Consider the following 60948-nt stretch of genomic DNA (forward strand, 5'->3'; position numbering starts at 1 on the left):
TTGGGGGAATAACACAAAATCACACTTGTGTATTTCTAATACTATTTCTTGTTAAAGATTGTAGTCTGGGCCACCAGTAGACTACATATTTTAGGTATGAGACACTACCAACTAAGTGGATATTGTTTTTTTTAATGAATTTGATTCTATTTATATATATTAAATTAATATAATTTCACAATCTAGGGCTGCAAATAACTATTATTTCCATGATCAAATAATCTCATAACTACTTTATGAGATATAATAAAAAATTAAATCTCAGAAATTAGTTTTTTTTTTTTTAAGAAATCGCAAGCTTCTGGAGTGCAGGTTAACATGTTAAAACTGGTTGTTGTGTCATATTAACAGTTCCAAATCCAAAGATATTCTGCCGACTATCACATAAGACAAAGAAAAGCAGCACATCCTCATCCTTAAGAGCCTGGAACTACAGAATGTTTGGCATTTTGGTTACATGATTAATCAATTATCAAGATATTTGCAGATTCATTTTCTATTGATCGACTTATGGTTTCAGCTCTATTAGTCACATTCTTATGAAATGTAATGGCTGCTATGTCTACATTCCATTTTGTTATCCACCTAAACTAACCCCAATTAGACTATGTGTAACTATCATGATGGTCATTAAAGAGAAACGGCCTCAAATTTTATAAAACAGTAATTTACCAAGAAATTCAGCGGTTAATAAGATCATTAGAGAGGCAATAGAACAGTATCTTGATCTTGAGGGAGCAGGCTAGTTCATTGTCAGATCACAGAGCCTCTATTAAAAACATATCTTTTTCATGTTCACTGAACAGATGACAGGGCGGCCAATGAGAGAGCAGGAGGCTCCGTGTCTTAATGCCAAGAAAGTGGGAGTGCTAACGGGCCCTGATTAGCTCCGTTTATCTCTAATTAATTACCTTTACCTAATTAGATGCTCTGTTTCAGCTAGACATGGAGTCAAGTAGACTAGATTATTAGTGTGCTCATCGGGCCTTTATAAAGGACTGAAATTAATGTTACGTGCAAAAGAATCCGCTGCTTTAATTGCACAGGTGTTGCCTTATGGCAACACTTCATCATCCACCGGCTCCCCAAGATTATTAGCAGGGATTCATACAAAGGGACTATTCTGTGAACTGCACCGTCGCAACAGCTCATTAGTTAGGCTTGTTATTGTATTATTTATTACATTTGGCCTTCCCCCATTGCCCATATTGATTCATAGACCCTATTTTTTTTTTTTTACCTTCTCCTTGGCTGTCTGTTATTTCATAGCCAGTTAGTGAGCCTAATTTCAAAGCCTGTTTTTGCAGAACACCAGAAGCCATAAAGACAGAAAAAAGTGGAAGTGTGTTTTCACACTTGCATCTCTTTTATGAAGAAAAGCCCCAATACATTTTCAAATAGCTTTCCTTGATAAACAAGAAAAACACAACACAAAGACTGCAAAATTAATTTGATGATAACTAACTTAACATTGATAAAATTACACATTTAAATCCCCAATGTGGGTTTTGTGAAGAATATTTTGAGAATACACACAGATTGTGAAGAGTTAGGATAACAGATAGAAAACAAGCTCTTTGTATTTGCTTCATTATGACCCCAAATATCTTTCTGTAAAATATACAGTATATTTTAAACATAACTTACCATTTGCTACTGCAAACTGTGTTTCCATATTATTTTAAAGGTCACATTCTGCATCCAACCATTTGTTGGCTTCAACAATCTGAGCTAGAAAATATAATATAAATACTGGAAAACTAGGGTATGTGAAACTGTCAAACTTAAAGAAGTCGACCTAGTTTGACACTTTGGGATCTAAACATATTGGCTTTCCAGCAGAGCTAACATTCTCATGTCTGTCCTTTTAATATTAAGACTTCAGCCAGCAGCTGGTTAGCTTAGCTTAGTGCTTAAGACAAGAAATGGGGAAATAACTAGCTTGGCTCTGTCCAAAGATGACAAAATCCACCTACTGGCATCTCTTAGGCTCACTAATTGACACATACGTCTCTGGACAGAGCCAGGTTGCCTGTTTCCAGTCCTTATGCTAAGCTAAGCTAACCGGCTGCTGGCTCTAGGTAAATATTTACCGCACAGACATGAGAGTGGTATCAATCTTCTCATCTCATTCTCAAGAAAGCTGTATTTGCCAAAATGTTAAACTATTGCTTGAACTGGCTGATCCCTATGCCCCAGTTCGGTGAAATGAAGGTTAGTATTTAGAATAATAAAATCATAATAATAAAATGTGCATAACAATGGCATGTATTGAAACTCTAAGACAAAGCTTGTTCAAAGCTTTCATGTCCACAGAATTTGAAAAAATCTCCATCTCCATTGTTTTGGGTTATAGTGGGTCCTAGCCAGTACATGTAAAAGTCAAGGATGCGTCATGAAACTGTAAGCAACTAGAGAATGATATAAGAGAGACTGTAACCATTTGTAAAATATATGTCACAGTGCACTGTCAGTTTAAACATTTTTAAAATAACAAGACAGTAGTTTTGACTATAACGTTGCACGCCGAATAGCGAAAGGTAAAATAAGGTGTGTGACACGTAGGGCCGTGACAGCCACAAAGGAAAATGCATTTAATTGGCAGTGGCAGCAGCTGAAGATAAACCTTTCTTCAATCTGATTGCGAGGGGCTTCTCTACTCATCGCTCTCCAGCTCCACCAGCTGTTTTTTCTTACTCTCCTCCAATCTCACATCGTGTTGTTCCGGGGGAAAAGCAAGGCTGACAGCTTGAGGAAGTCTGATGTCCTGGCACTTATAGCCCTGGCAAAGGAGTGGATAATGCAGTGAAGTGAGGGATGTGGAAAGAGAGAGAGAGAGAGAGAGAGAGCCTGGGGGAAGCAGTCTACTGGACATGCATATGGTCCTCTCCTGGTTAGCTTCTCCACCGCTTCCTCCTCACCACTTATGGCCCCTCGCAACCCCGTCTTATGGCACCTTTGCCAATAAGAATGGGCAAGGCAGCTGTAACCAAGCATGCTCAAGGCCGCTGACCTGGAAACGTGGCTCAACCTAGCAAGCCCACTCACTAGCCCCTACTGGATTTGTATGGCCGGGAGAATGTGAAACCCCCCCCCTTCCCATTTCATATCACACTGCCCATAACACTCAGCTTACTGGCAGTGTTATTATTGTCCTAAAAGGCATGTGCAGAAGCTCAGTCTAAATATGTATAAGAGCATGACAAGGCAGATTAAAATGTCAATATCCCCCCCAACACATTTTGTCATGTTATCAAGTATTAGCGTTAAGTGAAGTGAGCGCTTCAAAAGCTTAGCAAGTCAAGAGTCTGTGTTTGAGGGTTTTCTTTAAGGTACTCAACTATAATGGTCTTTAGTTGGCTGTGATGGATATATTAAGATAAATTTCCGACTGCCACCCCCCTCCATCTTTACTTTATCTCATCACACGTCTGTAAGATATCACACGGTGTGACAATTTCTTAACAAGGCACACTTCAAATTTATTCAACAATAGCCTATCACTTCAGAAATTTCTCTCAGAGAGAAAGAAAAAAAAAACGGGCACGCCATGTTTGTTCAATGGCTCGGAATGAGTGAAATTAACAAAGATGATGTGACACTATCTGTCATCAGCCATTACAAATCAATGGGCTCTCCACCCGCTCGGGCATATTCCCAGTGGTTTTACTTCCTTAAAAGTACAGCAGGTATTTTAATGCGTGATGAAAGGCTCGCTTCATAGCCGAGCATGAAATATGAGGGACATGTGACGACTGCGATGCGACCCCCTGTCTCAGAAGCCGCTATCGGAGACGAGACGAGAAATCAAGCGTCACTTTTGAGATGTGACGACGGGCTTTAAACTGAAGAATCTTAACTTGTGTCACGTTTAGAAACAATTAGAGCCCATTGATGTTTGATGGTGGAGTGGGGGGCTGCTCATTTTAGACGTTTAGCATTTCAAGTACGCTGACATATTCGACTTAAGACAAAAGTCTATGTTCTACTGATAGTGTAATGACAGACATTGCTTTAGCTTGTCTTACACCTGCGTCATAATCAACTTACTTCATCATAAAACAAGTAATGGTGACCTAAATTTGCTCCATATTGCCCATTGATGTTACTTCTTTCATTCTATTATGATACATATACATATGACAACATGGCAGTGATTTGAAGTAGGATGTTTGCTGCACTGCTGTTGGCTTGATCATTTATTTCTGAACTTCTTTAATACCAGGGAAAAGTTGGATAAAGGCCCTCTGCCAGACAAAGGTCACTCAGCCAAGAGCACAGAGAACATTCTCCCACTTCCCATCCCATTTCTTTAGAAGTGTGGGTGGAGCGTAGGGGTGTCTCTCACACTCTCTCTCCCTGACACACTCCCGCCGCACTGCTGTCCTCAGCATCTCCGTGGGGCGGTGACTAATTGCCCCCGTAAATCACTGTGCGGGCCGCGCGATCCTCCGTTTATTTTTCCTGACAGTAATTTAGTGCTTGCTCTTTTACACACTTGTCATCGCGTGTTTTTCCTCACATTAGAGGCTGGTGGAAAAAGGACGGTAATTAACGGTGCGACGCGCGCTCGCCATGGCTCTTTCATCATAGTGTGATAATTGTGCTCCTTGTCTGTCACAGTAACCTCTCAGTTTCCCCTGGAACTTCCTTGGTGCTATTTGTCAACCCTGAGAAATAGGAAGGATTCTGGGGGCCTGGCTGCGATTCAGCTCGCCTCGCTGCCGGTTTTCCTATTTGTATCAAGACTGGGTCATTTATATTTCACACAAAACTTGTCAAAAATATTAGTCTTATCCTGCACAGGAAGATAAAAGATATATGGTAAACACACCTGAGTGCTTGATAGCTGAGGAGCGCCACATCCTCCTCCGCTTTTTATTTCCTTAGTCTTTTTTATTCCTGAAAGGAGGGGAGGTCGCAGAGGAGTTGGCAGGGACAGCCTAATAAACAGTCCTTCCATTCATAGTGCTGAGATGCAAAAGCCAGGGCAGTGGGGATGCGCAGAACAGCTGAGACCATAGAAAACCCATTCAATGAACTAATCTATTTACAGGAAAGCCCAGTTCACACATCTCTTTAGAATTTACAGTGGAATAATGCAGTGTATATGCTGTAGAACATGTCATATTCTATTTTTATCAGCCGTGGGCAGGTGATTCACTGTCTACCTTGTTATCCTCTGCTGTTCCATGCTGGGGATGCACAGTATCCATCACCCATAACCTGCACCCCAGAGGTTAAGTCATCAATAACTTTGCTGCTGAAAATATTGCAGAGGACTTGGAGGTTTGCGTAAGGTCCTTTGACTGGCTGTCCACGTCCCGCTCCGCGTCCCCCTGCACCCCCTTCTCCCAACTTCTCCCGGATTTTTTAATATCTTTATTCTCCTGTCACAGACAGGGGCTAATGGGATGTGTGGTCAAGATTTCAGGATCCATCACTGGCTTGCTGAAGAATTAGCATGGGCCCCATGCATCACCTGCCAGAGCTGTCAGGCCTGCTGTCTACCGCGCTTCATTATAGCGCTGGCACTGTGCTGCCTGTCTCCCCTCTGTGCTCGCTTCTCCCCAGCCTGAAACCACGGCCGGGGGGGGAAAAAAAGGCCCTACCACGCCCCTCAATGTCAGCCCTGGTCACCAGCCACTAAATTAGGATACACTGTCGCGCTTTTAGAAATTAGGAAGAGGAGCGGACAGAGCCTCTGTCTGCCGAGGATGCTCTCAGAGACAAGCGATTCTCCCTCCCTCCTCTTATCCTTTCACTCCTCCTCCTCTCTGTGACATAGCTTTAAGTGCTTTTTCTTTCTTTTTTTATCAGGAGTAAAAAGTCTTTAAAAACTATTAGGGTAATTAAGCAGCATTTGGCCCCTGTCGTGCTGAAGGAACTATTTGATTACTCATGTCCCTCTGGTTGGGAGTAGGGGGTACTGCTCTCATTTTTTGGTGGCTAACCCCCTTGTGCCTCATTCAGAGCCTGGACCCAGAAAACCCCCTCGAGAGCCATTCTTTATGTCTCCTCTGCAGCGCAGATTAGACCAGCAGTGCTAAGAAGGTCACAGTGAAAATGAAGAGAGCAAAGCAGGACTACAGCTGGGGACCCTGCCCCGGTCCTTTCCCTCTCCCTCTTATTAGCAAATCAAAGCTGCCTCCAGAAAGATTCACACTCCTCACCTGATTTTGTCCTTTTCCGCTAATCACATAGCCACTTTGCCTTGACTGACAGTTTTCTTTATAATTGGCCCATGATCTGGCAAGGATCTAATAACCAGAAAATCCCCTCTGAGGGTCCGCCAGGCTTGGGCGACCTGTCTACTACTACTACACAGACACACACACACACACACAGCATCCACCATCCCCCTAACACCATCTGCAAAGGGCCGTTGCCATGCCACACTGTTTGTGCACAACAGCGGCGAGCTAATCTTAACGTTCAATAATGGTGTGAATATTCAATGAGCAGCCCAGGCAGAGGATCCACAGTAGCACACTCTAATTACTGTTCATTTGCCAGAGTATCAAAGCCTAATTACTGTTCATTTTAATGCTCCAGAGAGAAGGGAGGAGAGTCAAGGCAGGGTTAGAGGAAGATGCCCTCGAGAGATCAGTCAGTCAGTCTTTATCCGTCTCCTCCGCTGTCTCCCTGCTTATAGCCAGTTCATTGTCTTTGCGCGTGTGCTCGTGTCTGTGTACATCCTGCATGTATTCCTACGTCTGTGTTTTATTGTGCAAGCAAACATTCTGAATTTCTTCAAACAAACACGTTAATCAATCACAGAGACAGCTTAGAGGAGAGAAAAAAAAGGAAGACATGAGAGCACGAGACGAAGGCAAGAGACAGGGTCCATAATCCCGAGCTTATTGTTTCTTTTCTCTTCTTTATCTGTTTAATGTGTTTTGGGTAAATATCAGACGAGGGAAGGGAGGGGACTGCCGTCATATTGTCTTTGCCTTCACCAGAAGAAAGCTCCTTTTTTTTCTTCTTCCCTCTCACCTAATCCTGACAGAAGCCACCACAATCACTATCTGCCACCCATTTGACAGTTTCTGTCACCAATTAGCAGCTAAATCAGCATCTCCCCAAACAAGAAAACGAAGCAATTTATATGTCTTATAAATCATTATTTAGCGCTTGTCTAAGTGGCTTTTCTTCCCTTTTCATTCACACTCTCACTCCTTCACATTAGAAAGCAGACAACTGCAATGCAGTTGGCGGCTCACTGGTCCTCTCAGATCTTCAGGCTCCCCGCATCGGCGCAGGAGGCCCCTATGGGCGGGGAATAAACCCTGTCTTCCCCTATCAGGAAGTTTGTCTTGTGAATTTTCTACCCCTTGCTCCACAAAATTTACAAGGCTTCGACAACCCCTTTAATGAGGCGCACCAAGCTGTTCGCCGGCTTTCCCCATGATAGGATGTTAAATGAAAAGCTGCGTGCAACATGCGCGGTTTGTTATCATTCAATCTGCTTGAGACCGCAAACTGGTCATTATCCAGCCATTATTTTCCTTGATTTACAATCGCGGGTGGAGGAGGCGATTGCCGCGGCTTGTTCTCCCCTCGGTGGGACGGATGGGAACCAGCTTGAAAATTTGCATTTACATGATCCGGCTGAGCAGCTTATTAGATCTGGATATTTATTTTCCACTTAAAGCGATGTTTGATTACACTTTAATAAAGAACAGGAAAACCACTGAGCTGGTTGGGACTAACTGATCCCGCCCAGTGGTTTCTTTGGGATTTTGTGTAATGAAATGAGAGGGACAAAAGATAAGGAAGCACCAACCAGGGGATGTAAAGGGAAGACCCTGTAAAAATCATATCCATTCCCTCAATACAGCTAAAGTGTTATTGTCAGAGAAAAGGCAATCATAAAGGATAACAAGGAGATTCAAAACCAACATTCAGATCAGACAAAGACACTACTTCAGACAGGTTGAACCTGCTGTTAGGAAGAAAATACCAAACATCCAGCCTATAAAATATGTCATGATCCACAATGATGGCAACAAACAACACTGCAGAGGTATCTCTGTGCAGTACCAAAGTGTCAATTCAACACAAAGTGCAAGTCTACACAAGGACCAAATGAGGGTAAGAGAAAGGGATTTCACCTAAACAGTGTAATTCTGTTAAGATCCCCATACAGTAAGTGCTCAGTAATATAATCAAATACAAGACACTGCACCGACTAAATGAAAAACAGCATAACGTGCTCTAAGGTGTCAACTAAAGATTATTTGCATTATCTGTTAATCTGCCTTTTATTCTCTCACAAAGATTTATTGTTGGTTTGAAAAAGTGAATAAATAGTAAAAAAGCTGTTTCCAATATGGTATAGCTCACTGTGATGTCATGTTTGTTTTGCAGCAGCACTTCAAAACCTAAAGACATTCAGTTATCATGTAAAACAAAGAAAAGCAGAAAATCATCACAATTCAGAAGCTGGAGCCTGAGAATATTTACAATTTTCAAAATAGCCAACTATATTTCAGTATAATGAGAGGAAATTCCCAATCTCAATCTTTGTTTCTTTCTGTAGTGTTTTAGGACTGTTTACAGGATTTTTTGTTGTTGTTTACAGCAATGTGATGTAAAGTATACTAAGATATCCTATATTTTAAGATCCACTGCACACATATTGAGCTGCAGCAATTTATCAATTAATTGATTAGCTGACTATCAAATGAATCGGCAAGTTAAAAAAAAATTATTTCTTTGATTTCAGCTTCTCCAATGTGAATATTTTCTGTTTTCTTCAGTCTTCTATGACAGTAAACTGAATATCTTTGGGTTGTGGATAAAACAAGACATTTGAGGATGTCAGCTTTGGCTGTGTGAAAGAGTGATCAACATTTTTCACCATTTTCTGACACTTCACAACCAAAAAATGAATCAGTGAATCAGGGAAATTATTGACAGATTATTCAGTAATTAAAATAATTGGTAGTTGTAGCCCTAGACATAATTTAAAAATACTTTTACCAATAAAAATATGTTTCACATTTCCTTTTCACAAAAACTTAATCGAAGAAACTCCTTCCTATTGAAATAGCCGCAAATACGAATATGCAAATATTGTTCATTTCAGAAGAATGTAAGTTGTATTTTGGACCCTGATGGGCACCCAAACTAGCTGTGACGTCACAAAATCCTGCTGGTACATCCATGTGTTGAATGTGAAGCAGCCATGAACACATACAGTACATTATTCTGCACAGTCAAACATCAGAGTGAAGTAACAATTAGAAAACACATTGCTGAGAGGGACTTCTCTGGATAGGCCAAAAGCAGGCATTCCCATGTGGTTATTATATCTAGCTTTTCAAATGAATTTCAAGCAAATTTTCTATATAAAATATATACTAATATGGACATATTATATTATATATGCAGTGATAGAAGATTGTATCCTCCCATCCATCCCTAATAATGTAAATAATAAATATTTCTGTCAACCAACAAAAATCTTTTTAAAATGTACGGTCTGGATTTTAGCCAAAAAAGCTATAAAATGACTCAACAACTCAAAGGTTGTGTGCATGTCTTTAGGGTGAGCGGTAAAAACTTCAGGTTCTGGTTATTGAATAACTATTGACACTGACTGTACAAAAAGAAATCCAGTCCCACCTGACAGGACATATGGGAATATAAAACAAATGAGTATGTCAGCCAAAACAAAAATGGAAAATACTCAGACACTACAAGTCGTAATTGCTTATGGACATTTGCTTTAAGCCAAGTGATGTTACACTTGACTTAATCAATATTTGCCTTGAGAAGTCATTAATAACCAAGTCACAGTTGATGAATAAGTCACAAACAGTAGAGTGCATCTCTGGTGTAAAGCAAAAGGTCATGATCCGTGACGGGGGCGGTGTAGGCGAGGTGTGTTTCTTGGACACTGCCTCATTTCTGGACTTCAAAATGATGCATGTGATCCAAACAATAGGCTTATTTACGCCATAGACACAAGAGGCAGTGCACCTCACACACAGCCGGCATGAAAACTATAAGATAACGACCAAAGGTTGACATCCAACACTTTCTGAAAACAATACATTCGATTTAAAACTTCCCTACACACACACCTTTCCCACACATAAACACATTCATAATCTCCCTCTTCCAGTTCCTGTAACTACTGCTTGTTGTCCACCAAGGAGCACAGGCACACAGAGAGAAAATGCAGAGGTGAGCCTTTGGCCTGGAGTGCCCCTCATTTAAGACGATCGACAAAATCAATAAAGTGAAGTATGTTTCCTCGCTCTTTTGGCTCCGTTCCCGCTCCTGAAGCATTCCCTCAAGAAACCTACTCCAGCTGAGTTCTGTTACTGCAGCTCTTCCCCCACGTGTATACATTCTCAACCACTCTGTCTTCCCCTCAGCAAATAGAAAACTCCACCAACACAAACTATATGGTGTTCTCTTAATGGTTAACGCCAGAGAACGATCTCAAAAGCCTGTTTTAGACTGAAACACTGTGCTATTACACACCAGCTTGTACAATGGAAGTTGTTGTTTATTATACCTTTACAAGTCAGACAATAGCTAAGGGCAACGCCTCAGTTACAGGCGCAGAGAAAGTGTAATTGAGAAAATAAGACATGTCGGCTTTATGTTTTTTAATAGGCTATTACATATTGTGACTAACCAGTAAAATCATGTAAATGATGATACAATATCAAAAAACCAAAGCAACTTTACTTTCTATTGTTTTCACTTGATGTCACAGCATATTTTCTGTACTAGCCATTATGAATTCCTCTCTTTGAAAGTCTATTATTTCAATAGAGTTTAAAGCCATGCTAGTTGCTCTGTGAGGCTGTACTTCAGCACAGCGGCTCTGAGCTAAATGCTAACATTATTACAATGCTAACATGCTGTTGTTTACCAGGTTCACCATCTTAGTGTAGCAGGTGAGCATGCTAATATCAGCTAATTAGCACTACATAAGTACACCTGAGGCTGACGGGAATGTCAGTAGTTTTCCGGGTACTTATTTTAGCCATCTAAACATTCAAAAAAAAAACCTGACTCTGGGGCAAGCCAACTGGAAGTGCTAAAATGCTAACTCAGTTCTGGGCTTTCTGACTCATTCCTGCAGCGCTCTAGTGGACGCTATGGTTTTCACATGATGATGGCGCTGGATTAAAAGTCAGAGGATTACCAAAGTTATTACAATTCATTCTGCTCACGGTGAAGGAAAAGTCAGGAGATTGCCACAGTCAGATGTATTCTCTGGGAACAATGCATGTTTATACAAAATCTGGTTCCAGTCCATCCAGTAGATTTTGATCTTTTTTACTGGAATGAAAACTTCTGGTGGTGCCAGACAAAGAGCCAGCAGATGACCAAAAGCCTTATCCTGTAGGGACTTTGAATATCGGTACTGAATGTGGTGATACTCCCTCCAATGGTTGATGAGATATAAAAAGTAAATTTTATCCCAACTCGGTAGGTGGGATTAGTAAGTGAAGTGAAGTAATATGGAGCCAACTTCTGCGAGTTTGCATATCATTTCCCCTCTCTCCAACCACTTCCTGTGTACTTCTCTCTGCTATGAACTAAAACACCATAAAATAAAAAGCAAAAACATCATAAAGATAATCTTTTAAAACAGATGATGCTCCACTACAAAGCTCTCCTCACGCACCCTAAAGCAAGCTTTGTGCTGAGCCATCAGCAGTTTCAATAAATATCACATAAGAGAAAAAGGTGCTGCTTTTCCTCTTTTTTTATTCCCAGTATGCCCAATTAGCTAGCACCTTGCTGGGTGTGCACTGTCACCATTGGTTACTGTACAAATGGGAGGGGGACTGAATAAATCTTGGGATTTGAAGTCTTTGATTGACACAGAGACATCCCCAGGCTGTGTGCCCATCAACATGAAAGAAAATCAACAGTCGAATATACTACTACAGATATACTACTGAAACTGCTTTTTTGTGAAATACATGCATTTGTGTCTGATTCCAACACTGTCATTACCTATAATGCAGAGGTCATTAATCAGGAACTGGCTTTGTTTTTCTATAAACTTCTTACATTCATACTGTCCAGAACAATCTGCCAAAACAAGTGTAGGCTTTGATTTTCTACTTTTACATTCAGAAATAGTTTGACACTTTTGAAATTGGTTTTCTTGCCCAGCGTTAGATGAGAATCTTGCTGTGTTCCAATAACAGTTGAGAGAACCAAAATTTGAAGATATTAAAATATAAAAGCCACATGATTAGTAGTAACATCTGAAAGCTGTAAGCAGAACTCTAGTTAACTTGCTAATTATTTACATCAATTGTTAATGTGTGCTTTATCTTTTAACCATCTACAAAATTGGTTGGAAGGAAAGCTGACCCAGGCTTGCCAAACTGTCATTGGAGCACATAGCAAAAAGGGGCGGGGCTTAGGAAGGGTCAATTAATGTTTGTCAATCTGGTTTGTTTTATTTGTACAAAAACCAAAGTGTAAAAAAGACACGTTGTGGTTTCATTATGTGCAGGACAGAGCTAGATGTTTCCCAGGGTTTCCAGCGACAGCCAGGAGACGTTAGGCTGCAGCTTCATGTTTGCCATACAGCCATCAGAGTGGTTTCAACCTCCTCATCTTACTCTTGACTAGAAGGCAAATAAACATAGTTCCCAATATGTCAAACTATTCCATTAATCACCTGATCATATTTATTGAAGCAAAATGGCACAGTCTGTCAGAAACAGGAACTATATTAGGTATTTAAAACAGAATACTAAAACTGATTTGTATGGAAATTTTGGTTTCATTTACAAAATGTATTCTCATGGTTTTGGCCACAGAAACCTTTGAATATATCTGCTCTGTGTATAAAAAACAACTTAAAAATGCCTTTCTTCTGTGTTCTAATAAGTGCTCGTTGAGGTGTGAGAGATGAGGGGGGGAAACAAAGCTCAAGTCTGCAAGGTCAAATCTTTGGGTTCATAGACCCCGAGGAGGTAAATTGATTGTTGAGTGTTAGGGGAGGGGCAGGAGGTAAGCATTTAACTGCTGACAGACAAACTCTGGCCCTGCAGGGGAGAGCAGGCAGCACATTGCTTGACATCATTTCCACAGGCCTGTGTTCCACAATCCTCTTCTGTTCAATGGGGCAAGACCCTGTGCTTTTGTTACAATTAACCTATTAGGAGATGCCTTTCATTCGCAGGTGATTCCATACTCCCTTGCGCGCCTCAATAAAACTATTTTGATCTGAGGGACTACGGCCTACAGACATTTGCCGGATAAATTCTGTTGAAAAGCGGAAGATGTTTCATCAAAGGCGATAGGTCAGCAGCAGCGTGGTTCTATCAAGACTTGACCACATTTTCTTGAAATAAACAATATTAACCACACTTTGTATCCCTTGTTGTTAGGAACAAATGTGTTGTTTCTGCGGTGTGTATGTAGTATATGGCCTGCAATAAAAACAAATGACTCTTACCCTCTGTGAAAAACATAAAAGTATTTAAAAATTGACCCCAAGGGTCTGCTTTGTCCGTGGCTGGAGGCATTATTATACCCTGGTTGTCACAAAGTACCCCCTCAGGTCATTACTCCCGGGCAGCCCCGGACCCTTTGGCAGACAGAAGCTGAGCTCCATTATCTGGGACGCAGAGAAGGGCTGAGCAGAGCAAAGAGGAGAGGGGAACGAGGGGGACGCACTGGCCGTGGATCTGAGGAAATGGAGGAGCGGGAGATGGCACCGTTCTGATGTGACGTTTTCTGGGGCCTCGCCCAGGCCTGGAAGCCACCCATTTGGGACAGGTTCTAGTGGTAGCTGGCATGTGCTGGCAGAGAAATACTTAACCCAATCAGGAACATAATTGCATATTTTTTCATCTGCTTTTCATTTGATGCATATATTCTCTTTAGTTAAACTGTTTCTTTCTTGCCAGTTCCAGCCCATTGGAGTGCAGATGAGAGTGTGATGAGTGATGTGCTTTTTTGTGTAATAAATCAAAGCAAAAACCTATTGTAAAATACATCAGTATTACCATTCTAGGGCCAAACAAAGAAATATGTGTCAAGCTACACAGCCATCACAATACTCACTGCATAATGTATACTAAAACAATACATTAAGTCTTCATTAAATCAACAGGGTATGCAACTATAGCATATAGAGTGCTGTCCATGGGTATTTGGACGGTTGCACATTGTGTGCAGCACACTGTATCTGAAACTATAGAGTTCAAGTGTTGACTCGAGTTTGTTTGAAGAAGTTCATATCCACAGTGGGTTTGAAATATTATCAAAATTGCAAAATAGCCAAGTGCAATATCCAAGTTGAAGAAGCAGCAATTATTTAATAAAAAGGTCAAATGTGTGACAAACAGTAGCTACTATAATGAAGTACTGTAGTGCTGAAGAGATGCCCTGGCCTACAAATCTCGTTCTCCAGGTGCAAGAAAACATGTTTGTTTGGTACTGACCCCAACAAATGTCACATCAACATGACTGATAGTTTTTCATTGAAAATTGTGATGTTGATGATATCGAAATTGTAACATCAGTCAAAATCATCACAATATGGCCATGTATAGGCCTAGTGAGTCAGCTGCCCTCAACCAAAATGATCATGTGTTGCTGCTGAAGAGCCTACGGTGCGTAAGTGTCTGTGTTAACTAACAATAATTCATTTTTTCTGAAATTAGGGAAGTATGAACAGACAAGACTCACAAAGAGTACAGCCATGCTAGCACCTCTGTAAGGCTGTACTTGTGTATGGTACTGTACGGAGCTAAATACACCACACTCGACTTCACCACCACAGATTGTATGTAGCTGCTAGCTGTAGCTGCGGTAATGGACCGCTTATGCATCACACTGAATAGAATGTGTTCTAGATCTGGGCACAAAAATAATCAAATGCAGGTATCATTTGACTATGGACGTTCCAATACTACTTGATACTGGGTTATTTTAGTTGATATCGTAAAAAGTATTGAGTACTGATATACCCAGCCCTAGTAGCAGGTAATATTTGCAATGTTTATCATCTTAGTTTTGCATGTTAACATGCTAACATTTGCACTAAACACAAAACACAGCTTTGGCAGGTATTTAGTCATAAACCAAAGTTTTGGCCAAATAAAAATTTGAACCTGGTGATGATGCCAGAAGAAAATATAGAGGATCTTAGGATTCATCCTCTGGGGACCTTGAATGACTGGATTAACAATCCATCCAGGGGTGCCCGGTTAGCTCAGCGGGTAGAGCTGGCGACCCGTGTACCGAGGCTGAGTCCTTGCTGCAGCGGCCCAGGTTTTGAATCCGACCTGCGGCCCTTTGCTGCGCGTCATCCCCTCTCTCTCTGCCCCCCCTTTCCTGTCTGTCTTCAGCTGTCACTATAATAAAGGCAATAAAAGCCCCCCCCCCAAAAAAAAAACAATCCATCCAGAAATTGACTAGATGTTTCAGTCAGCCAAAGTCAGACAAAACCACTGAAAAGGTGTCATTCTAAATACTGACAGACTGGATCTATTTCTAGTCGTTCTACCTCACAACAAAACAGCTGAATACTTCCTCTAATAAGTCCACTGGTTCAGGACACCGTTACAGGTCTGTACCTCTATGCAGCATGCAGTTTGCCATTTGCCTGTGGCTTATCAGTTTATTGATAGAACCAACAGATAGGATCTTTTATAGAATCATCATTACTTTTACTTTGAATGTAACTTAAAGTAATGGCATCATTTTGTAATGTATACTTGCTTGGTACAACAGATTTCATATCATAGTTAGCAATAGTGATACGTAACTTTAAGCTTAATTGTGCTCCAGGGGCTCTACGGGCTACAAGCTGAGCAGAGCCAAACTGAAAAGTGATTGGGTGATGGTATTTCAGAGAGAAAGTAATTATTTTCTGTTTTATGCACTTATATGTTTAACATAAAGCCAGTTTGGGAAATTATTCTGTTTAGCATCTATGAAATATGAAGATTTGTATCAGTAAGATTTGTATCACTATGATTTAAAGTCAATAACGTGGATCCAGTCTTGTACGGTATAAGCTGTTATGGAATTTATGCAAATTTCTCTGCATGAACTCTGAGAACCCTCATCTGAGGAAATGTAGAACACTGTTGGTTTTTGTGTAATTACTCATTCATTACATCTTTGGTTTGAAGACATCATGTAGTGTGTTCTCACTGAATCTCTTCCCCTCTTCCACGGCATCACATGTGCACGTCAGAACGTCAATCAAACATGACAGCTATTTACACTCACTGGGTGAGATGAAAGGTTCTGGGTCTATCACTCAGGCCCCGTTCACCTAAGAGAATGGGAAAGAAGACAGACAAAGCAGGAAAAAGGCCTGTAAATTTTTATATTCTGGGCTGTCACGGATGCTTTCCTATGGCAGGCACACCGACATGCACACTATGTGGATGTGTGTGAGCGTGTGCAGTTACAGCAGAAACACACACACACACACACACACACACACACACACACACACACACACACACACACTGTTTCTAATACTGCGGTGCGGGCCTTTGATGTTCAAGGTGCTGTATCTGTTGTGCATGTCTGTCCTCTCAAATCATTTCCAGCACTGGGAGTAAAACATGGAAACAAAGGCAAACAACATATTCAAAAGTGTCAAACGACACATCTGGTGTTTCATGTTAGCTGGATTATGGTGACATGGAAGCAGCTTCAGTCAGTTAAGATGCAGGACAGGCTAATTGACAGTGGCTGCTGCAGGAGGCGAAAGGTGAGGGAGGCAGGGAGTATCCATCTCTGCCATGATGAACTGTCCTCCAGCAAAACTAACTCTAATGAGACTGTGGATGAATAGTTAAAGGCTTCAAATTTACTATTGCAACAAAGGATAAAGACTCTAACCTGGCGTACAGAGCAGGGGTGTCCACAGAAAATGAATCAACAACAATTCTGATAGCTGATTAATCATATATGTCATGCAATCACACATGAAGGAAAAAGGTTTAACATTCTCTTCAGCTTCTCAAACGTGAGAATTTGCTGTTTTTCGCATGTTTTATATCACTGTAATTGAATACCTTTAGGACGAAAATGCAAATTAACGAAGGTGTCAAATTGGGCTCTGGGAACATATGGGGTCCATTTAAATGGTATTTTTTGACATTTTGTAGAACAAATGAATCCAAAGATTAAATCGACACATTAAACAAAAATAAAAATAAACGTTAGTAGCAGCCCTTTTTTTAATTTGAACTTTTGAATATTTCATTAATACTGCTCCTCTGAACATCACGATTACAGACCGATTTATATCTGTATGATGGATTTCTTTTGGCCAATTACACACAGCAGAACAAGCTGTAAATACAACACTGACATTGTCACCTTTTAAAGGTGTTTCAGTTGAAACAGTTGCTTTAGTTGCAGTTGATTTAGTCATCCAGCAGACACATAGCAACATGAGCATTCATTTGGAGTCATGTTTCAGGCCAACTGGTGAAGTCTAATATTGAACCTCCTTTTAGCTCTGTTTTGGTCTCTACCAACAGTCTGTTCACCCGCTAATAGGGATGTGATGAAACACTCACAATTAGATACAATTCAAGATACTGGCCTGATGATATGATTTTCTCACAATTTTTTTTAACAAAATTAAATCTAAGACTAAATTATTACTGAAAAGGACACATTCATTTCTATGTTTTTGTATTTTCTTTAGCATGTTAAATAATGCATTCTGATTTAGGGTATAATCTGTGCAAAACAATGCATATTTTCCTTTCTTTGTAAAAGTGAAACTGATGCATTGATACAGCTATTGACGCGAGTTACATACGACATCAAACAAAGTCAAAAGTAGAAAGCGCCCTCTGCTGTTTAAAAAAAGTATCATGTTTCTTTTACATTTGCATCGCAATCTAACTGTCTTGCAAAATATCTTTACGTTCCTACCCGCTAAATGCTCCACTATGTTCATTCACAGGTTAAACCCTAACCGTGATAGCATGGTATACAATGGGTATATCAGAGATTTTTCCCTAAAAACAGCTGCCTGCTGTGGCTGGAAACAAGGCTGATGAATACAGTGAGAGTGAACCAAAACAGTAGATTTCAGAACTATAAAACCAAAAACAATGAGCTGAATGAGGCTAAAACACTCCTTAAGAGTTTATGAGAACTACAAAGTCAGGTGATTATTATTTCAAGCAGGTTTCAAGTCTATTTTTCACACCTTGCAGAAATTAATGTAGAGATGGCTTCCAAAAAGGTACAAAAACACAAATAATCCAGAATACCATCACTAACCTGCCAGCACACACTCCTATATTGATTTCCTGATTTAGTTTGAGTCATTCCAAAATCCTAAACCTGTCACCGTGGCTGAAGGCTCGGCTTGCTCATTGTATCCCCCACAATAAAAGTTAAACTGGATGTGTGGAAACGAGGTGCCTATCTGTGACGCAGTGAATATATATATAAAATGTAAGGTAAAGTGATTCCAGTATGTTTTAGTGCCATTTTAAAAGTATAAAGCATATTTTCATTATTATAGTGATAATATTGTGTATCGCAATTATTAAATATTAAGATTATTGTGACGTGAAATTTTGTTCCATGCCTATTATGGACTTTGTTATAGAAGGCTTCTCTGTCAGAATAAATCTTGGTTTTTGTTCATTTGTTTCATTTTGTTATTTACAGTAACAGGATTTCCTACCATTTGACAAGTTTGTATTTTCATAATTCTTCCTTTGTCAAAGTTTATGAGGGAAACAGGGACTGACAAGTTCAAGTTCTCTCTGCATCTGAAGCACAGGTGAGGATATTGCTTCTCTTTACCCCACTGTGCTGTTGGTTTAAATACAATTACAAATAAATGCATGTGATTGTAAAAACAACCAATGCCTCCATCAGTGCATGTCATTCACAGAAGATAGAGCTGATCAGTGATTCCCTGCGAAAGGACAGCTGTGACTTTCAGCTCCAGTAATAACTGCTCACTTCTGTGTGAAACAACACAAAGGCATCCGTCTCAACGCGTGTGCCAACACTGGCTTCAGAAATGATAATGAAATGACTCTGAAAGGTGTGGAGGAAAACAACTCAGCCTGCTTTATAAATCACTTCAGAAAAATTATAATAGATGCCAAAATAAATTTGACAATTATTGGCTGAGGGGAAACTTTTCAAATAAACAGGTTTATGGTAAGTCATATCACTTGGCAGTTGATCATCATGATCACTCCTGGATTGTCCCAGAAGGTGGCATATTTATTAGTATGCAACAGATGGGAAGCATGCGTTTTCCTTGCTAAGGCTTGTGAAATTGGTCTTTTGGTAGCAGTATAAATATGATGAACTGTAGCCTATAACAGGCACTGGATCCCACACAAGGACAAAATGTCCAAATGAGCAGCAAAAGCCGCGTTGTAGCTGCTTTACAACGGTGCCATCAGTGATTGATCTACACCCCGCTGAGCCACTACAGGAAACAAAGTATAGAGCCTATAATTTAGTTGGAAAAACAATGCATGAGACCGTCAGCATGTGCATCCATTTCCACACAAGCATTCCCTGGTGCAGATAGATCATTAAACTACCAGGCGCTTTGCAATATGGTGCAGTCAATGTCAGTGAAAAGATGGGACAATAAAGTGAGGTAGGGGGGTTGCAACAGCAGGGAGAGAGAGCATGGAGATGTATTAATGTCACATAGGCTTTAGCCTGCCTCCTTAAGCCCTGCAAAGAGTCACCCAAGCCAATTTCCATTATCATATTGATTGAAATAGTTCATCATAGTGTAATTTTAGGTTTATCGCCACCCGGTTGGGAATAAGACCAAAGCATTATCCAACAAAAGCTATTGTTCCAGGGGACGTTTCGCTGTTCCAGTTCATTGATGGAGTTGATTAAGTTTAAATGAAGCAGACACTGGATAAAAGTGAGGGTATTGACCAGCGAGCGCTGCGCCGCGCTTGAAAAAGCCTGATACATGCGGAAAAGCAAGATTTGCTAAATGCTCTAATCTTCAATCAAATCTAACATCAATACAGACAAAGTTTGGTAATGAGAGATTCAATGAAGCATGCAGTAGAGAGAATTAATCCCCCTCGCCTAAACTGAGTTCAACTTTGAAGCTTGCTCCTCAGGATAGATAGTTATCTAAATGCTAAATAAGAAACGTATTGTACTTTTCACAGCATACTAATCATTTGTTCATTTTGTCTCCATTATTTGTTCTCTCACACATCGCGCTTGTTGATCTGGTGATTAGATCAACCTTGGCTGGTGGAGGAGAATGGAATAATGAGGCTGCTGGGGAGATTTGACGCACAGCGGCACGTAATGTTCAGGCCTGTGGGGACGCTGCCACTATGCCACACTATGTACCGTTACAGTTCACAGAGTGGGAAATTGGGCAAAAAAATGAAGAGCATTTAAAGTGTAGTATAAAGATGACTTCACACTGGTCCGCAGGTTATGAGGAAATAATTCTGAATGTTTTGTGGGAGCTTCATTAGCGGTTTACTGCGGTGAAAGAAAACTAATTCTCATTTGGAGGAGCTCACATTCTTATTTCAGAAAATCAACAATTATGTGCTCGCTATTCTCCGATGTGTTATAGCTCATTCTCACAGACTACAGCAGTGATTCCCAACCAGTTTGGCTTATGACCACTTAAAGATCCTCTCCACAGGTTTCAAGATATATAAAAATACTAATAATTATTATTTGTGTCTGATATAGTTTTTCCATTAAAAGTAAAAAAAATTAAAAAAATAGATTCTTCTTCCTCATAGAAAATACCAGAATCTTGCAAATATTAAACAATTTTTAATTTCTAAAGTTTAACTGCAGGATATCTCCATCTTCACTGTAAAGTCCATTCTCAGTGTGTGTGTGTGTGTGTGTGTGTCCTGGAGGCTTCAGGTTTCTACATCTCACTTAACGGCCTTCTAGTGTCGAACTCTGCTACTAATTCAGAAGTAATTAAAATGTGATTTTGTTTTTCTTTCCTATCCCTAATCAGCTCATGACACTAGGCCAGTGGTTCCCAACCTGGGGGTCGGGACCCCCATTAGGGGTGGCCAAAGCCTCACAGTGGGTCACAAGACCTTCTTGATTTTAAGGGGATTAAGAAAACTTAAAACTTAACCTTTTAAGACCTAAACTTTGAAGACCTGAAGAACAAGCTATATTCAGCCTCCACTCTCTGATACACAGCCTCATCCTAAATGCTCAGCCTCATTAGAAACGTACGCAGTTAAAACAACCAAGGAGCCAATAAAACAATGGCCAAGCTTCATGAAAACCCTGTGAAATAGATATGATTGTTAAATATTACAAATATATAATATTACAATAAGTACAAATAATAATATAATAATACAGACAGATAATTGTGTAAAAGTTCCTAAGAAATATCAGGAAGAGATCAGAGGTAGAAAATAGAAAATGAGAGATTTTAGATTCCTGTGTTGGGGACCACTGGCCTCGATCAGGAGGCTGCAGGAGATTTGGCCCCTGAACATTCAGAGTGAACGAGCCATGGCGACACTGAAGCTCTTTGTAAGGGAGCGTTGTGCATCAGTGTTTGTTCAGGGAGGGAGGAGAGTGGAGTCAGCAGTGCAGTGAGACTTCACCTTCAGCGGATCTCACGCCTTCATCCAGTCGGAAGCTCCACGTCAAGAAATCCAGAAAAGCATCCGCGCAGCCCGAGAACTTGCGGCACTAACTTTTTAACTATCGCGGTATTCTCGGATGAATCTGTGACCGTCAGTTCGCACAGCCGCAATAAAGCGCCTGAAACAGGTTTACTATTTACCTGTAGCCTACTTCCTGGATTTACACGACGTCATGATCCAATGAAGCGTCACGTGACATTTTAAAACGCGCAGTGTATTCTGAAAAGAAAAAATATTTATGACATTTAATTTTTAAAAGCCTGGAATTAATTCAATGATTTGATTTAGTTGTTAACATGGAGCATGTGACCCCATCAGCCTACATACCCTACAACACCAACAAAAAGCCTCTATTACCAATCCTCTATATTTATGAACATATATTGTAGCATAAAATAAATAAAATATAAAACTATTATACAGGTTTTTATTGTTTGTTTTTGTCCTCTAAAAGCATCTATGAGCATCAAATATCGATGATTACACACATAATACACAACATGAATGATATTCACTTGTGGTTTTAGAACACTGAATCCTAATTTCCCCTCTTTAAAATATAAATGTCAGCTCTTCCTGAAGGCCTCTGGTGGTCACACGAGGTGTGTCCCGGCCTGAGGACTCGGTCCAGCTGCAGTCTGAAGGTGTGTATGATAAGGTGAGCCTGGGTGTGTGTCTGCAGGCCTGCTGCTGGCAGTCCACAGTGGAGCAGCATCCTGGGAGGGGAGTGAGTGAGTGGAGGCTGCTGCTGACATGTAGCCTGGTACCACATAACAGGTGACAACTCCCTGCACTTGAAGTAAATGTTACACATGCCTTGTAAGGTCTGATTTTTTTTCTTCTTTAGAGAGGCTTCCTGCTGGCGACGCCCAAATCCACTGTGCCTCACTGCGCGCCAAGACAGACTTTTTTTTGCGGGTTTAATTTCTATTTTAGAAATAAAAATAATAATAATAATAATATACGTGTGCACCAAATCCGTCACATTCACGTTTACCACACTATATATTTTTTATTTGTGTCTATAAATAAAGATTTCTCGTGCCACCCATTGGGTCTTAAGCGGACCAGAGTAGGTATCAGTTTGTCTTAACTCCCACTATTTATTTCCAGATGTCATCTCATTATTTGCATTTATTTATTTGTGCAGAATGACGGTAAGTGTTGTCAACCGCGCTGAGTGGATTTTTCCAACCCTCTGTTTTGTTTTCATTGTTGAGAGATGAGCAGTGGGACATGAAGTCTGAGCCGTGTGTTGTCAGAATCCCATCTAATCTGCATGTTTGTTTCTTAAACAGGGCATGTTCACTTATCCCCCCTTCTTTTTCCTGCAAATCGACAGGAGATGCAACCCGGGAGAAGTGCAATAAAACAAACTCTTGCTCTCAAAGGTGTGCGCGGCTTTGTACCGGCGCGTTTTGCCTGTTAGCTGCACATCCTCCGTCTTTTCATCTGTCAGTTATTCCCCCTCATGTTTTGTCATTTGCTCTGTATATTCATTTGTCGCCTGTTTTTTCTTTTTCCAGTGCCTGCATACACCCGCGGTTGTAATTAAATTTCTCCCTCAAATGCGACAAAGGCAAAGCTTTTTTGTTGCTGTTCTGGGATCTGTTGGATTACTGACGTGATGTTGAGGAGACCTGTGCATTTGTGCGTCCTGAGAGCGAGGCGGGGATGTGAGCTTTCAGTGTCCACTGCAGATTCATAAAAATGGAGAGGAATCACCTGCAGAAAAATGGGCCTTAAAGGAGGTCTGGAAGTCAGCCTGCTGCCACAGTGCTTGGAGCTCAATGTCCTCCTGCACTCTGAAAGGGAAGGGGGATCCGTGCAGGCTGCAAGTGAGACATCATTCCAGGAATATTCTATCAGTAATGTCTAAAAGCATCACAATAAACGGAACAGGAGTAGCTCAGACAGCTTTAAAGGTGCAAAAAAGGCCAAAGAAATAAAATGCCACATTCTGCGGCGATTATGCTGACTGCATGACTTTTATTTTGTTAAATTATCACCTTAATTCCCCGCTATTATTTTATTTTTGATCCATTTATTTCATTATTATTGCGTGTTATCTATTTCAGTGTAACCACTTTGTGTTGATGTGTCTCTCATCCTGGCTCTCAGAACGAAATGAGCAGCGCCCCCTGCCGTCCAACGGCCAAACCGCACAGTGGCATCAGCAGCACACATAAAGCTCATGGGCCCAGTGGTTACTAAACAGTTTTTAATCCCATAGAGCCGTTTCACACTCCTCTAAGTGATTACTGGATACAATCACAACCGTAAATATTCACTTTTTGTGTGAATGATTGCGGGATTTAAAGCACATGCTCATATTTTTTTGTGGAATACGGGGGGAGGGTGGTACCAAGATGGACAAAATATGACTGAATCAGTGTGGATGGGAGTCCATATTAAAGGGTGAAGCGGTTTCAGTAGTCCGGGTGTAATATGATGGATCACTACAGACACTATAGCCATAAATACAGACACGTTAAGATCTGATTTTTTTTTCTCTGGCTGTACCGAAATCCTCCCTGACTCGTCATTTCTGGCTCATATTCTACATTTCTCCCCTCATCCAAATCAAAAAGCCTCTGTGCTCGTATATACGGCATGTCAAGCCTCCAGTTTAGTGATGTTAAAAAAAAAAAAAAAAAAAAAAGGAGGTCAGTCTGAGCCCGGCGGGATGCAGGGCAGCTGCTCCCTGACCAGCTCCCCCGTCACACCTACTGCAGCTCCGGTTCTAAAGGCATTCGCTTGGCGAGTAATTAATAGGAAATAATGATGTTGCCGAAGGTGCGGCATCGCTACCGAGGACGTCAGGACAGGGCATATTGTTGGCTGCATTAGTAATCCCTTTACTGTAAATGACACAGTGCTGCTGCTGAGGATGCCCAGCCTGTCTGGAGGAACCTCAGCTGAATGTATAAGCAAAGTTAAGGAAAATTATAACTTGAATTATGCGAATTTTTTTGCACATTTTATTTTTTAATAAAAACGCGCCCATCAGCTACACCGCTTCTTTTGTTTCCAACAGTTTTATTTGGAACACAAATCCAACAGCAGACCGTATATCCTTCCTTCTCCCTGCAGAAACACTTCCTCCGACTCAGGTAATTACAGCAGATAATGTAACCGCACCATAACGCACTTGTCTGCCCAATTAGCCGAAACAATTATTGCAACTTTGACTTTAATTACGTCTCAATTTGAAGCCTGGCGCTGGTCTATAATTCAGTGATTAAAACCCTCTCTGCCCCAGTGCCTTTAGGGCAGCGCATGATTAGGACCTGTCAGCTGCTGCAGTGAACGGAGGCAGCCATGCGTGTTGTGCAACATGACCCGCTGTTGTTAAAGCTTGTCAACATATTAACCTGAATTCCCCAGTCATTATAGACTGAACTGCCTGCATAAGAAGGGGGAAATGTACACATATGTATGCGTAATTGAAAATACATATATATAGGCTAGTATTTTCTCAAGTATTTTAACAAGGAGCATAATGTCACATAATGTCCCAATTAGGGCCTATTATACAATAAAAGCTTGAATGAAAACCAGTGTATGTATGTGTGTGTGTGTGTGTGTGTGTAAGCTGCAGGCTTGTGGAAATATATCTGTTTATTATATATTTTTATGGCCAAATGTAACAAGGTCAAACAAAGATACTGTCAGACAGGAGTTCACACTGACATAAATATTACATTTTGTTGCTAAGAGTGAATCATGAGTCATTGGATATCTGGTCATTACATGTAGACAAACAAAAATAAAGAGGTTTGACAAGAGGGGAGAGACTGTTTTGGAAGGGCCAAAAGGTTCATCTGAAGCACATTTGATCCTTGTCAAAATATATTGATTCATGTTCTTTCAAGAGACAGTTGACGTCTTCCTTAATTTCTGACTGGCCATCTGGACTGACTGATGAGGGCAGACTCTTGTTTTCTTTGTGGGTTAAGAGCTAATGTGGCAGGAAGCCTAATGAGTCTGTTCATAACTATGAAAATGATTATTTGCCATAAAACTGAGATATGATGTGAACATTGCCTGCTATGATAAATCTGCAACAGAAAAGGTCAGTGATGTCAGTGTTTTATGTATAATCCAATGCTTCACGTAGAGTACATAGCACACTGTAGGTAGGTGGTTTGCATAAGTTTGCAGGAGTGGCCGAGCAGTGCATGCAGACTGGGCCTTAGGTTTTTATGAATTTCCCCTCAGCCACAATCAGTGCAACCGAGTTTCCTTTGGTGTATCCAGAGGTGAATAATTTATGGGAGGATAAAAGCGTTTGTGGTAGAGAGCTAGACAGTCAGACAGTAGAAGGAGCCTGGCTGGGAATCCCCCCCCACCCCCTTCCCTCCAACCCCTCCACCCCACCCCAACCGAGCTCACCCCTTGCCGCACGGTGGCCTTGCACGATACCTCCTCGGACGACTGCTTGAAGTGCAAATCTGTGTTCCAACTTGTTCCTGGTGCCTGTCAGCATGTTTTCCTCTTGTCAGCAGCGATTGAGTGTGGGCTCGTGTCACCCTTGTACCACCGCTGTAACAGGATCATTGACAGGCCAGTGACACTGCCCAACCAGATAATGGAAACCTATTGATTTTTCTTTTCTTTTTTTTTTTTTTTTTTTCTCTTTCACACAGGCAGTCTGTGGCACTTCTGAACAACTGGCCAAAGGACAGGTCATGATCAATGGTCCTGATTCCTGGTTCACTGCTGCCACAGACACTGAATGGGAAGAAAACACAACACTAGCTGACAAAAAAAGTCTTTTAGTTAATGCACACCTCCTCAGGATGCAGCAACATGTATCATAAAACTGTAAACTATTCAAATGAAATAACTTCTGATCCAAATTATACTCCATTGGCTAACCAAGTATACCAAAAACACAAAGTAATTCAAGGTTTTCCAATGTTTCCCCCTATTTTAATTTGCTAAACCAATAGCAAGTGTTACTTCTGAACAAAATGCAGGTTTTTATGTGTGTACAAGGACTGGCATTTGCAGTTTCAATGGAGCAATCTCCAGAGAGGAGGCCCCTTTGATACCCATGGCAATGATAAGCATGCATTGGCTGCCTACCATTGGACCCCCATGGCAGATGGTGAGTGTGGGTCCTGCAACAACACATTTCTTTATGTCAGCCTTGTCCCTCTCTCTCTCTTCAGCCAGTGGAATAATGAAAAGCCCAATCCTGGTCATGGCTAACTCAATCTCATTATAATCTCTCCTTTTTTATTCATTCGGCCCCTTGGGATGCTGTCTGCCAGCGATGTGGCTTTCAACCTCCAGAGAGAACATCTTTTGAAACAGCCAGGAGACCTAATGAAGTCACAGAGTGGCACAATTATTTCCCAAAGAAGGAGCATTAATGTACTTCAAAATTCCCCCCGGAGAAGCATGATGACAATTGGTTTGTACAGCTTTGATCGCTGCTTTAAATACTGCCCAAGATAAACTGCAGGGTTAGCCCCCTTTGCCACTGGTAAGTAGAAAACCCAGAAGTGGCTATCAAGCGCTGGATACATCAAATACTTAGCCTGTAACGCTAAAAACTGCAGTTTAAAATAGTACATAGCCCTAAAGTTACTTTCTGTTGGGAATAATGGTGCAAAATCACACTGAAATCTGTGTTACACCAAAATAATTACAACAAATAACATTAGCCTGTGGCAGGGAATAGTCCGCCATCACATAACACACCTTTAAACAACTGGAAGGGTCAACTCCAGCTGCATAACTCAAGCTGTGCTCTGTAATCTGAACTGAAACACACTATTTTATTAAACTGAGTATTACTGTATATTCGGTTGTTCTGCCATTTACAGGGCCATCATCACTACTGCAGACAATGAAGTAAACACAGTAATAGATTACACGATAAACACAAAACAAGCTCCAGTCATCTTCCATAAAATCCACCAGAAATTCATCTTTTGCTTTTATTTTGCAGAGATCATTGTTATATCATTACTGCCGTACCATTGCTGCCACTATTCACATTTACTCTTTTCTTAATGGTTACAATGATGCTGAAGTTAGGGATCCTTAAGGCGGCCTACGGAAACACAATAACTGCAGTTTCTGTTTCCCAAATCATAAAAATATCACTTCCCGTGCAGCAGATTTTTCCCCCAAAAGACCTGACAGTCACTGGAAGTTTGGAGCAGTAAAGGTTGTGTCATTACCATGTTTAAACTGAGGTTAAGTCAGTACTGTTACATCCATGAGTGACTGAAGGTAGGTATTTATTGACATGAGAATAATAATTTAAATACTTTAATATAGAATGACTGAACATAAAGTGGAAAACACTGGGATCATACATTGGAATAATATTTTATGTTCAGTTTTCAGTGTTTTGTCCTTCCTATGTTTCCGGTTGGCTTCCAAAAAGAACAAATGGAAAAAAAATCTGAAATCAGAAATTCTGTCCCTTATCTTATCCTTTAATTATGAATTCACTGTATATCCTGAATATCCAAAGATCTTTGGCTCAACTCTTCTTTTACATGATCTCACATGATGAACACCATTCTCTTGCATATTAGGTCTTTTGTTCTTCCTAAACCTCAGTCAGCTTGCTCAATTAATCACTCCAGTCAAACCTTTTGTACAGTCCACCTCAACCGCTGTATATAATCTCAGCACAACATGCTCTGCTCAATACTGTACTGTATATCCTCTTTATGTGGTAATTCACATTGTTAATATAATTTACCACAGCGTCACTAATACATTTTACTATATGTGGCTGATTAAGAATATTTCATTAAATGTATTTAAATTTAGTGACACTTTTGTATCATGCAAGTTTATTATTAATGTCACTGATTTCTATACAAACATTTATCTACAAAACAGCTGTATTAGAATCTGACTAACACTAAGTCTAAAAACTATCAAGCCTGAGTAGGGAAGTAAGAATTATTTTATAGAAATGTTTCATAATTTAATAACTTGTAATCATCAACACTCTGAATTTTACTGTACGTTAGGGAGCGCTACATTTCTACGATTTTAAAATCTCCAGTGTAACAAGTTGAATATTTCAGGAAAAATAAATAGAAATAATTACATAAAACACCTACAATGACATTTGGTCATTAAAGCTAAATATTTCTTTGATTTTCTACCAATATAGTTGTTGGCTTTTAATGCAATGTGAAAAACTATCATGGGCCACCCTTACTGAAAGCAATATACATTCATTTTCATTCAATACTGATGCTACAGCATATATTAATGAATTTCTTTCTAATATTGAGTAGAGTGTTTTGGCAATGGGTTCAACCAGACTAGACCACATACTGCAAAGGAGGACAAACTGTAGCTGTGCTTAGGAAACATTTGCATATGATGTGCACATAGAACAAGAAAAACAAAGTAAATGTCCTGGGAAAAAGACATTGTCCTATCTTCCAGTGATAGACCATGAAAAACCAGCACTTCAAAATGATATGTGATCTTTGTATATTGCATAGCCCGTTTTCCTGTCTGTATGGAAGTAGGAAACAGTTTCTGCTACCCTGCAAAATAAGTTGTAAACAAGTTTGTAGAACAGGTTATGGACATGCAAATGTGCAGTACCAGTCTTGTGTCTTCAACAAATTAGAACAAAAAGCAACCCATTTTGGGTCCGAACCTTTGGCATTACAGAGCCGACACACTGAGAAATAATTCTAACAATATGTTGTTATGTGTAGAGAGTTTTCCGATTATGAAAAGATGTTATCACAACAATAATAAGAGCTGGATTTTAGAAATTACACTGATGGTTGAAGGTTAAGCAGTGACACAACAAGCTTTCCCAACATAATGCAACATGTCATTTTGATTAAGAGAGATGCTCTCTCTGATTCAGGCACAGAGAGGTGAAATCCTTCAAAGCACCCACACACTAATGACAGCCCTGTGTACACTGCTTAACAAGAGCACAATCTTATTTTATGTTGGCTCTAAAAGAAAGTGAGACATGAGCTCAATTGAAATACTCAACCTCATGTATTTTGCTAATATGGTAGTGGCAACACTCCTTTGAACTTTTCTCAGTTCGTACATTTCTCATACAAAGAGAAAGATATTAAGAAATGTTTATTTTTGTAATGAGAAAGTTTTCTGTTTGAGAGAGAGTTAGACTTTGAGATATGTGGATATATACATATAATGAAAACATTTCTCATCACAACAAAATGTTTTGTCACAATAACAAGGCACTTTTTTATCATGACAAACATAGTAGAACAACGTTTTTCTAACAATGGCAGTTCCGCACTGCCAGACCAGCTTATTGAAGAAACAGATCCTAGAAGTTGCATTGGCTAAGTTGATAAGGCAAAGCATAACATTAAAATAGCATATAATAAAGTATTTGCTAATATATACATTTATTAATATTATTAATATATACACTATCAAGTAGTCTGGATTAACTATTATATATGTCTATACAGGACTAATCTTAAAAGATGTTTTGATTATACATATAAAGAGTGTGCAAATTCAGGCAACTGGAAGTTCTAGATAAAACTCTACTCAAGATCTGGGTGCTCACCAGACATGCTTATTTGTATTTTGTGATGAAGACCCAAAACCTCTACCATCCCTGTCCCTGAGTGGGGCACGCTGGTGTGCAGAAGGTGCCTCTGTAAATGCTTGATCCAATCCTCTTGGACAGACAGGGGGCCCTGGAAGACTAGGTCACAGAACCTGCAGAAATAGGAGGCAAAGCTAGTCACTGTTTCCAGAGTTAATGCACAACCATCTTCATGCAGTGTGAAATGTGAGCTATTCTTTACTGTATTGTTTATTTTGATTGTGATAAGATCTCTCCACCAACCAGTTACATATTCCATATGCACACGGATTGGCCCTGGTGAGTCAGGTGAAATGTGTGTGTGTGTGTATTAAGAGATGTACAGTGTGTTTGCAGGTGGGGACTGCCTTTGCAATTTATTAGTATAACAGAGAATTCTCCTTAAGAGCTGGCTAGTCTTGGGGGCCTAGAGAAGGCAAACCTAGTGTGTTACTCTGACAAGGGTTTCATACACCACTGGCATGGCTGCCTCAATTTAACCTAAAGAGAAGTTGTTGTCCACTGACTACACTTTGTGTTAAAAGTATCCCTCCATTTTCACTATTAAGCTGTTTCAGTGGTCTCTTTCAAGAGAACTGACTACACTCTTGAAGGAGTCATCACTCTTGTGATATGTGAAAAATATCATTCAATGTGGCCCATATCTGAGGTGAATATGGAAAGAAAATCTGGGCGACAACAGACCCAATAGCTGTGTTCCTCTCAGAAGAGCAAGATGAACATGGTGGGGTTGTGCTTCTCTAAGAGGGTTCCTTCAGGCAAAAAGGAGGTTGTACCGGAGGAGGCTAGTCAGGAGAGGAGAAACCTGCCAGTTTAGAGAGGGTTCGTTTACAGAGTATCTCAGGCCTTTGGGGTGAAACCCACAACATTTTGTGTGGGAATTGGGGGGGGGACAACCAGTGTCTATTCTGCAGCCTTTTATCTGAGATAAGAACTGGACTACCTCTTAAGACTGACCAGGAAGTCCATCATTGTTCCAAGGAGGTCTCTGGGGCACTAGTCAGGTAGCAGATTGTGGAAGACCGGTCAGGTCAAGGACTAAGGCAGACCTACATGGTGCTCTGGTGACTTAAGGGCCTGCTTACAAATAAACAAGCAAGGTAAGTGCAAGCAGAGTACGAGAGCCTGGGGTATGGTTCTGCCCATACCTGGCCCGGCAAGCCTTAGAGCATGGAATTCATTATCCCTGACCCTAACCCTGGGTCTTTTCAAGTACGATCCTTGATAGGATTCAGTTTGCTCATGGTCCACCTATGACCTGTGATCCTTGTAGATCTTTGTGATCTTGGGAATACCAGGTATTGTTCTCTGTATCAGTCTCTACAAAGACAGAGTGGAATCAGGATTTAAAATTACTTAGACAACAGACTACTGTGTGCATGGTCAGAGGACCAGTGCCAGGCTCAGCTCTGTCCTGGAGAAGGTGGGATCTTTTTCAGAGAACACAGTTCTGGACCTAATTGTGGATCCCAAACTGTGCTTTGACACTTTGGAATTGTCTCTCACAATTAATTTTCTTTCTCCAATACTGTGCCTGTCACTTATGATCCCACACACAGGGCATGGTGCTGCTTCCTTTGCTCAAGAGACTATCATTTTGGACCTGGGCCCAGAAAGGACAAAACTGTTAACCATAGCAATACCGCATACCGCATGACCTCCATCTACACACGTAGTTGGGAGAATTTTTCAGGCATGGTGCATGGAACACCCAGTACATCCTTACAGCCCATGTCATCCTACAGTTCATGCAAAGGCTCTTACATTTGTGGGAATGGCAGTGGTGGTTGTGCCTGAAGGGAACTCCAAACTGGTTTGCCAATTCCTTAAGGCAATCCATCACGAGTTCCGCCCTGGTATGAAGTTGATTCTCAGGGTGCTGAAGTAGGTTCTATTTAAGCTGCTGTTGGTGGGCCTCTGGTGGCTGCAAATAGACTGCCTTATCACTGGCACTGGCTTCTGCCAAAATGGTAAGGGAGATACAGTCTCTCTCTGAAATATGTGTACATCTGCCTAAGATGTGACCCGCTTCTACCAAGCCAATGTGAACTTGCAAAAAATATGAAAGGCCCTATCTTCAGCCTTTTGGTTTGTCCGTTCTGGGCTACTGTAGAAACATCGTGATTCAGCTGGAAGGCACAAAGGCGTCTGTAGATAAAAACAGCTTGTTCTAATGTAACTAAAACACAACAATGCCTATTTTCTGGTGATTATACACTAATGAAAACATACCTTGGAATATTATATTCCATTTCTGCTTTTTCTCATCTCTTTCATTTAGGGCCTACATATGAAATATGGAACTGGATAGAGAGTGCTCTCACTTCACTCTTCACCGAGAGAATCATGGTTACATATGTAACCTTGTACCTGCAGGTGAGTGTGTATATCTCAGCATTCAAGGAGGGTAAAATCTTCTTTTTTAGCCCAGGCCTTGGTCTTGGCTTCTTCTGTTTATAATCATAGCCTAAAAAGACAGAACACTGTGCTGCTTTATCTGAGGGATTGTATTAACTCATCATTGGCAGGAGGCATGAAAAAATAAGCCCAAAGCCAAACTATTATTCACTATTGACTATTGATGTTTACTAGTCTAGTCAACATCCATTTTTCAATGAAGACGTATGTTGGGGTGACAAATTAATTCACCTAATGTCTATCAATGCAGCATTCATCTCAAATATTTCTTCTTAATTTGGTTCCATAGATTGACCTCTTGACTCCTATGCTCAAACCACAATTTTCATTTCATGGCACAGGAAACAATCATTGACAATTTGATGTTGTACATTGTCAGAAACTTACCTGGTCCTTCAAAAATGCCAATCCTCTTCCTGTGTGCATACGCTCGAAGGTGACCAGGAAGCCTAGGGAAGTCGCTGTTACACTGAGTACAAATCTTATTTGAATCACATTTCCCTGAAAGACAGAACATTGAAGAAACAAAATCAAACTCGAACAGAATAAGACAAATGGGATCAAGACATTTAGGTTGAAATTATGGGACTATATTTTCCATTTGCTTCATCTATAATGGAAAATTTGATTGGATAAATTAATTTTAATACAGCTTAGCTGATGCTTCTGTCTCAAATCAAGTTTTAGGATCCTCAGATGTGAGATACTCTAACCATTGTAGGATAGTGTTTGAGTTCATGCTGTAATTTTATTATCAAGCAAAACTGTTACTCCCAGTGTGCTCTAAAGTGTCTTCTTCCACCTGGTTTCATTCTAAGCATCTGATTTGCACTTTCCTGTTTGGAAAGTGTTACTGGTGAAGTTTAACACAATTGTGTGTCTTCAGGGGGGCTATTTTCACATACACCACCTCATGAGAGTCACAGAGGATTCATAAACTACACAAAAAAAATCACAGATCTGTTAGTCCTATAACAGAAAACTGGCAATGACACTGCTGCGCACCATTGCCTGTTAACAAATAATCAAAAGATCTTCCAAAATTAAACACAATGTGATTTTACTTTTAACAAAGTAAACACGAAGAACAATTTCCCACTGATACAAAAATGTCAACAGAAAGAATATAGGCCTAAATAGTAATGAAAATTTGTTGGACTAGTTTATGAGTTGTCTTGGACTTGAGGTGATGATACAATGTGAAATACAACTCAAGGATCAAAATGTATTATCACCCTAATGGTATACTATAGATTGTAATCTATATCAGTTTTCAGGACAGGACTCACACAGCAGAAAGCTTTAAACTACTGCAGTTGCCACTGTAACACCATAATAATGGAAAGCCCCATACCATTCAGTTTAAAATAGAACTCAAAAAAGAGACATTTGATTTTAAATCTTTACCAACATCTTTTTCAGTACCTGACTAAAAGTTTGATTTGGACAGACATTAAACAAAATTGTGTAAACAAGGATGAGGCTTCCAACTAAACATCAAGAGGATCTCATGATTTTTTAATATGAACTTCAAAAGCATTTTGGCAAAATTCAATCTACTGTATGTGTATTTTTCCCCACAAATCAAATGATTGTGAACTATTCCCACACTGTTTAACTGGCTTCTACCTTCAGTATACAGTTATCTATAAAGAGATACTGAAAATGTATTATAAAATATTGATGAAATTCAGAGGAATGTATGTTGAATGCTGAATGTTAGTGTCAAACAAAGCTAAAAATTGCTCCCACTGTTAATAAGGGGAAAATATATGTAGTTTGACTATACCTACACTTAATTTTGCAATTTTTCATGAGAGGAAGAGGATGAATGGAGATATGGAGCGGGAATGTGATATACAAACATGGTGTAATTGGTACAATAAATTGTATTCCTATGCCAAGTAGAAATGGTCACTATTACTCTACTAATAATTAAATGAAAAAAAAATGAGAGCGAGAGAAAGTGACCATAACCAAACCCAAAATAATTTAAGGCATGTGGGTCTGCAACCAATAACATGCTATAATTTGATAGCTTGTACAAATATTTTGTGAACCTCCCAAACATTATCCATTAATAACAATAAAGAAGCCAGTGCAAAATACATGTTTTTCACTTTGAATAGGAATAACATGGATGATCCAACGGAGTAATAATTTACTTTAAAGACAAAGGATGAAGGGTATTGTTTTAAAAGGCTTCTTTTGTCTTAGGGGTAGTTATGCTAAATATTCACAAATTAGGTATACTTTAAATAAATGCTGACCATTTCCCAAGTTTTAAAGAATTATTATGCTACTGTACCCACTCCTGTCAAAATCAACTTGCAAAGAAACTATCCAAAGATGGTTTAGTAATGTAAGTTACTGTATGTGTATTGTATCATCTACAGTGTTATTATTGGGCTAAAACATGCTAAACCACCCACACGATCCTTTAAGAAACTGTTCAAACATGAAGTTGTTATCTAGCCTAGTGCATGCGACTCCATACCATGTGCCCAGTTTGCTTCCACACTGGTCATCTGTGTCTCCTCCATGTAATCTTTGGTCAAATCACAGAGCTTCCTGTTTGCATAGGCTTCCTGGTCGCTTCTTGCTGTAACCTCCATACTTTCCTGTCTCATCTTGAGCAGTTCAACTAAAGTGCTTGAGGAGGCCTCGGCGTCTCTTTGAGCTTCTACCGGAAGCGTCTTGCTTTCTGAGAAGGCCTCTGCCTCCTGTTTTGGTACAAAGCTGTCCGATATGGGATGTGGACTCCTCATCTCATACTGGATTTTCACTGGGATGCCCGTGCGCATCAGGAACAGGCCATTGCTGCTGAATAACTTCTGAGAGACAAAGGATCGTGAGGGGAATTGGCCCTTGTTGAGGACCTGGAGGATATTCCGATGTTCCTTTTTGTCCTGTAGCATTTCATTTAAGATGCACAGCGGGGACTTGCTGGTACTGGTAACACTTCTACCAATTCGTTTCAGATGTCCCCTCACATGATTCGAGAGGCCGGTCTTAGTATCAAACCAACCCCAGCACAGGGGACATGTGTGCTCTCCTTGGGTTTCTGGCTTAACAGCTGTAATATCAGATACAGTTTGTCATTAAAACTGAAATGAAAAAACAAAAACACTAAGCTAATATCTGGATAGTTTTATAATGCACAAGCCTTTATATATAGCATCTGTATGACCACTGCAGCTGTGAATTTATTGTAGTTATATCAATATTTCTATCACAAAATCAAACGACAATGTGAAAACAATGTGACGATGTGAGGGGTCGCTCATAGTGATGCACCCACAGAGAATTATCACCTGAAGCTCCCCCAACTCTACAGAGCTTTATAACTATAGCAGTCTGCCCTGCAATTTAACTGTTTTGGTTCACTCTTGCTGCTTTAATAGTGTCATTTGTGGCCACAAAAGGAAGGTGTTTTGACCAAAAAAGCTCTAAAACTTGACTATATACTACCTGCTCAGCAGCAAGCAGACACAGATAGCGACTAGCTGGTGAACATACAGACAGACATTTCCCTCAGGAGTTCTTAGACATAGAAACACAGAGCTATAAGTTGTCAGATGCGTAAACTTTGCTAACAAGTTTGCCACATCACCATAAAGGTGATAATATGTCACTGTTGTGTTCATGGCTTGTTTCTGCTGCCAGAAAAGGGGCTGAATAGGTTTAACCATCATGCATTGGTAAAGATTGTGGTTATGACAAATAGTTAGGGTTAGGCAATAAAAACACTGGGTTAAGCATGGGGAAGATTGTGGTTACACTAAATAACAAGACCAAAAGTCTACAACACCCTAGCAGCTCTGTGAGGCTGAACTTTGAGCAAAATGATAATGTCAGCATGTAAACTTGCTCATAATGAGAATACTAACACACTGATAAGCAGGTAGAATGTTTACCATATTAGTTTAACCTGTTAGCATGCCAACACTGGCCAATTAGCACTTAACATGAAGTACAGCTGAGGCTGATGGGAATGTTTTTAGTTATTTTCTTTAGATATTTAGTCACAACCTAAATTCCTGTTAGGAACACAGATGTCTGTACCATATGTCATTGGAATCCATACAAACGTTATCAGGAGATTTCATTTAAAAACTGTTTAAAACCTCATGGTGGCGCTGGAGAAAAAGTCAAGGGGCTAACCAAAGTCAAAAGGATTCATCCTCTGGACACATGAATATATGTAACCAAATTCCATGGCAATCAATCTCATAGCTGTGGAGATATTTCCGTCTGGACCAAATTGAGGACCAACTGATCCATAGAGCCAAATGCAGGTCTGTGACGGCTTTGCAAACTGAATTAATTTGTGCCTGTTTGCCTATCCTCTAGTAATTTAGTATGTTTTCTTCTGTAAGTGAATACTACATCATTTAAAAACACAGTACATATCTCCTTTATTAAAAATATTTTGTGTTGAGTTGTGTGTTAAACTGCCCATGATATTAGTTGAACTAATACTCATACCTTTTCTCATTTTCCTCATGCCACAGGGGATCCTTCTGCGGATTCGTGGCTGATGGTCCCGCAGAGCCACTTGTTCTGGTGAAACCATGTGCCGGGCGTTGTAGCTCAAGCCAACACGGTGGAGGTGCCCACGCACGTGATTGGACAGACCCACTCCAGACTCAAACATGGCAGGGCAGTATGGACAGGGTTTGTGTTCTACCCCTGGTGTGGGGAAAACATCAAAGCTGTCATTTAAAGACGTACAAGGCGACTCTGGGGAATCATCACACACTGTAGTTTCGATATACTCCTCCTTGATGACAAGTTGCTCTATGTCACTACAGTCTTCATCTCCATCATCTTCATTCTCAAGTACATGAGGGCTTTGGACTTTGGCTGACAACCTCTGCCTCTTTCTGAAATACTTCCGAGCATACGGGTTCCTTTCATTTTCGCTGCTTTCCAAGAAGCTGCCTGTAGCTCCACTGGTGTCATGACTGAAGTTATTGCTGCCCTCACAGCCTTTTTCTAACTCCCTATCTGCAGACTTGAGCCTCTGGCTAAGCCTTGGTGATATATTACCATGCATATTGTCAATAGTGTTATGCAAGGGGGTTGACATTTTTCTCATTGATGGAGATTTTTGCTTTGCTTGTGCGTGTAAACTCCCGCTTGCCCGTTCGTTCTTGCTACCCTGACAGAACATCTGGTCTAATTTAAGATTTCTGGCTGATAGTAAAAAATCAGTGCTTGCAGGACAGTTTGTCTGCTTTGAGCTGCCAAAAGCCTTGCAGTCATTGTTTTCAGCGTCTTCTTCCTCACAGGTGAGATCAGTTGCCACATGTAATTTTTCGGCTGGTTGTAGGAGTAATTTTCCATGCCTGTCGACTCTCCACAAAGACGGTGAGAGCATGTTTTTGGTGCAGCCAACATGGCACCTTAACTGAGGAGAATTTACAGTTTTGTCAGTGGACTCTTGAATATAAAATTCCCCTTTTTTACTGGAACAGTGGGGGAAATGGGCCATTTGTCCAAAAGTTGACTTAGCTGACAGATTTGGTATAGACCAGGGCTGGTCAGCAACCTTTTTATAATTACCATAGTGTGATCGCTGATGCTCCAGCTCAGAATGTCTTTCGAGTACTCCTTTGTCTCTACTAGTGAAAAAACCCATTTTATGCTGAACACGGCCTGCTTCCTCTGCCTCATTAGCATGAGTCCTTTTCCTATATTGAGGCTGGTGTGTGCTGAGGTGTGCGACATGTAAGTGTGCTTCAAGTGCCTGCTGTGTCAGTGTAATGTAGTTACACTCCTCACAGAAGTAGTAGTGCTTTAGATTATCATGTGTTTTGGCGTGCTGGACACGGATTTTAGGGCAATTGCAACCGAATACACACTGAGGGCACTGCCTGTCTTCGAATTCTGTATTTTTGAGACCTTTGATTTCCTCCATAAGTTTTTCCAGCCTGTCTTGGTGAATAATGATGTGGCTCATGAGGGAGTTGCTATCACAGAACAAACGCCCACACTCCCTGCATATAAAGGGCTGTGAAACATTCTCACTGTTCACCTGATTATGCTTGCCTAAATGATACATCATATGTCTATGGAAATGTACTTTTTCCTTGAAATTAACATTGCATCTTGTGCATGAAAAGAAAACTGTATCTTGTTCAACTTGTTCTGTCTTCAACTGTTCCACTTTTGGACTAAAAGTGTCTTCATCTTCAGGGTCATTTTCCTCATTACAGCCTTCCTGCGCTGCGCTATAAATATAGTGCTCAGAGTCTGAAGCTGTGCTCCTAGAAAGATCTTTGAATGGCACAACAGAATATTTAATATCAGACTGTGTACCCAAAGAATCATCTTTGTTGGCAATGTCAACATTTTCTACATCATTACCAGTGAGGAAACAGAAAGGTCTGTGTGTGTGATTTAAGCTGTTGTTAACCTTTTCTAGAGAACCTGACATACTTTTTACATGTGTATTGTGCTTCATGTCTCTTTGGTGCATCACATTGGTCTCCAGCCTTCTGTCATTGTGCAAGGAGCGCTTTCTTGCTGAATCCCATCTGATTACTTCAGGATCATCATAATCATCTGAGGAGCTTTCTGACCATTCTACGTCCCGTCGAGATCTTGTTTTCATTGTCTGTTCTGTCAAAGGTTGGCTAATGTGCATTTGCTCTGCACTGTCGCCTGACAGTGTGGAATAGGCCAGTTTAGACTCATTCTCCTCCGAGTGAGACAGTGGCGTGTTGACACCTGGCTGTGTGGCCAGTGTTTTTACGACGGGCCCCGCTGTGTTCTTCCAAGCGTCTGATTGAAGCTCACTAGGTGGTGGTAACACCTCGGGGCTTGTGTCCTTCTCCGCTTGCCACGCGGCATCCAGGACATTGTTGGATAAAACAGTGCCTTTGTTCAGGACACAGTGTACCTCTGAGTTGGGGTGTGAACCAGGTCCATTAACAAGTGCTCCTGAAGGCAATGAATTGCCTGCATGGGGAACAGCAGGGACACTGCTGTATACAAATGGATTCGGCTGGGTTCCATTTAAAGGGTTTTCGTGTTCATCTGAGGACAGACCTGCAGCATTGTTCTTCAGGGAGAATGTGTGACTCTGTAATGGCTCCTGAGTACGACCTGGGCTGTCAGACACAGATTCCACGTCTTTGTCCTCTTGTGCATTTGGCTTCGGATCAGACATAGTAGCAATACTTTCTGAAATATAAAAGAAAATCACAAAATGATTAAGCGTACTTAATCATTTCATGTAAGCAAAGTAAAGCAAGCAATGTCTTACAAGCATAATATTTCCTTTATTCAAGTGCAGTGTTCAACCATCCGAAGACAATTTGCAGAAAGAAATAATGCAGATGTAAATTACAAAATGAAACACTGTTGCACAACAGGTATAATAAAATCATGCTGATAATGTGGTACAGTTAAAAAAAATGTTTTTTCGGCTATTCTCCTTAAAATGAGAGTGGTATTATTCTGTGCCGCATTATGGTTTTCCAACACCCTCTTTCGCCACCTCTATTCACAACAAACCCTGCTGTTAGCCCTGAATACCCAGGCGAGGATGCTTAATTATGTGAGCGTACCTCTGGGATACAACCTTCCTGCTTCTCCACATAAAGTTCTCAGTCGTCTGCTAAAATTGACCAATTTCCATGGGAACAAAGTACACCTCCAATGAGATCATATCGCGTCTTATCACTCTGTGATGGTGCCAACACAGATCCCAGCATGAGACTGTTGTTACTTGAATCCCGACAAATTGGCAGGCACACAATCTGTCTAAAACACAAACACAGACCCACACAAAGAAAACATATGCCTTTGCGCATACACATACAATACATTATTTATTTCATATTTATTTAGACAAACCTATATAACTGAATGCTTTGAGTTAGTAATAAGATTATAACCAGCATGCAATTAAACATGTTTATGCTTCATCTTATAAGAGATCACACTATGCTGTCCAGAGCTGATTTAGTTTAAAATGTATGCTCAGTGGATTTGACATCCAGGGCTGGTCGCTCTCTACAGGAAGCTGCGTTGCTAACGAAGTGGTAAATTCAGTGTTAATGAGTCGCTTCACTGTTACCACCTCAGAGGTAAAACCTTCCGAGCTCCATATTCTCCCCATCTGTTGTGGTGTTAGAGGTTCGAAAGGGGAACAGACGCTCCGCATTTAAAGCGAACTTCACTGTTACCCCCAAACGGCAGGGTGGCAAAACCATCAAAATATCTTGGTTCAAAATGTGTAAGCCTCATTAGCAGCCAACTCACACAACTCGCTTCTATATATATATATATATATATATATATATAAAAAAACGAACAGGGGTTCAACAGAAATTTATTTTTTAAAAATTCATTTGCTTCTATTTACTTCATTTAGTCAATGTTAAAAGGCTGACTTTGCCTTGCCTGAAGATATTTACAGGGATTATGAGCTTTAATACAGTTAAGCTGTATGCACAGATCAATCTGCTATGAGCTTTTACTCACCCCGTCTGGTAGTTTCCCCAAGACACTTTTCAGTTTGGTAAATGAGATTTAGGAGAAGCGTCATCATTGTTTACTGTTAGTACAATAGAAAACAAACTAGAACACCTCACAGTTATGTATTGAGCAGCTTTTGACTTTTTTTTACTTCCTTTTCTGTTTGCAAGTTGTATTTCTCAAAACCTTGAAATGGTCAGGTAAAATACAGTTACCATTTTATTAGGTACACCTGTACAATCTGATGTAATCCAATACAACAGCCCTGCATCAGAGTGGTTGAGGTTGTGGTTATTGGTGGTCTTTTACTAAATTAAATTATTGTATTATTTTATATGTATATTATACATACTTTATTTAGAGGTTTTTCTAATATTCTGCTCCATCATGTACAATATGTGAAAAGGACAAAATATAAAAATAAAATCTAGCCAACTATTAAGATAACGATTAAACATTTTGAGTAATTTTTAAGAAAGAATTTTCAATTTCTTTGATTTCACTTATTTTCTTTAGTCCTCTATGACAGTAAACTAAATATCTTTGACTTGTCAAGACATTTGAGGACGTCACCTTGAGATTTGGGTTTTTCACCATTTTCTGACATTTTAGGGACAAAACATCTAATCAATTATTGGGAAACTGATCAACGGGTTAATCAATAATGAAAACAGAACCAACACCTGCGTTACTAGAAACAGACATAATAGGCTTTACTAAGATAAGATTTATTGTAAGGTTGTTGTATTAGATTGCATTGGATTGTATAGGTGTATGTAATAAAACTACATAAAAATAAAAACAGAAAAAAATGAAATCACCTCAACTTATGCGGTTAAAAGGAACTCATGCAGCATGCTCTGATAGTTGGTGGGCTGGGAAGCCTGCCATGTACTCACATCAGTATGGCTTTGAGTCTAGCTCAAAACCTCAGTGCATGTCAAACCCTTTTCTCTTTCATCTTCCTATCATTCTCCACAGTGCTAATTTCATGGAAATGCCTTAACATTCAACATGCAAAAAAAAAAAAAAAATTCTCATTTACTTGTTTCATTACTCTAAGCAGTAATTTTATGTGTGTTCTTAAAAGCAAGTCAAAAATCTGCTTCCACTCTCAATGACACTGAGTGCAAAGGTCAAGCATTATTGTAGGAGCTGTCAATGTAATTTTGTCACTATTTTCTCATCTACATTTAAACATCCTCCTTTAAGGTTGAAATCTGAAGTAGTGTGAAGACGACATCCTGGTCTTTCTTGTCAGGTTCTAATACTGACACACAGGAACCTGGGCTTCATTCAATTCATAAAGACATTTCATGAGAACAAGAGGCGTAAGTGTATATAAAATATATATAAATAAAAGTGTGGAAAACAATTTTACAACAATCAATATAACCCTCTAATAAAAGTTAGTCATTATCGTGGGACTGCAACTAACAATTATTATCATTATCAAATAAATTCACTATCTATTTCTCAATTAAAAGATTAATTGTTTCATCCATAAAATGTGAAAAATGGTGCTCACTGTTTTCCAAAGGCCATGGGGAAGTCCTCAACTGGCTACTTATAATTGATTAAGATAGAGTGCAGGGTTCTGACTGAGGAAGGAAGAAATGCTGGACTACGGAAGATGTTAATAAAGATAGCTTGAGTTAGTAACAATAACCTGAGATGAGGACAGTAACAAACAGGATGCGGAAGCTGAGACCTCAGAGGAAGAAGCATGAGTTGAGGATAAGCACGAAGAAAATAATGATACTGTCAGTAGTCAGCTTGGGGTCACAGATAACATGTAATCACTTGTTTTTAAAAAGTATATAAATGAATGAATGAATGAATGAAACATCAAAGCTAACACTGTCAGTGATTTCGCCAACCCATTGATGGTGAGATGATGGACAGGAAAACTGTAGAAATGTACACTGTATATGCAGCTTTTGCACCTGCAGTTGTACTCTGACTAGGTCCTAGATTACTTAAATGACTCTACACAGACAGAATTTACTTTATTAATATACATTCTGTTTATTTTTTGATATTTTTGTGTTGTTTGTGGATGTAAAACAGCAGAGAGTACAGTTAACACAGAAATAGCAGTCAAGAGCTGATACAATTAGTCAATTAACTGATTGGTCAGTTGACTGAAAATCTGCATTTGTTTGAGTCAGTTATCAGGAAATAATGCAAAACACGTACCCGGTTCCAGATTCTTAAATGGGAGTATTTCCTGCTTATTTCTGCTTTATATCATTGTAAATGGAAACTTTTTGGGTTTTGGGCTGTTGGTTGAACAAAACGAGCTATTTGACCAAGTCATCTAAGAAATATTTAATGGACAGGCAACAATTAGAAAATAATCTGCATATCAGTCGATAGTGAAAATACTTGTTACTTGCAACCCAAGAAAAAATATATGTATAAAAAAATTGTGACAATTATTTTAATGCAAAGAACTGAAATAGCTCAACTTGAAGTCTTATGAGGACAACTTTCAGATTAAGGAGGAAGAGTTTGGCGCTGTAGGCTTGTAAGGCTGTGAATGTCTAAGCAAATTCCTTTTTCCTGTTCAACTGAAGACCCAGGCTGGCAGCACAGTGGAAACAGCCCTAAAAACCAACTGGGACCAGTCAGCCAAACCATTTCAACTGCTGGAGCTGTCTGTATGGATCAACAGCCAACCTTATATTCCTCTGCCATCGCCTTTGCTGGAGAAATGTCTAAACAAGGGGAGCCGCAGTCCCTCAAGTACTGCACTACACAACTTCCTCAGCTAATGGGATCTATTGATTTATTTGACACAATGTGAATTTATGAAGCTGCCTCTTAAGTGTGAGAGTATCAAAGTGTGGCTCAAAACAAACAGAGATTCAGCTTGACACTCCAGTAATCCCAAGGTGAGTATGTTCTCTCAGCGAAGGTGCCACAGCGAAAAGAAAAAAATACACACTGTTAAGTTCTTCTGCTATTTTAGCCCTGCAGTTCTATCCACAGTATCACACACAGAAAAGCAGGAAGAAATTAGCAACACAACACAATACGAATCTCACTTTCCTCATTGTGACTAAGTTTGTTTGGCAGAAGAATGTGAAACAAAAAAACACAACAATAACAGATTCAAGGACCCTTAATTTCTTACATTTGCAAAGGAGAAAATAAAGAGAGTGGCTTCACACGATGTCTTTGTCTGGATTACATACTCTTTTATCCCACTGAATTCTTGTCACCCAAAGGTCATTTCCATAATAATGGTCTCCATTCTCCCTAATGGGATTTTGGCTGTGATTATGTATGCCAGCGTCTTGTGCAGACACTATCAGCCCTGTCATCCTGAACTGCACAAATGTAATTACACAAAGCCTTTGATAACTAAATAACGTAATTTACTGCCTGAGTGAAAATATATATTGGAGTAATATGACTCAAATTATATGCTACAAGAAAACATATGAGTACCATAGGTGGTATGTAGCAAAAAAAAAATCTTTATAGTAAGAACAAATTAAATGCTAATGCACGCTTTAACAGCAAGAATATTAGTGTCTGTTCAAGCGATTTAAGAAAAGATTCACAGAGAAGTACAACTGGAAGTGGTATCTTAAAGAAGTATTAGTAGTTTGACGTCTTTGGCAAATACAGTACTCTTATTCGCTTTCTTGCTAAGAGTTAGATGAGAATATAGCACTCTCAGTCTGGCTGCTAAATATGAAGCTACAGTCAGCAAAATAAATAGTGCTTTAATAATTATGCGTTTGAAAATCTTTGAAGGGCACTAAAATAACTCCACAGCAACCCTCATTCAAAATCCCACTGACATTTGTATCAATGCTAATAACAAAAAATCCAGCCTTGGAAAATAACCTTACCCAACAGTGTGTTTTGTGGTTTACTCCCTATGTCTGCATAAGGAAGGTTTATCTAATATTTATATGGTGTTTGTTAAGGCAGCTAACGAACACCATTTCCCATAAACCCGGCTTAAACGTCACAGCTTGACAAAAGTCGACTGGCAAGTCAAGAGGCCGCAACTTGTTCAGACATGTTTGTATTAGCAGCAGGACAGAGAGGACCGGAAGGTGTGGACGTTTTTAGACAGCAGAGATTGCACCTTATAAGTGGAAAATGACATTAAAAGAGAGTGTTGGTGAACATTATAGATATGGACTAATGTTAAACCAATTACATTATTTTGTGTTCACAAAGTAAACGTTGCTTAATTCTTTTTTTAAATCATGATGGTTTTCATTTATAATAGCAGGCTGTAATGGATGCTGTCTTGTGAATATGGATAGTAAGAAGGAACATGTTTAATTTTGAGGAGGCATTGCATTGAGTTAGAGAAGTGGAACAGAGGCTAGTCCACACGTGATGGCAGGATTTGTGTTTCTAACTCATATTAAGTTGTGGTCAGCAGCCTTAACATAAAGACTGAAAATGGAGGAAAGCAGTTACAGTGGCTCTGTGCAATAATGCGTACAAAAACATGAACCAAGTGTACAAGACAAGTTGTAGTAGCATAGTATAGTATATTGTTACCCTGTGACAGAGCCAGGGTATTTCCCCATTTCCAGTCTTTGTGATAAGCTAAGCTAACCGGCTGCTGGCTGAAGCTTCATACTTAGGCAGATATGAGAGTGGTATTAATCTTTGCAAGAAAGCAAATAAGCATATTTCCCAAAATGTTAAACTATATTGCTTTAACTAATAAAATGTTAGTATAAAAAAGAATGTGGAAAATCTGCAGAAGGTATATGGACATATACTATGATAAACATTTGGACTTGCAGTGGAGTATAAAACCAAAAAAAAAAACATATGGACACAGGATAAGGGTTAAACTGGCCAGAGTAGTGCTTTGAACCACAGGTGAGACTGAATCTCACAAACCAAAAGACAATCCTGTCCTTTGGCCAAGGTTCAACACCAGCAAAAAATACCTTTAAAAAATCCCCCCACAACAAACTTCTCCTTGCTCCCCTCTGCTAAAGAAGGGGAATGAGTGAAATGGCTGTGATGGTAGATTTACTGATGAAAAAAGGTGAAGCGAGAACATTCGGAGTGATAAAAGGGGACAGGGAGCGAGTGACAGTTGGGTTAAGACAGAAGTCATGTTCAATAGCAGGTAGAAACATCAAACAGTGAGTTCACAGGAAACCCATGCAACCTTGTCTTGAAGGAGGATTTTCTGTTGTGTGGAGTAGATTATATCTGTTCAAGCTGCTGACACGGCCTCATTTGCTGCCCGTAGTGTTGGAGGGGGATTAAACGATATAAACTTTAAAGCTTTAAACAATACCTTTCAAAATTAAATGGATTAAGGGAGGGATGTCTGATGGGGATTTCCCAAGGCTTTGTTAGTTTTAAACTCTACTCCTTTTAAAAGGGGGAAGAAGAAGAAAAAAAACAGCGGTTAGAAATTTCTCAGGCATGTGACCGTTTTAATGAGGCTGCTCTCACGTTGAGGAGGGCAGTGGGCACAGGAGGGCTGCCAAGCAGATGGCTCTCATAAACATCATATCTTCTCTGTTTAGATACATGACTTCTCATCTCCCAACACTGAGAGGAAAACAAACCCGACCATCACCACAAGCACTACCCACTTGCCCGCTTTTGGCAAGCTGTGCCGGCTCGTTGAAATGGCACATTTCCATTTCTTGCATTTCTCCTTCATAACAATATGCATGAGCTGCGCAATTGATATACATAACCTCTAATCTGTTATAAGTATGCAGAGAAGATGCAGCGATTGCGGTGCTGGGTATTTTTGTTTAGTGGCAGTTAGGATGTTGACTTTTATTAAATGTTATTATTACCATATAACTGAAAGTATACAAATACTAAGCAAGACAGAAGTTGTTGCTATGTTTAGGCATGCTCGGATGCTTTCCTCTTCTGATGGAAAAAAATGAAATATATATATATAAAACTTTGTTGCTGCCACTTTGCTGTAGACATGTGACCATTCAGATGAAAGGGAGTCAGTGTCAAACTGCTCTCCAAATTGAGGACAGGCTCCACATTGCTGAGCAGACATCAGTGAGCTTAAATATGGAGGCATGTCAAGCATCGCAGGTATTAGGATGAAATCTCTCATTAGCTTTCTTTAAAACATAATATGAGTGCGCCGAGGCAGGAATAGGGGGCGTGCGCAGGGGCCTGGTAGTCACTAATGGCAACCAAAGTGAGTCCTCAGTAGTCACCTTGAATTCTATTATTAGACCAGGACAAACAACTCCAAACAGTAACTGGATCAAGTGTGTCGTTTGCAGCCTCTGATTGGGTTTAGAGACCTAGAAGTGGCTAAAATAAGCACCACTGTGATCGCACAGGGTCAAAGAGATGACATGAATAGCAGAGTGAACAAAGAAGCAGCGAGGCTCTGAAGAGAAAACGCCAAAACTGCGGCTGTCAAAAAGTCACAAGGAATTCATAGGCCAACAAAAGCCTATTTATCTAACTCTATCAGGAAAAGTGGACAGCTTGAGCGCCGTAGCCTTGACAGCAGTGGGATTCCCTTGTCATTTCGTAAGGTCCACGCACACACACTTGCACATACGCACAGACACATGTAGGGCGATTATTCAGTACTGCTTGTCAATTGTACCTTTTCAACCTGGATCAATGAGTCGTCTTGCACCAGGGGCCTGTATCAGCGCCAGTCATTAACATGTGAGTGCCACTCTATCAGCTACAGCTCCAAATAAATCAAAGGGTCGGCCACAGAAGAAAAGGGGCTAATATTTCCTCAATAACCCCAGAGAGACACCATGGAGAGATGCAAATTGCCTCCCAGGAGACCCCGGGGGATGTGAAGGAGAAACTCGCTGGGAGGCAACGGGAAGCTAATGAGTATAATGGTAAATGTATACAAGGAGAGGGAGAAAACCCTCTCTATTCATACCAATTAATACAATCTTATCAATGGAGGTGTACTGTCGAAGGAGGGCCCGTGTCTAACCCCTTGCCCTCCTCCCCACTTCCACCTCGCAAGCATCTGTATTATTCAACATGGGCCAGGCTACGGTCATTAGCCCTGTGGGAGACTGGGCCAGGCCTGGGGAGTTAAGGAGATTTTAAAAACCACTCACTCCTCACATCAAAACAAATCGGACCAAATCAAAGGGGCTCAAAAATGTCCTTTCTCCGAGGGGTGAGGGAGGGAGCTGCCATTGTTGTGAGAGCCTGCTTTCTGCAGCGTCGATGCACGAACGCACAAAAAATACAAGATAGCCCTAGATATAGAATAAGCTTTATCAATCATGCTGCATTTGAGGAAAAAGGATTACTGACAATTATAATGTCACAGCATGAAATAATATAAATTTAAATCATAATAGTGTTAAATATCTTTGCATAATAACTAGAAAATGGTGGCGTCAACACATGTAATTAATTAAATGGTGCTTAACAACTGCGACATTTGAGATTTTATTATTTCTTTTGATATCATTAGCAGATTAACAGGATTATTCTTGTTAGAAAAGAAGTTCACTGAAACTGAAGACAGTATTCCATTGCACTGATGACCACGCCGATAACCTCAGCAAATACAATAAACCCACACAGAAAGCAGTTAATGGGGATAAGATTATTTTACCTATTCCAGATATAAAAATCATCATTTTCTTGATTCTGGTGTAGAGCTTTATTGTGTCCTGTGTCAAATTACTGACATGTTTATAGTCTAGTTTAGTTTATTCATGAAAGAAGTGAATTTATTTAGGAAACTGGTTAAAATAAATTTTTAATTTGCTATTTGTTTTTTGTCTTTTTTCTCTATTAATTAACAAAATTACTCATTTTTTGCAGTGCCTAAATGCATTTCTGGTTAACTTGTATGTAACATCTGACCCTATATAGATCCTATATGGAGCTTGTATAGACAGAGTCCCAACTACATGCACACAGCACTGCAAGCTAATAATAAATACATTTGAATTTTGGGGAATTGTAGGAATTGATTTTCCCCTTAAACTACAAGCTGATGAATACATTACATACATATGTTTATTTCTCTTTTTTGTTTCTCTCTTATTTGGTAAAGCAATGCTGTAATATAAACAGTGTATCGAATCCTCTCCAATACCAGATATCACCAACAGATGGCACCTGCAGCCATGGAAACTTGCTGAAAATACGGGCAAAAAAATGGCACAAGATCAAACTTCCTGAATCACTTACTGTGACATTTTACTTTAGTGACCTTGCCATGTTAGCTGGTGACTGACACTTTCCTTTTAAGGTAATGCAACATAGCACCATGATACTTTAAAGGTGCCCTGTGGAGTTTCCTTGTGAAGAAAGTTTACATTCAGTGTGCAGGACACACACAAAACTAGGGCCCACTCATCAAATAGCGCCACCAGTTGTCAAAATCTTTAAATTACCTCTGAATCCTGAATACAGCTTAAAGAAATCAAAGTGGTATATAGTTTAAGGATGTATTTGAACTGCCTGAAAGGGCAAACAAATGCTTCAAAAGCATAAGAAGGAGAAGGAATGCCTCGATCTATCATTTTGAAGGTCATTTATCAGGGTGGAGAAATATATATGACAGCAGCTGATTGGAGGAGGATTTGCCTCCTAGAGATCACCGAGGGGACTGAAATGAAGGTTAATCACTATATAACTTTCTACATGTATAATCCTATACTCCAGATTTCATTGAGCATGGCTGTAAAAGCCCTCCGTCAGCATAATTGCGCCTAACCTGTGCCCCGCATGCTCAAATCTCTAAAATATCACATCCAACTCTGAGAATAAGTGGGAAATTAATGAGGAAAGTGCTGAGCTCAACCTTAGATAGGTATCATAGAAAGGGTTAGCCGCCTCACAGCTCATGTACAATGGAAGCTTTCTAATCCGAAACCCTGAAAGACAGAGGTTGTTTGGACTTGTGAAATGTTCTGAGGGATAAATAGGAGACCATACTGATTTGACATTCTTGCAGACTTGGATACATCTGGATCAGACCTAAAATATAGCTAAACACCAAGTATTATAGGTAGCCTGGCAGTTGGATTGAATAACTGCAAAATGAATAAAACCACAATTAACTCAAATTCAATTAAATAAAGTGCACTAGATTATTCCTCAGACTATGCACTAAATGACTTATACTACATTATTAATCTTTAGTCATAACTCCATGTAATTATGTTTTTTTTTTTTTGCCATGGTACATTAATTACATTGAGATTTCATATAATGACAACACTGTATATGATAGTGTTTAAATAATAAGCTATTCTTTGTGTCTATCCATTATTTCTTTTATTATCATCTATTCAGTCTAATGTGATTATACAGTCCACATTAGCTGATGTTGCTTTTCAATGTACCATCCTTTTGAGCGAGAACTGAGTGTATCAGTGATCATATTCTGCCCCTTAGTGGAGGAAATGGTCCATAACCTAGGTGAAACAGGATAATGGGAGGCTTGATCTGCAGAGGCTGAGCAGCAGGCTGGATTGTGGACATCTGCAGTTCATGACTTAGTGCTTCATTTAGCCTTTGATGGAGCAAAGCAATCTCACCTGCCAGTCCCTTAGATTTACCTAGCTCCAATCTGTCTCTCCTTTAAAATAAATTCTTCTCAGAGAAGAAGTCACTTCCATGGCTATTGGGGAGTGGAGTGCCACGCAATTCGCAGATAATATTAGGTTTGTGAACATGAAAAACATCCAACTAAAAAGAATGGAAATCCAGGTTATGATGCTGTCATGACATAAACTGGTTTGAAAAGCTGCTTCGTTGAAGGTTTTCATATAATCAGGCTGCATCATATGTTAGAGAATCAGAACCAGAGAATGAACGCCCATCCCTCTAAATTCATCCAAAATATGCTTTTGCAAATCCCTCTCAGTAGAGCTGCTGTCACAAATTAAGGAAGCAAAAGCTTTCTCATATCCCTGTTTGCTACAGCAGCAGCAGTGAATGTTCACTAATATGAGCTGAAATGTAAGCAGGAAAAAGACAAATGAAGTATGAGAGCTGAAATTACAGTATGAACACTGAAATTAGATGCAGTTGCACATGCACGTGTGAAACTAATAAAATGTCTTGTTACAAATCCTACTAGTGGCGGCCATTAAGTGTATTGCCATTAGGTGCTTAAAACCTGATCCTCTCTCTTACAACTTATGGATTCATATGGGGACTTTATGAGATGGAGCAAATAACATCCCAAATGTATAAAGCGGTGGAGTAACGTTGTAGTGTTAATCTTTTTACACCGCGTACCGCCAACATGACCAACGTTAAAACACAGTAGCATAGGCTAACCCTATTCAACTACAGACGGTTCACATAGGAGGCAGCTTTATTCCTAATAAGATTTTTCCTTGTTGACTGTTCCTGAACGAAACCAGTTCAAGAACCAGAGTTCATCTGGTGGAAACAGGGTACTTCTGCTATTCCCAATAGTTCCCAGTTGGAGTCATGATTGCAGTGTTTCTGAACCACTCAGGATTGTAACTACATAGCTGGCTGATACTGAAACTAAATATTACAGGGAATGCAAAACTTATTTTTCTAGTATTTTGATAGAATTATCTTTTTAAATTAATTTCGTTTTTAAAAAAATATTTCAGAGATTCCCCTACGTACCACTAGAGGGAGTTCCACCAGTGGTACACGTACCATAGTTTGAGAACCAGCGCATTAAGGTTATCAAGCCATTTCAATACTCTCTTACACTGCATGCCATACATCTTATACTAAATACATGGTACTTAATGTATTTGGTTTATTTAAAATGTAATGTATTTGTAGCAGAAACTGGATAAAGTCTAGCTGTCTGTATCCAGTTTCAGAGGGAGTAACAGTATTGATATTATTCTGCACTGTATAAGAAGTTAGGGCTACAATTGATTATTTTCATTATTAATTAATCTGACAGTTACTTTATTGATGATTAAATGAATTGGTTGGTCTGTAAAGTGTCCATCACAAATTCTTAGAGCACATGATGACATCTTCAAATCAATCTTCAAACTGTCTAAAACCCAAACATATTCAGTTTACTGTCACACAAAACAAATAAATACATCAAATCTGAGAGGCTGGAATTTAGGACATTTTTGATTTTTTTTTTTTTTTATTACTCAAACGTATGTAGGGCAGTGCAGAGAGTCGGACAGAATCTGTAACAATCTGCTCTCATTTAAAGGGCCAACATCATAAAAGCCTGAAAAAAAAAAAAATCTTTTGAGTGGAAAATTAAGACTTCTTGTGCATGCAAAGTCTGTGTTTCGCCAGGTTTGGTTTTTAAGATGACCAGCAAGGAACTATCAATGAAAGCTCGAGACAATAAGGCGGAACTAGGCAACTACTATTTAGTAGGTATTTTGTAGAATTGAAGAAATGTCTATCATAAGACCTCTGAGCAAATTAGTGATGGATTAATGATTGATGATGGTACAATTTCAAAGTGGCGATAATTTAAACATCAGAATTCACAATATCGACTTACATTTAAAAGAAAATTAAACAAAGACTGGAGGATTGTAAACACTAGTTGTGTGTCAGTGATTCTGTTTCACACTGAAAAAAATAATCAACAGCCAGCTTGTCACTCCCTACAACCTGCCAAGCGTAGGAGTGGAAGCACTGACACATGTAACTGACATCTCAGATTTAATTTGACTGGTAATCACACCCAGCTATAGTTTCAGAGCATTTCACACATCTGAGCTACAGTTTCAGGTGTTAAGCCGGTAAGGAGACATACAACTGTGCCTCTGAATGATAACACCTCTTCAGAGACGGTCACATTTTAGGTTTATGCTCTGCCATTGAGATTATAATAATGATAATACTAACAAGAACATCAGACAAACACATTTTCTTGCTTTTCAATTAAAACGCAATAAACACTCGTTTCGAGCTCAGCTTTACAGTTCAGTGGCTATTTGAAACAAATTAGGATTGTGTGTCGCTTCACGGCAGGTCACCTTGTTGTTGTACTTGTCTGACTCATGAGCTGATATTATAACTTCTAATGAGAGACAATATTCAACTTCTACCACCTCTGTTTGTCAATTTTCAGAAAGTGGATCTCAATAATCACACAGAATGTTTAACAAGACAAAACGGAAATAAAAAGAACCAGTCAATGTGTACTTACCAGTCTATGTTGAAGCACTGATTCCACCACATGGCTCTTTGAAAGCACACCTGTAATAGAGACAAACAGCCAGGAAGTGTCCTTTAACTTTAATAAAGCTGAAAGCTGCTCTCTACACAGATCATTGTGGTTTTCTTTAAAAACATTTCAGGTTTCAGTAAGATTTTGTGATTACATGTGACACACCCTGCCGCAGGGAATCAAATCCAGACTCTGTTTCAGGACCCATAACTGAAAGCTGAGGACATACATCCACACAAGGACAGAAGGAAATATGATTTTAGCATTGACTGGAAATTAACCTTTTTTTGACATTGGCTTTACTTCCTCAGTGTTTGGGGACCCTGAGACCCCACTGATGTATGTGTAATAATAATAATAATAATAATAATAATAATAATTAAGATATCAACCAACTGTTTTCAAATATTATCATATTACAAATATTATTATACAGCAAATGTTTCATTACAAATACTTTTGTTTACCAGAGCAGACATCTTACATAGTAACATAGCTACCTATATCTGGGGTTAATTAGACCACAAAGAGGTCCCGGTTGCTGCTAGAAAATATTAATAGAGTTACTCTGGATCTGGGAGGGCAGAGCTGCATAAAAAGAGTTATCAACACCAGTAACAGATAATGAGCAAATCAAAATCCATTGCATTTAACCATGTTTTACCGCTGGAGTCTCACAAGTAAAGTAAACACACATAATACAATATTTTCTGCAGTGGATATGTGAAACACGTTATAAATTAGAAATTATATTTATAAGCAATTCTCATAAAATTAGGAAACATTAAGTATTAAGGTGAAAAATCAATGTCAGTATGTTTTTGCTGCACTTCGCTTTCTCTGTTTTATAGCATTCTTTATTTAATATCTTTGAATTTGGACTGCTGAATGTCACCATATCACTACTGAAAACATAATCATAATTTTCAGTCTGCCCTTGTTGCCACGGTGTGTACTGTACTTTACAGCAGGAGTATCATTTATTAGCCTAAATAGCAAGTGAGCATCATCACAGAAGTGATTAGGCACAGCCCATAATGTTTCCTGCTTGAACTTCAACATGAACCTCAAAAACAGAAAATGTGCCAAAGTAGTGCCATAAACAATGTGGAGACTAGAGCTGAAAAGTTCTGTCAATGAATTACTTGAGCAACCAATAAAATAATCTTTTTGATAACTTAACATAATATTTTAAGCAAAAAGGACAAATTTTCTCTGGTGGGTTTGCTGCTTATCTCTGTCTTAAGTAATATTACACTGGCATTTGGACGAAACGAGCATTAACTAACATAATCTTGGCCTATGGGAACATACAGACATTCTTCACAATTTTCTGACATTTTAACGGGATAATGAAAATAATCTTTGGTTGCAGCTCACCAACAGATACAAGTGTGATAGTTATCAATTTCATGCAGATGGTTTAATGAGTCTGAGAGGGATTCAATCAATGTGATTCTATGAAAACATGCCGCCCTTATTTCCTCGCCTCTGATATATTCCTGCAGACCTCAATGTTCTTGGTAGATCCACCTGATTACTAAAATATCTCATCTCTGCAGCTGTTCCTCAGCTGAGTTGCTAATTCAGGCCAGTGTACTCCCATTTAAGTAGTCCCAGGTGTCTTCATTTATAGCTGTGTAAGCAGCCAGCCAGGCCAACAGAGAACACATAACTGTTTGCTATGCTGAGCATTCAGGGACTTCAGGCATCTTGGTTAAAATATTTGACCTTGTCAAGTGACATATAATCAATTTGTGGATAACATGCCTCGACCATCTGATTTATTTAGTCGAGCAGTTGACTCCTTTACTCTCTGTTGTATACTAATGCAGTAAAACCGACACTAGGCTGTTAAGCTGACTCTGACTTCTTCCTATAGCCCTGAAAGCTCGTCCTTAGACACCTGCAGGGAGTGATGGACTCTCTTATGTAGGTCTACACTTTGATTTTACAAAACCCCCATTCCTGAGCTTATAACAACTGCAATGTAAACTCCCCCAAATCCAATATTATGGAAGTTTTCAATGACAAAACTGCTGAGCCAGCACACAAATACAGCTAAAATACTTGCATCATCCAGGAAGTGTGCCATCTAACTATTCCAAGAATCATTTGGTTCAATTCATTCGATCCCTGCATTGTTTGCTTTAGGTTTTGTTAAATGTCCTTAAACTTACCACCGGAAAATAATCAAATCTAAAGAATGCAATTTTACCAAGCTACATAATACACGTATATGAAAGTTGCTCAGTGGTGCATGAAGTAAAACAAAAACTTCTTGCTGTAAAGAAATGACCAAGATGAATGCATGCCCACCAGAGACTTATACCAACCAAGTGGGCTAACTTCCAGTTTAGCCCTCTGCTAACTTGAAGGGGGGTAGAATGATTTAATTGTGTGGCTTTTCTAAAATTTTCAAATGTTATTGGACCAAACCATTTTGAAGGGGTTGTGCCGCCCATAAAAATCCATTATTTTGACTGGGGGGGGAAGGTGACTTACTGTGAGTTGAGCTGCTCTCATTGTCTGCACAGTTTCAAAGAATAATGATAAGTAATAATTTACTCATTAATTAATTTACTCATTAATAATCACTAATAATTTACTCATTAGGAAACTGTTTGTTGATCTAATGAATTAAGTAAGAAGTAGGTCATTTCTCCATAAGACTGCATGCTATCAGTCTTTTATTGCAGCCAATGGAGCTGGCCATTACATAGAAGACATTTCCATGTTGGCTTCACGTCACAAAACAGGAAGCTCTGTCCATTATCTATACTGCCAATGGCACTAACCAAATCTCAGTGTGAAACCATTTTCTTCAAAAAGGCAAAAAACTCTGTGATTCTACTATTCAGTTTAGCAGTCGTACTAGCTGGTACTACTATCACAATCAGGATTTTATTAATATATAATGATCATTCCCACGAATCACAATTGTAATATCTCTTACAAATCACAATCTTTTTTTTTTACCATATCTGACAGGCCTTTAGCAAATGGAAATACTTTTGGCATTTACCAACTTCCATAGAATATGGGTCTTGCTTGCCTCACTCTCACAATCACTCTTCCTAATAGGCAATTTAAAGTCAGAGAGGGAAGCCAGAATTAGAAACTTGAGAAACCAAGTTTACTCTGCAATCATGTAGCTCTGCGTCAAACGTTTTGCATATATATGTAAAACGATCAATGTAACAATAAACTTTATCTCGTCTTTCGAGTTCCAAATGAACAGCTCTTTCTCTAGTTGCCATAAACTGAATGTCCTTCAGTAGAGACTGAAACAATTTAGCTAAACGCACAGAGCCACCTCGAGCAGCTCTGACTTTATTTTGACAGGCTATGCGACAGTAAGCTAGCTCCTCTGCCCACACACTGACCCACAAAGATAAAGCTGTACCAGTAATGTGTTGTACAAAGACTTCGCGTTGCAATAGCGAACCACTTTAAGTAAGAATAGCTACACCTTGTACAGTTGTCAGTCACTGCAGTGTTTTCATACCTTCACAGCGACACACCGCTGACTAACGAGCATACCTGGCTACAATGTATCACTGCGCACATCAAACTGCACGGCAGGCTTACCTCAGGACGGTCGACTCGTGTCCTCAAGTTTGTCATTGCACCTGACACCGTTACTCGTCTTTCCCTCTCTCTTAGACTGTCGCCATTTTGCTTAAAAATCACGCAGGTTTGCTCCCTGGTCCAGAGGAGAGGGATGAGAGGGATGTTCACGGCGGAGGTAGAGAAATGAGCGTCACCCCGACTGCACACCGACCCCTTATGTCCACTCTAGTTCCAGTCCATTTGGACCAGCTCGCCTTAACTTACCGACAACACTGCTGACAAATGCTCACAACATTTGAATTTGGAAGATAACTGAACGTGACAGCACAACGTTTTTATAAGTTTGTGAATGAGGTACCTGACCTTGAGCTGCATGCTACATACATTACTTCATACAGAGTAATTAGTGCACTGGTTCCCAACCGTTTTCCTTCTAAATGATATATTTTATGTATATCTCATATTATATCCAATGCATAACAATAACAGTACAGAACAACTGATAAACTGTAAATAGTGAACACAATAACTGCAGGAAGTTTGTGTAAAATTGGTGATTTGGAGGAATTCTGAGCAGATTATTTCCTGTGAAGATTGATGATTGGTGGAGATTTCTTTACCTTTTTTTAAATCCTGTCTGTATTATGTATTTATTTTATCATCATTTATTCTTAATATTTTTACCTTTTTGACAGATTCAGTGTTTTCTTCCCCCTGCCGCTTGTTCAGTTAGCTCTTTGGTTGTTTGAACTGCACAGTTTTTTACTGTAGGAAGATGAGCCTACTGTGTATGAATTGTTAAGTTTTCTTACACGCCTTAAACCAAGAAGGCCTTGCAACTCCCCATGAACCTTTGGTGACCCCTAGTGGGGGTCCAGGTTGGGAACCACTCAATTAGTGGACTGTCACTGTAATATGGGTAAACCACCATAAAAATAATAATGATATTGCAATTTATCTATTATTTATTGAAGTTGGTCTGCTGTAAACAGATAAGAAATGTAACTGTGTCATCAACAGTGTGACAAGAACTTGGACTACAAGCAGGACAGGATAGAAAGGGTTAAATGTGTCTTCTGTGACCATGGAGTGATTTTCAAAATGGTTGATATGAAAGCTTCACAGGGGAAGATATGCCACTGTTGTATATTTAATGTTCAATTGCTCTTGTACAAGTGAAGCAGTGAGCTTTAACCCTCATTTAAATTGTAGAATAATGATGCAGAATGCATGCTGAAGATGCATTATTAATGGGTTTTCTTGCCCGAGTGTTATTTCCATGATTCCGCAGGAAAACCATCAGGCATTTCAAACCTCATGAGTCGGGGGAAAATCACGTAATCATCAATGTGTTTTCGAACAGGTGTTATTTATTACAATGCTCATTTCTTTTTGTGTTGTTTTCTTTGCCTTACTTATCATGACTCCCATTGAACTTTTCAGGAACACGAGCTTTAAGCATGGGGAACTTCATTTCTGATTGTCGCAAACAATGACAAACAATATGTTTACCTTCTGTCACTGTAATGTTAATAAAAGACATCAAGAATGTCTGGATCGTGATTAAAAAAAAAAGATTAATTTTCTCAAAGGTTAAACTGACTGCAGTATATTGTAACTGTGATGTTTCCATAATCTTCCACTTTAAATTCACCTAAATGCTACTATAGACCCTGTTATTAGAGTAAAAGCAGATAATCCAAACCATATCGTTTATTGTGTATGACATTAGTACATCTTTGTTCAGTGCACTGAGGAAAACACAGTCTGTGTGTGGTGTGATTGGAGTGGTAATTCTCATATTCATATACATATGAAATATTGATTGGATTAAGCAAACAACTAACAAATCTTTAAATGTACATTGCTCCAGTGACTGCTATTATCAACAAGAAGTAGTCTGCAGACAACTCAAATTTCTCAGAATCTGCTGAATATTTATAGAGTGGGCGAAATATGACTTATTTATTTTTGCTAAATTATTAAATTCACGGAATGCAGATCATTAATCATTAATATTGATATATTGAGAAACTGTAAGACATAAATATTTGTGCATAAATATTTATCTACTCCATGCCAGTGTGTATTAACTCTAGGTTTAGCTCCTCATTCAGCGGAGATATGTTTCTTTCAAAGCCATTTCCAAGTCACTTACTGTATTTGTGCTCGCCTCACTGATCTCAGCTTATCACCGTACCCACCTAGATGGCAGAAAACACAAAGCAATACCGAGGAGTGCGTTGTCTTTTTGTGTGAGATATAGGCATTGACACAAGCCCTCTGTTTTCAGAGCATGAAGTAATTCTTTTAATGGCCTGCCAACTGTGCACTCCAAAGTTTGATTTTGCTCTGCAAAATGAGAGCAAAAATCTCAAACAATTTATTATGCTGTTTGTGCCTCGCTTCACTAGTTATCATCTGCAATTTATTTCCTACCTTGGGGTACTGCAAGCCATTTTTCTCCAATTTCAGTGGCTCACTTTTTTTTTTCTTGATCCTGCATGCTGCTGACTAAACTCCTGCCTCCAGCCATGGTGTTGGAACATCACAGAAAACTACATCATTATACTGAAGCTAGTTAACAAAGAGAGGCAGAGAACCAGTTTGAATCACAGGGCACAATACAGTATGAGAAATTACTGACTTCACTAACTCAGATGCAGCATTCTTAGCCTGTCTCTCTCCAGCTGCACAGGTGAAACGGCTCACTAATGAAGGCTGTTTCAGACCTCATTTTGAATTCAAGGTCAGCGTCTGACCACTCTTTGCTATTTTAAATTCATTTTTTCTATTATAAATTAAGCTTTAGTGCAAACGTGAGTCCCATGTCTGCATCAGCTGAGCACTCTGATGGTCTTTTTTCTAGACCTTTATTAATACATACACCTGTGTTTTTCCTACTGTGACATGTCATAAGGTCTTTCAGACTGAAAAACGTGTTTTATCAGTGACTTAAAAGATGACAGAAATTTTTATTTTAAAAGCAGACAATCCCAATGCATTTGAAGTCACCTGTGGTCAGAGACTTCAGAGTCTTTTCCCAGTGCTCCACTATAGTACACAAGATGCGGCGGCTATTGCAGGTCAAACGCCTAATATAATCAGAGAAATCATAAATACTAAAACTTAACAGCAAGTAACAGTATCTGTCAGTATATAATAAAGTCCAGTTGGTGCTAAACATAGCAATATTACAATGTAAAAAACAGTACAGAAGTCAGCCAAATGTAATGAGAGTATCAAACGTAAAAGTACTCACTTTTGAGCAGAATAGACCCTGTCAGTGTTTTATTTGATGATTGACTTAAGCATTAACATGATTGCAGCAATTTAATGTTCTAGCTGGTCAAGAGGGACAACAAATTTGCATTTAGTTTTTATCTTTAATAACGCGTCACATGTTAAGAACTGGTCATAGGTTGTGTGGTCACGCTTAGCCAGACCTATCTCCACATTTCGCTTTTGTGCTGAATAAATTGTATATGTGTAAAATCTTAATCTGCAAAGTAGCTATAACTGGAAAAAACATTTTTGAGTAAAAAGTGCAGTATTTCCCTTGAAGAGTATGTCTATATTATAAAATAGCATAAAATGGAAGTACTCAAGTACGAGTACCTAAAAATTGTATTTAAGTATGTTACTTGGTTATATTCCATCACTGATAAATTGGAACAACCTTGATGAACTCAAAGTTTTTAGACTTGACAAATATACAAGTATACCTCACATGGGTCAATTATAAGTTCAAAACTGCAAGTATAACATGCACCATGTTGAGTATATATTAAGATAATGATAATATAATAATATTTTAAGTATCCATTCATCCTTGCAGTAGTATAGAATGACCACAAGGTGGCAGAGGGAGGCCTGCTGTGTCCATTCCTAGCATGCCTTTTGAAATGAGTGTTATTAACTACCATTAAAACACTGCTCACAAATTGTATTTTGATATGCAAAACGATTTTTAAATGCATATTATATGCTGTTTTAATCCTTAATATCAGTAAATATGGCATATTAGGGCTTTTAATATTCTTAAGAGATTATCAGGCACTCAT

General features: G+C 39.4%; 1 protein-coding gene across 2 annotated transcripts; it reads right to left on the reverse strand.

Moving 5' to 3' along the window:
- Positions 1 to 27571: 27571 nt before the first annotated feature.
- Positions 27572 to 57041, reverse strand: znf644b (zinc finger protein 644b). Of its 2 annotated transcripts, XM_051377663.1 has the most exons (7): positions 56903 to 57041; positions 53291 to 53340; positions 37162 to 39864; positions 35171 to 35749; positions 33061 to 33174; positions 32626 to 32722; positions 27572 to 30368 (listed from the first exon to the last, which is right to left on the reverse strand). In XM_051377663.1, the coding sequence occupies exons 3-7, from the start codon at positions 39848 to 39850 to the stop codon at positions 30191 to 30193; spliced, it is 3657 nt and encodes a 1218-aa protein (XP_051233623.1). In that variant the 5' UTR covers positions 39851 to 39864; positions 53291 to 53340; positions 56903 to 57041; the 3' UTR covers positions 27572 to 30190. The 2 variants fall into 2 exon arrangements, with proteins under 2 accessions (XP_051233623.1, XP_051233624.1); XM_051377664.1 differs by lacking the exon at positions 32626 to 32722 and having other exon boundaries at positions 30273 to 30368.
- Between the last annotated feature and the right edge of the window lie 3907 nt (positions 57042 to 60948).

This window comes from Dicentrarchus labrax, unplaced genomic scaffold (genome assembly GCF_905237075.1).
Source record: "Dicentrarchus labrax unplaced genomic scaffold, dlabrax2021, whole genome shotgun sequence".
In the NCBI taxonomy this organism is placed as follows: domain Eukaryota; kingdom Metazoa; phylum Chordata; class Actinopteri; family Moronidae; genus Dicentrarchus; species Dicentrarchus labrax.

Excerpts from the sequence above, each read along its gene's own strand:
- znf644b (XM_051377663.1), bottom strand. The coding sequence starts at position 39,850 with ATGTCTGATCCGAAGCCAAATGCACAAGAGGACAAAGACGTGGAATCT. Across the intron at positions 33,175-35,170 it reads GGAAGCAAACTGGGCACATG|GGAAATGTGATTCAAATAAG; the intron begins GTATGGAGTCGC and ends TCTGTCTTTCAG. Across the intron at positions 30,369-32,625 it reads ATATACACACTCACCTGCAG|GTTCTGTGACCTAGTCTTCC; the intron begins GTACAAGGTTAC and ends CTATTTCTGCAG.